Raw genomic sequence first — 72,089 nt, forward strand, 5'->3', positions numbered from 1 at the left:
TTTCATTGCACTGGACATCTGCCATTCCCGCATCACCTCCATGGAATGGTTCATCCAGGACTTGAAGGATTTCTCTACTGATGGGTAAATCTGAAAATTGCAAAGTTCTTTCTAGATTCAATTCCTTGTATTTATTGATTGCATCGGTTCATATGTTCCTGGGCCTAGCACCTGACATTATTGACAGTGGGTCACTAGCTAAGTGGGAGGGTTTCCCTTCAGTAAGCTTTTTGCATCATACCCAATCCATCTTACTCTTACTGCAAGGGTATTAAACATGTCAGTTCCTATTTAGCAGAGGATTTAACAATGAAATTCCAAGTATCCCCTAGTTTCTTCTTTGGGGATTTAGGAATTCTGGGCAATTTGTGTAATGCTGGGGCTGCTTATTTCCTCTTGATGTATAACATATCAAATCTAATCTTTAAACAGCTGTTAATGTCCGATGTCATCACTAGTTTTCTGATCAAGAGGTCTGTATCTCAAATACAAAGTATTGTCTTCGCACCAGAAGAGACTTGGGTCCAAGTCCTGATTATGACATATATGACCTTGGCCAAACTTTAACATTTCTCTACTCTAGGTAACTCTCAAGACAGTAACTTGCAGAGAATATGCATTGGGAGAGGGTTTCTCTTCCAGGGAGTTAGCCATATCAATACAATCATAGGTCCAAATCTATTTCTGAATGAAAACTCAGTAATGTTTTTCCTAGTCTGAAGCCTTCTGTCTCTGCTCTTTTATCTCCTCCCTGGTCCTCACTTTACTAGTTGTACTGATATATAGGAATCCCTCTGACAAAATTTTATTTGAATGTTTCTTCTTTTTCTACTCAGCTATAATAAACTACTTGTGGAAAATGATGGTAACTAACTGAAGTCTTCCTTAAAAACCATACTCTCCCTCCTCCATAGCTGAAAGAGTTATCTCCATTTTTCTTAAAGCCTTCTTTGCTTACTGACATTTCATTTTATATCACTTTTACTGTGTGTATGCTATTTCACAGATATTATATTTTGAACTCCTTGAAAGCAAGGAACTGTGTCATCTTATCATTTCTGAAATTCCAACACTGAATAGAATGTCAGGCATGCTTAATAAGTGATTTTGAATTACTTCAATCATTTTGGAGATCCTGACCTCCAAAATGTCTTATTAAGCAAGAACTCCTAATGTGGAAACCCACTCATGATGAAAAGTATCTCATTTGAGGCAATGAGAGGTTAAATGACTAAGTCAGAAGCAGGTGTTAAACCCAGATCTTGACTCCTGACAGCCCTTCTATTCACCAGAACACTACCTACTATGTCAAGAACTGTGTGAGAATTTCTGAGTAAGAAAGTTTAGATAAGATATAGATGATATAGATTTTAAAATTCTATTTTATTTTCAGTTCCAAATTTTCTCTGCCATTGAGAATACAAGAAAAATAAAGCCCCATTACAAATTATAAACATGTCTAGACATGCAAAACAGATCTCTTCATTGGCTATGTTCCAAAATTCAAAAAAAAAAAGGAAAAGAGGGAAAAAAATATGCTTCCATCTGCATTCTGAGTGCATCGATTTTGTTTTTGGAGGTAGATGACTTTTTTTTTTAAAGTCAGTTCACTTCATTTAAAAATTAGTAGGGATCATTAAACACTGTTCATTAAAGACAACACAGATTTTAAAATGTACTTATAACTGGTCAGTTGAGCCAAGAGGCAAAAGATAAGAATGCTAGATGGGGTGGCTAGGTGGCGCAGTAGACAGAGCACTGGCCCTGTTGTCAGGAGAAACTGAGTTCAAATCCAGCCTCAGGCACTTAACAATTACCTAGCTATGTGGCCTTGGGCAAGCCACTTAACCCATTTGCTTTGAAAAAATCCTAAGGGAAAAAAAATGTTAGAGGGATAGAAAGGAGAGGAATGATTAAATAGATAAGGGGCAAAATGAGTAACAGAGGGAAAGAGACATGGAAAAGATCAGAATTTAGTGTTGGTGGAGGACTTGGCAAGACCATGTTTACTTTCAAGGGGAGGGGTCCTGAATAAGTTATTTCTCACTGAAATAATTTAGTTTAGCCAGTACTAATTGATATTTTAATGTTTTATTTCTAATCCCTGAGGGGTTCTGAAATGCAGTGTATTTACCCTCCCAGCTCTTTTACTCCACTACCTGGGATGAATCCAAATACATAAAAACCAAAGAGCTTGCCTGGAGTTTTCTTCCACACTAGACCTTATGTCAGTGTCCTAGGACAGATTAAAGGAGGAGTGGTGCTCACAGCTAAGAACCTGGGCCCACAGCCACAAGACAGAGTCCTCCAAATTCTCAAAAGGGAGCAAACCTTAGCAGAAAAGCTGTGGACTGATTTGCTACCACTGTCTTCAGTGATTGTGTCTAGGATTCTAGGAATCTATGCAGTGAAAGTACTTTGTATCTCAGACATACTTGCCATCCCCAAAGTTCCTGAACAGTACTAGGGTTTTTTAATCCTCCAACTTTAGAGGGTTCCAGGGCCCACTCCTCCCACTTGAGGCAGTGGGAACTACTTGGGTCAACAGGCTTGGTTTGCAGAAGATCTAGGAAAACTGACCTGGCCAGAACAGTTTTTACAAGTCTTGTTTTTCAAAAAAACTTTCCTTTTCCTAATAACTAGTAGTTCTGGTTGAAATTTACCTTCATATATCCCCACAACAGAAGGAATGGAGGAAACAATTTGCCCTTAAATCTCTGCTCAACATTCTCTTTCAAGAATCCAAACCACCTAGTCCTGTATGACCTCTGTTTCCATGTCTGGGACTTTTGCTCATGCCTTTCCCTTCCCAGCCCATTTTCCCATAATACACTAGCTTTTCTCAAATTAAAGCCCTGTCCCCTTCAGGAAGCTGACCCTGACTCTAGGAATCATCTCTTCCTCCTTTCCATACTCACAGACTTCCTTCTGCCTAAATATCTTCTTCCTTCAAGGTGGTGAATGTGGCTTTTCTTCTCTTAGGAATCAAGAGTCATGGGTTCTAGTTCTGCCTAGAACTCATGCTATGACCTTGGAGAACTTTCTCTGGGCAATTTTTTTTACTAGGAAATGAAGGGGTTGGATTACATAGATAGATACATGGACTACATATATCCCAACTCAGTGCTAGGTCCAAAGAACCAATGTTGTAACTGAGAATTCTTGGACCTGGAGCATATTGGCATAGGGTGGGTGGCAGCAATGGAAGGCATGAAATACAAGATCAAGAGGGTGGTGTTTTTCACTCCAAAGAGTTTTCCCCAAGCTTCTCTGGGCACTGAAGGGAAGTTTTCCTTGGGAGAAGACTGTCTTCAAGGTTTTACTGTTAAATATTTTATTCTCAAAAAAAAACAAAGAACTCACAACACTTTTAAATTTGATCTGCATCATTAACATTTCCTACAATACTTTCTTAAATCTAAAAAAAATCAACAATTCAAGCTCCAATTTACAGCTTTTTTCACTGACTTATTGAAATCAGTTCCCCAGCCCAGTTTGAGGTAACTCCAGTATGTCCTTGGGCATGGGGGTGGCAGGGCAACTATGCCAGGTCATAGGCAATAAGCCAGTGGATGGCAAAGTACTTCATGGAGTGGAGAGGCTTGGGTCTGTCCAAGTGAAAGGCTTGGGTGAATTCAAGTCCTCCCTCAGATACCCACTGATTACATGGTCATGGGTTTATTTATTTCATTTAAACTCTTAGTGTCTTAGATAATTCTCAAAGACTACAAGTTCCTGGAGAGTTGACAAATCTGTGGAGGGTGTTTCCACAAAAGTTCAAGTTCCTGAGGTACTGATGAAATCAAACTTCTGGGAAAAAAAAGAGGGGGGTGATCATAAAATTTACCTAATAAGGGTTATGAGAAAAGCTACTTGTAAATTTTAAAAAAATGCAAGTTATTTAAACTATTAAAAATCAAGGTGTTTAGCTTTAATTTTCTGAGGATTTGTTGACAACAGAGCATTAATCATTGGGTTAAGAGACCTATTAGCCCCCTTTTACTCAATGCAAGTTTTTATCCACTATATTAAACCATTATTTTTTAAAAAGTGAAAACTTTCAAAGAAATGAATTGTGAAATAAAGTGCATTATGAAGAATAAGCATTGACTTTCATCAAACAATAACCATTTTCTGTAAAAAATTATGAGTAATCTTCATGACTTAAAATATAAATCATGATTTCAACTGATTTAAAATTGAATCCATACTGGCCCTGAATAATTCTTTTGGATGATCACTGAGGATTGAAAAGTAGTATCTGTTGCCAGCCAGGGTGAATCTGAAATGCAGGAGATGAATTTGTAGTGAGAAAAATTGGTCTGGGATTTAAAATGCATACATAGAACTTGTGTGAGAACTGAGAATATGGATGGGATCCAATCAGAGAGTAGTCATTCTCTTACCTGGTGGTTGGTGAGAAGGCAGAGAAAGTTAATAGGGGCATCAGTTACAGGAAGAAACATTTAAAAAATTTATTAAGGGCAACTAGAACCTTTGAGAATGCAGTAATACTGATAGATTAAAAGTCAATGGGTAGACTGATCATCTGCCTACAGAGATGGGTCAGAGTATTAGAGGAGAACAATGAAATAATAGTGACAAAGCCCTGACTGTTGCTACATGGCACCTTATGAACCAAGTGGGAAGAAACTAAAGTTCCCCAAATCAAGGAAAAATGATAAAATGGATGTGGAGACTAAGTTATATATCAAAGGCAATGTGTTAAGCCAGAAATTAAAGAGTCAAGTGAACCACTGAAAACATTTACCATCATATGCATTTTTAATTGCACAAACTTTACATAAAATTTTGGTTTATATACATTCTTTACAAGATGGAAGTATTTACAAGTTTGCAATATATTAAGTTACTGTAAATAAAATTTTGTTAGTTGTGTATCTGATTAACAACCACAAATATTCATAGCAAATGAAGTTCCAACACTTATGTCACTAACTAAGCACAAATTACTACCACTTTACTAAGTCTCAGTTTTCACAACACACCCAAATTCTCTCCAAACACAACAGAGTACTGAAAATGAATTGCAGCTGCTTCTAGGCTCCAAAGCAAAGGAAGTGTTCCCAACCTTTTAGAAACCAGTTCTGGAGCTACACTTACTTCATGGTACCCTCTTCCCTGATTGATTTTTGAGGGGCTGATAACTCATTCTAGGTTTTCTGGCTTCTCAAATTCTTCTCCATTCTGCATGCCAGAGAAGAGTCACTAGCTTCAGAGGGTAGAGAAAAGGAGATAGGAAAATTCCTCTGCTTTTGCTACATGCTCAAAACTGATCAGGTAGTTTTGGAAGGGGAAGAAGGTCGAAGCTTTGATCTGTGTGAAATGAGACTGGAGATTATCTGTGGCTTCCATTGATCTGGCATTCATACCACAGATTAAAACAGTAAGTTGGCAATACCCAGTTCACTGGAAGGGAGCCAAGTACAGTGATAGGAAAAAAGCCACCGGCTGTAAAGGTAGCTTACTAGATGTTTTTTCCACTAAAACCATTCATGAGTTTGTTCTCTCTGTTCAAGAGCCTTTGCAGCAGTGAGCTGATAAGTATCTGATGATTGACACATACTAAGAAGTGGAGAAGTGGCAATTATTATAAGCAGAGTCGTAATACCACATGTATCTACTTACCAAAATTATTTAATAACCCTCACCAAAAAGGTTTGGAAGTTTTGAGGTCTCAAGAGAGAGGAATGGCAAGTCAAAAGAACTCTCAAAATTACTCAGGCCAAGAAAGTCAAGCAGCAATGAGGCCAGATGTCCAGAAGAGCTGGGTGGATGATTTCTGAGCACGACTAGCAGACTAGCACTTAAACCCTCACTGCCTACAGGGTGTGGTGCACTTGGATGTGGTGCATAAGAGAAAACACCTGTTAATCTTCCAAAATTCCCTCCCTTCCCTCAGGAATATTTTTTACAGTTACAGGCTCTTTCTTAGTCTAAGGAAAAGGCTTTTCACAGACTGCTTACCTGACCTCTCATACTTTAGTCCCAAGACAGACAGCAATTGAGGCTGGAGTCCAGAGGGACGTCTGGCTGGAAATCCCAGTTTACAAATTAATGTGGCCTTGCAGAAGTGCAACAAAATAGATTCTAGGCATTTTTTTTTAATGTGCTGATCAGTTTTCCCTAACTAGGTTTTTCCCCTTTAAAAACTGTTTATTAAATAAAGGATAGCTCTCTGGGAACAGACTGAGAAAAGTATATGACACCATAACAAAAAATATTAAGTTCTTGTTAAAAAAAAAACTAGTATGGCAAGGCATAGCTGAGAATAAGACTCAAACCTAACAGAACGAAGGGTGACCCCCTGATAGATGAGTGCCATCTAGAATTTTCTCCATCTAGCCAGAGGTTATTCAGTCCTTTATCATTGCAACCCTTGAAAACACTGGGTTGAGGAGAGTGCAATAAGGTCAGGGAAAAGGAGGGTGTGCAATAGTTTACAGGTGTCTCTTTCTCCAAGTTTGTCTTTTTATATACTCAAATATTCTGGAAATGCAGTCTCTTGGAGTCAGTGCCAATGAAAGAGCAACAGTTTGTGGGGGGAGGAATAGGTAGAGAACTGAATGCTAATGGCAAGGGGTAAAAGCAAATTATACCACCACAGTCTTTCCATTTGATATCTACCTCAAAGGCTGAATACCCAGACTCCTTTATTTTTCTCCAGGCCCTGACACTGAAGTGTTTCATGTATAAACTGTTCAGGGATTAGAAATGATGAGAATCATTAACTTAAAATCTTCCAAAGCAATTTAAGAGTAGAAACCTGTCAAGTTATAAAATCACCACTGTGAAATGAAAAGAGGATGATAATTTGGGAAGTGAGGAAATCTCTATTTCTAACAGACACTCAAAAGGAGAAACAGACCCCATTGGCTAACTGCAAGGAAATGCAATGAGGCAAAGCTTTCTACATCTGACTTCACTTTCCACACCAGCTCCTTTCCCAATTTGGCCTATTCCAGGTATGTAAACAAAACAGAAAGAGAAGGAAAGAGCTTAAGACTTTGAATGTTCAGGATATAAACCATTAAAGTCCTACCCTTTTAACATTTCTTAAAGGAACAAGTACCACCACAAAGACAAAAAGAAAAAAAAACCCAAAGTAATGAATTCCAGTGTTGACTTTCTAGTGCTCTACCAACAGCAAAATACTTTTGGTTCTGAAATCACTGCTCCTGCCCTGGATCCTGAAGAAGGCCCTGATCGTAGGAGGCTGCCCTTGGGGAAGGGAACAGAAAATTGAGTATTGAAAAACAAATCCTGAGGGGACCCCAACTTACACTGGGCCATGTATCTGGCCATATATCTAAAAGCACCTGGCCTGGAGAATTGTCTTGGACAAGTTCATCTTCTAACTACTATGTGTTGTGACCAAAATTTTATGATCATCGAAAATGTAGAACCTATCTTAACTTTTCCTGTGTATTCCTTTCTAGAAAATTCTTGCAAATAAAATTTTATTTTATTTTTTTAGGTTTTTGCAAGGCAATGGGGTTAAGTGGCTTGCCCAAGGCCACACAGCTAGGTAATTATTAAGTGTCTGAGGCTGGATAAAAATAAAATTTTAAATTAATTTTTATTTAAATCCTTCCCCCCACCCTTCTTTTCAGCTTCTTCCTTTTATGTGTTGTCTTCACACATCAGACCTTAAGATCCTTGAGGGCAGAGACTTGTTTTTATTTGTACTGTATCCCCAGTGCTTAGCACAGTAGTGACATATAGCATGTACTTAATAAAAGCTACTGTCTGACTAATATATTCTAAAGTCTTACCAGTTTCCATGCCTTTCTCCAAGATGGCCTAATTTCAAGGGAGGTCTACCAAAAAAGTTAAATATATTAAGTTCACCTCCAACGTTCACTTGATTATTTGCTTCTCCTAGTCCTCCACTAGACTAAGTGGCTATTTGAGAGCTGCAGAAAGTTTTGTTCTATTTGTAGATGACCTCTATACTAAAACTTTGGCTTTAATAATCAGTATTTTTTTACTACCACAGATCTTTTTTCTTTTTCTTTTGCAAGGCAATGGAGTTAAGTGACTAGCCAAGGACACACAGTTAGGTAATAAGCGTCTGAAACCATTATTTGAACTCAGGTCCTCCTGACTCCAGGGCCAATGCTCTATCCACTGCACACTGCCCCCATGGATCTTTTCTGCACCAAAGCAGATCATGGTCCCTCTCCCATGTCTTAGGAGATAGTTTTTGAGGGATGCTATGATCAAAAAGGGAAATTACTGGTGATCAATCATCTGATAAGGTCTCTAGGCTGGCACTCAAATTAGAGTTCTTTTCAGAGTTTCTACCTGATCTTTCCTTTCCATCTAGGGTCTAAAAAGCTTGCAAGTTTGTGGTCTTCTGGGATAGTCTCTGAACCTAGGATCACCTCCACAGTCCATGAGACATAGGAGGAGGTTGGGAGTGAATGGCAGAACATAGGGGAGTGAATGGACTCTAGGTCTTTTCATTGATCAGACTCAACCAAATAGAAAGCTCTGGAGACCAGTGTTTATGATATCTATAATGCTCTCCTTGTAATCCCATCTTTTATCTCAATAGACATATTTAATATAGTAAAAGGGACCAAAGCTGGAATTAATGAATTCTATTCCAAAGCAGCCAAACTTCAAAGATAATCAGTTAAAGATTTGTTTCTAGTGATGAAATTCTCTCTGCTCTGGGAAAACAAAAGCCTGATCTTGCCACATGTACAGGTTTCATTGTGCAGCTTAGACTGCCCAACAGCCACCTTACTACTTAATTGTGTCTTCAGAAGCCTGGAAGAGGGTCTTTAGTCTGGCTCAGGTCAATTCCAATTGTGAACTTCAAACAGGTATGCAAATGTCCCCAGGTGAGCTTAAAGGCACTGCTAACAGAGGGCACACTCTGGCAGATTCACACAGGGTAGTAAGGCTTTGAGGATGGCCCCAAGTTTGGTATAGACAAAGCTTATTTTCTGAGGACCAATCTAAGAATAGAAAGGCACAGCAGCAGCTATAGGCTGGCCACAAAACTTCTTTTGGTTGCCACAGTAACCCATGAAACAGCTGAAATTTAAAACAATCCTACAACCTAAACTATTTTCAGATCATCAAACAAAAAGCTTCAAAACCAGTGTACAATTTGTAGGTCCCCATTATTTCTAATAACTTGTTGCAATAGTACTCTGTGGAACTACCAAAACCCCAGTTAACTGGAACATACTGATAGGTTACTTTTCTGGCAGGTCTACTTTCTTGTAGAGGTCATTTTCATGTAAATGTGGCATTCCCCAGAGTCTTTGAGCTCTAGTTAAAGTATATAAGTGGAGGAAGAAAGCCATGGATTTGAAGTCAGAACTCCTGGGTTTAATTCACACCTCTGTCCCTGACTAGGTGACTATTGGGCAAGTTACCCTGTACTCTGAGCTCCTCCATTTTTTTTATCTCTCAAAGGAGGAGCTAGGCAAGAGGATATCTAAAATCTCTTTCAGCTCTGAATAGGCTCTAAAAATCTATGATGTTGCTGGATCTTATATGCTCCTCCAAGAGAAAAATTCAAAAGTTCCAGTCATCAGAACAGTACTTGTGAAGCAGCCCTTCAATGACAGGGAGAAGATGGGCAAACACCTGGCCAGAAGTACCAGAGTCATCTAAAGCTGAATCAATAAATTATGTTTTCCTCCCTTCATGCTCCATATGATGTGAATGAAGTCTGTATGTTTGCATAAGTTCCCATCAGTCTTTTTCTGAATTCTAAAACAATACTGAGTCACAATTCTAAAAGCACTATTTTCTACAAGATATTTCACATAAGTGATATGAAAAGTGGCTGCTTCTTTTAATCAATGGCTCCATAAAATGTAATCCATTATTTTTTTCTAGTCTAGGACTAGACTAGAAAGTATAATCTAGACTGATTCAAAAAGGACTCACCCACACAAGCAGCTATGGAATTATCACTCTAAATTTTTACATGCCCTTTATAAATCAATATGTAAGTTATAATAAATGAAATCACATTAAATAGAAGAAGGGGTTACATGACTCATAAGACATAGAAGAATCCAGGGTTCTGAAGGGTTTTTCCTGGTGCTAAGGATGTTTTGAAACTCTGCAGGCAGCTCCTGGTAGAAATGAGAATGAACCATCCTCAACACTAGCCTCTAATCAATAACTTTAGTCTCTAGCAAAAAGATCTATTCAAGATATTGGTTTTCTGCAGCTCCAAATACAAAATCACAGAAGGGTTTTAGCCTTGTAAATTTGATCTTTTTCTGAGCAATGGCTTGCCTATCCACTGGACAGTAGGTATTCTAACATTTTCAAGAAGGGCAACAAAACAAGAAACGAGCCCTACCATTTGCACCATATTGTTGGTGCTGAATGACAGCATTTCTGAAAAATTTTTACTAGACCTAAATGCTCAATTAAAACACAACAAACTTTACAAGACTGAAAAAAGCAACAACCCACCTTATTTCTCAGTAAAACAGCAGCCTCACACCCCATCAATATTAGCCAACAATGCATGTCCTGAGTTCCTTCCCTAACCACACTATGACATCAACTTGACACATCTGTAAAACATCTTTCACAGAAGAAACACAAATCCTAAAGATCAAGGCCAGGGAGAAAACTGCTTTCCAGGCTGGCCTACTTTAGCAATACTCCCTGTCTGAAAGACATTTTGCTAAAGCAAAACAGAATCCCTTGATATGGGTGGGATCATGAGATGTGTTACTGAGAAAACAAACCAGATATAAGAGAGAGAAAGAGGAAAAAAGACATGGGGAATCGAACAATTGGGGAGAATATTACCACTAGGAAATGCCAATCAAATTATCAGGCTCTAGACAGTCTGAAATCCCTCAGGTTACTAGGAAAGATACTGGCAAAGAAGTAAAATTGCTAAGTGTGCTATGTGCTATAGTTGTTCAGGGTTTATCTTGCCAATGAGGTCTACTTTATAGTCAAAACCATTGAGAGGGAATCTCTGCTACAGATATGCAAAATTTGGAAACCTAAACTAAAATTTAGGTCAGGAGAGAGGAGTCTAAAATATGCTTGGGCACTCAGGAGAATAGTTTTGCAGTTCCTATGTCAGAGAGCATTAGCAAGAAAGGCAGTGGTGAGTCTCAGCTGCAAGATGTCAGGTCAGACAGGTGCCATCTTTTTGAGCATTCCCTCCTCTTGAGAATTCTCCAAGGAGTCAGACAATATTTGAAGCTCACCAGGAACACAGGCTTTAGCCTAAGCAGTCTATAGGGAAGTGAAGTCTTCACAGTCTGTCTGTAGATTGACTATGACTACATTGTACACAAGGCTAAAATGAGCACAACAATTACCTGAATCACAGAATCACACATGCAAAGGGAAAACTACTAAGTAACCAACCCCTGAAAAGAAATTTGTTTCGGTCTTTTTTTATTTCCCGCCCCGCCCACCCAATCAACCTGATCTTCTCTTCAGCTCTACCAGGTTTTCCTGGGACAGAATCCTGTCTCTACATTTCTGAGTTGGTGGTTCCATCACAGATAACCAAGGGCTCTGTTCCTCTTGGTCCAACACTTATCTTCCAATAATCCACACTGGCATAACCTTTGGGAGCAAACAACAATAGGGGATCATATTTTTACTGTTGATGCAAAAATGTATCAAAAACTGAAAAAAAATCTGAATGATGCCCCAGCACATCATAAGATACTGCTTTTAATGTTCCCAAATCTATTTTGAATTAAATAAACAGAGCATATGAAGAAATTATTTGTTAACCCTACTTATTACCTCTTATAGTGGCTTGTGGTATCATGTAGAGATCTGAATTTCCTATTTGTTAAAATTTATAAAATAGAATGGGCTGGTAAAGGTTTTTTTTTCCTCAAAGGAGGTCTTCAAAAAAAAATCTGAGTAATCTTTTGTCAGATATGATGCTAGATGGCCTCTGGGTCCCTTGCAGCTCTGAGATTCTATGGGATTCTGATTCTGGATCAGAAGACCTGGGGCTTCAAGCTTCATCTGTGACAATGACAAATTTTGTGACTTTGGGCAAGGTTATTTTACTTCTCTGGGCTTCAATGAAGCCTCTGCCCCCCCCTTATCTCACAGAACTGTAATCAAGTGACTTAAGAGATGTAGTATTCTCTAAATGGTAAATCACTATGAGAATATTATTATTAGATGTTCTCAAGTTCAACAAGAAACCGTTTAAACTAAAGCACTTAATTATAATTAATCCAGGTAAAATATACAGTACAAATACAGCAACTGAAGAGATTTATAATTTATAATCATTGGATTTTTAAAGGGAAGAACATCTGAGATCATCTCCTTCTACACCCTCATCCTACAGGCAAGAAAACTGAGACCTAGAGAGATTAAGGGTTTGTTCTTTTTCTTTTTGGGCACTTTTGTGTTTGCTTGTGACTTTGGGAAACATTCATAGAGAATGAGGTGCTAATAATATCTTTTGTTTGAAGTGCTATGAATTCTCAGAACATAAAGACATTACATTCAAGAGAATTTAGGTACGACAGTTTAATATTCCAAATCCAAATATACCATTGTTATAATAACCTAAAGATCATTTTTAGTGTAGAGAAAATGAGTTTAAAAACTTGAAATGTCCTATATTTAGGTCCTTTCTATTACAGTAGTTCTTGGTTATCTCCATCATACCTATGCCATTTTTTTTCCACTACAGATTTCTGACCCAGTGTCAGTGGCAAACATCAGTCCAATAAATGTTCAAACTGTTGTGGTTTAATTTTTAAATCTGAAATAAAAATTGGAATTTGATTAGATTGTGTGTACTTTAAATTTTCCCTGACTTGGTTTGTAGCCTATATATGATGTGAAGATAAAATTTCTCCTCAATCCCATCCTTCCAACAGAATCACAGGATCTCAGAGTTAAAAAATAAAACGGAACTCAGAAAACTAAAGTGGTACAATGTGTGTGACAAGCAATCATGCAGCTTTTTCCTGAAGACCTCAAGTGAAGAGAGGAATTCCACTAACAAAAAGATAACAACAACATAAAAAACCAAAAAGACAACAACAATAAGATCAGTCAGCAGTGTGACTGACAATGGGTGCTTTTTCTGCAAATAGGCATCTGGATTACATTTATTTTTGTCATGAATATCCTCACAAAAAAGTTACATCTCTTTTCTTTCCCTTTGCCCCTGTCCCTCTACCGCAACTGATTAAAAACTCATGGAAAAACTGATCTAAGGGAATGAAAACATAATGGACCTATCCAAACATACAAACACACATCTACCCTCCCAGCATAAACTATGTTCCCTCTCCAAATAATTTTTTTAGCAAAACTGCTTAAAAGAAGAAGTAAATAAGACTCAATGATCTTCTGATAAAGCATACATACCAATGTCCCCTGGATCCAACTGCATCACCACAGTATTACAGTGCCTTCTGCACTCAAGAGGAGGAGTGAGGTACATAATGCCCTCACCACTGCCAATGACAAACAGGTCATGCACTGCCCTCATCTGCAGAAGGAGAGAGTACAGCATAAGACACAGTGGGTCAGGGTCCAAGTTCATGGCCTTCTTCAATGCTAGTATTAATTACTACCTGATTAAGAGCAGGGCACTGCAAATGAAAAGATGTCATACTTCTACCTAGGAAGACTTTATAATCTGGTTGAAGAGACAGAGGCAGTACTGTACAGTGGGAAAAATACTAGGCTTAGGAGTTGTGAGAGATCTGGGTTTGAATTCTAGTTAACATTCAGTATTTCTGAAATCACAGGCAAGTCCCTTAATCTCTATGAGCTTTGATTTCCTTTTGTTTTTCCAAAGATTTTATTTATTTTGAGTTTTACAATTTTTCCCCTAATCTTGCTTCCCTCCCCCCCACCCCCCATAGAAGGCAATTTGCCAGTCTATACATTGTTTCCATGGTATACATTGATCCAAATTGAATGTGATGAGAGGGAAATCATATCCTTAAGGAAGAAAAATAAAGTATAAGAGATAGCAAAATTACATAGTAAGATAATGGTTTGAGCTTTGGTTTCCTAATGGATACTCAGAGTAAAAATTCTTGTTCTCTGGATTATACTATAGAAATATGAGTTACATAATCAAGACTAACCTAAGCTTCAGACTCAGAATCTATAAAACATAGGATACCTAACTCATAGGTACTACTGTGGAAAAGGCACTGATTCTGGCATCACAGGATCTGGGTTCAAATCCTACTTTTGAAATTCAGTATATATGTGACCTTGGGCAAGTCACTCAACCACCATGGACCTCAGTCTCCCTATTTATAAAATAGTAGAGGTCTGGGTGGTTGGATTAGTTGAGCTGAGGTCCCATACAACTCTGGATCTAAAAGACATTTTATACACACACACACACACACACACACACACAACTCTGGATCTAAAAGCCATTAATATATATATTATACTGCTACAGAAATATGAACAATTTTGGTATGAAACTGAACAAATACAATATGATCTCACCTACTCAGATCCTACTCTTTGGATATCTGCAACAACAGGGCAGGAGCCTTGACTTGTGGTTCATACTCATCACCACCTTCCCACAGCCATAGGCTCTGACTCCTGCCCTGTTTAGGACCACCAACACCACCAACACCATCACCAATACTAAAACCTACTGCTACTAAGCAGGCCAGAAAATCCCATTCCTACTGCTGTTGCCAGGCAACATTAGGACAATGGGCACAATTATAGCAGCAGGACTGAAGCTAGCAATTATCAGGGACAGGAAGTAGCCTAGGAGAAGGGCTGGCACCAGAGCCCAGGGTAGTAGGGAACAAGAAGATAAGGAGAAGTGCACTGGGAAAAAGAGCTGGGTAGAGCTGGAAAAAGAGCCAGGGTGAGGAATAGAAGAATAATCTACTATATAGAGAGACAAACTATATTTAGAATTTTTGCCTTTTGGGTCACTTCTCTTAAATTACTTTGCTTAATAATTTAACAAATAAGATTCTATAACTCAGTAGAATGTCATGAAGGCCCTCTCTCTTATTTACAGGAATTCCTGCAACCAGATTTCCCAGCATCCTCACAACACACTTGGTGTGATTACCTTTAATTTTTAAGTAAGAAAAAAGGGAGTAAAAAGAACAGTCACTTGTCCAGAAATACATAGTAATCATGGAGATAAATTTATCATGCCCAGGGCTCTTAAGTTCTAGCCCTGGCAAGAGCTTGCTATCACCTTCTAATCTTGACTGGACAAATAAAGGAACCTACTCCCAGGCAACATATTTTAATGAGCTTACTCATGATGAGAAAGGTGAGCATCTTGTCCACAATAGTTTTTCCCTTTAATAATGGTTACAGGGGATGGGCTTGGTGGCTTGGGAGTACTATTACTCCTAAGGCTCAGGGAGCTAGGAAACCTCCTTTGGGGGGGAGAGGGAAGAATTTAAAGTGGTGGTTTGATTTGTCTGGGACATGCTGGGTCTTATCTCTCCCTCAGCATATCTCTCCTGCTTATGGTTAGCAGTTGATGACTCTCACCTTTTGTAAGAATTAACATGGATTGGGGAATATCAGGTACATTAGAAAGCAATGGGAGATATTCTTAGGCAGACCAAACTTAAACCACACTTAACAAGTATATCTACATCTATATGAATCATTAACCCTAATGATGGAACAGGCCCAGGGCTCTAAGAATCCCCCAAGAGTTCACACTTTAGTACTGCTAGTTTTGAAGTGAGTAGAAGAAAAGATTCCTTCTTTATTCACATAAAATAGCTCTTCCACATTAACGAATCCAAATGAGTAGATAATGACCACACAGAAAATGTCAGAATGTAATCCTCAGAAAAGATGTTATTAAAATCTGCATAAGTGAAATCCAATTATTGGCAAAGAACTATCTTCACTGATTCAAAATATAAAAGAGACTTTCATATCTCTCAGAGAGAGGTTCTTAAAATCCTTAGCTTTTTCCAGCTCTTCTACATGAGGCTTCTCTTTAGCTCTCAGCTGACAGGATTTCTTCTCTCTAAAAATGACTCTATTTTTCTTTGTTAGAAGGTAAACTCCTTAGGGGGAAGGATTTTTTCCCTTTGTATTCTCTGACAGAGTAGACAATAAATACTTGTTTAATCGACTCCTTACCTTACTCCCTAGTACAGGTGGTTGGTGGGCAACAAAGCAGGTTTTCAAGGAGGCATCTTTGGGAAATGGCAAAGAGTTGAACACAGGGAAAAGTTGATGTAGAATGTTTGTTCTATTCAGAGGTTTGCTCCTGTGAAACAGCAGACAGAAAAAATGGTCACACTGGGGAAGTGGAGCTATTACCATGCTTTAGAGAGCAAAATAAGGATGAAATAATATAGGGTGGGGTGGCTGGAAAATTAACAAGGCTTATCTTTAACATACATTCCATTAAAAATAATTTATAAATCAGTTAACAAATCTAACACAGATACTCCACAACCACAATTTGTACAAGTGGGTGGAATGTTGACTAAACCCAGCTAAAATAACATGAAGAAGGTACTAAAAAACAATTTATTCATCTCATCTTGGAAAACAGACAGGAGTGGTCCAGAGGGAGAGAAAGGAAAGATGGGGGGAGGAGGAAAAGAAGAAATAAGGGAAGAGGAAAGGAGCACTCCACTTTTCAGATAATACAAGATTGTTCCCTTTTTCTACCCCTCTTCTTTGGGTGTGGTTTAGAGAATGGGAAACAGGAATTAAATCAGCTTGATAAATGAAGTCAACTTGCACAATTGAGAATGAAAACCTTAATTCTTGTTTTGGAAACATTTATGAGACAGGAAGAAGAGTAAATTATCAGTAAATTTCACAAAAAACAAATGGGGGAAAAAAAGTCATTTTTCTTCTGAGGATATTTTCATTCTAGCGGAACACTGACTTTCTCCCTTCAGAAAGAAACAAAATACCAAGGGCAAGAACCATTATTTCTATTTGTCTTCGTTAAGCATTTTCTAGCACTTAATCTGAGCTCCACACAAGGTGAAAAAAGAAATTGGTTTTGTTAAGTATTCCTAGGTTGTACTCTTTCCTGGCCCTTCATATCATACTCCTTTCTGTTCTTCAACTCTATTATTCATCATTATTTTTTAAACTGTTTTGGAATATCATTAGCTCAAATGTGTTCTTTCCCAGCATTCAGGATAAATTGAGCTCGACTTCACTCATTCTTGAGACTCACCATGGGAAACTAAAAGGGAAATGCTGATGAGGAAAACAATTCCACCACCGGGTTAATATTCCTTCTGTGATCCCTTCTGTCAACTCTGGGTACTGGCATTGAAAAAGATGAAGCTCCTTGGATGTTAGAGACAGTCCAGTCTTAGGCAAAGCAAAAAATAAAACAAAACACAACACAAAATTCATTATTTCAAGTTGCTGGAAAGTACTGGGTATCTCCTCAGTTTTGATTAATTAATCATCAAAAGACATAGGCTTCTTTTTACCTTGATCAGCAGTGGCTGGAGTTTCTCAAATTGGGGGGGTAATTCTGACAAGAGTGGCACCACTTGGAGGCCTGTTGGCAATGCACAGCCGGTGCAGTTAGGAGGGATAGTGGTATTGTTTGGGTTGCAGTCTGTTTTCCACCAGTCATCACATTCTGGGTTAGGGAAGGGAGAAGGAAGAAAAAGGTACAGCAAGATCAACACTTGTAAAGCTAAAAGTTTCACAAGTGAAAGCCAAATGTACAAATGTGAATATTTGTTAAAAGTCAATGACATAGGAAAGCAGAAAGCTGGGAAATAATTTTTACAATTAATGCTTCTGATAAAAGTCTCAATATTTAGAGAACTGAATCAAATTTATAAGAATTGATAAATTGATAAATGGTCATAGGGTATGAAAAGAAACTAAAGCTATCTATAGTCATAAGAAAAAATGCTTTAAATCACTTGATTAGTAAAATGCAAAATTCTGTGGTACTGACTCATACCAATCAGATTATCTAATATGAGAGAAAAGGGAAATATGATAAGTATTGGAGGGGATGTGGGAAAACTGTGAGAGTAATGCACTGATGGTGGAGTTGTGAACTGATCCAACCATTGTGAAGAACAATTTTGAACTATATCCAAAGTGCAATAAAACTGTACATCCCTTTTGATCCAGCAATATTACTACTACTACTACTACTACTACTACTACTACTACTACTACTACTACTACTACTACTACTAGGGCTGTACCCCAAAGACAGCATAAGAAAGGGAAAAGGATCTCTATGTACAAATATATCTATAGCAGCTCTCTGTGGTGGCAAAGAATTAGAGACTGAGGAGATGTTCATCAACTGAGGAATGACTGAACAAGCCACTGTGATATATGAATGTAATGAAGCACCATTGTTTAATTAGAAATGATGAGCAGACAGATTTCAGAAAAACCTGGACTTACATGACCTCATGAAAAAATAGGAGAAAATTGTACACAGTAGGAGCAACATTGTGTGATGTTCAACTCTGACATACTAAATTCTTCTTAGCAATAGTGATCACAGACGATTTTAAAAGACTTGTGATAGAAAATGCCATCCACATCCAGAGAAAGAATTATGGAAAAAATGCAAATTGAAACATATTATTTTGATTTTTTAAAATTGTCTTTTCTTTTTTCTTGTGTTCCCCCTCCCTTTTTTCTGATTCTTCTTTCACAGAATTACAAATATGGAAATATATTTAACATTGTACATGTATAACATATCAGATCACTTGCTGTTTTGGGGAAGGGAGAGGGAAGGAAGGGATAAAGAAAATTTAAAAAATGACAAAAACTATATCTACATCTAATTGGGAATGACAGCTCCTGCTGTCAGAAGCAGGTGACACTGGAGCATGGTAGTGCTTTCCATCCTTTTTTCATTATGTGTTAAGCCTACAAATTTCTCACATAACAAAGTGGGAAAGTGAAAGGGTCTTCATGTGGAGATGCATAGGAAGGAAGAATAGGTTGAGAGGAGAAAGCATGAAAGAACAGAAGGTGGAGATAAAGGATTGGATTTACTAAAAACTTTTCTAGAGGTACTGTACACTTAGACAAGAAGTCAGCTCACTGACAACTAGCAGACCATACTTAAAGAACTACTGCCTTTCAATGCAGACCAAAACCCCACCTTTTCTCCAGCCCATCAACCAAGACTAGGTCAGAAATGATAAGAAAACACTCAAATCTTGATTTAAGTAGTCACTTGTATAACACTACTTCTATGACAAGTAATCATGGATGTCCTTTGCTTTGAGGCTGTATATACCTTTCTAAGAATTCAAATGACCTTGCAAAGGTTTTACAGTATTTTTGCTCCTATTGTAAGACAGCTTTGTTTATCATATTCTATTATTTTTGCCAATTTTTATTCTGTTCTGGAGTTTCATAGTTTTCTCTGTAGAATGATTTTTGTCTTAAAAGTAATTCAGGTCCAAAACTATTCAAAAGATGGTCTCAACGAAACAGAAGGGACTATTAAGAACAAAAGATAACAGATTAATCAAAACTGGTCTTAATTCTATTCTTAATTACCATCCTTTTAGCCTTTCTCACCTCCAAAACATTTTCTGGAGACTAAAAATTATAAAGGTAGCAAATCTTTTATTCTTTTTGCTTCCTTTACAATTTAGTGTTCAACAAATATCTGTTAACTGTCACAATTTGAATAATGTTTAAACTGCTCTCCTATAACTTCCTAGACCTCCTGGGGATAATATCCCTATTCTCCTGTCTTTCCAGCATGTCCTTACCTGCAGGCAGAAATCTTAAGCTCCCAAATTTCACAATGTCATTATCTTTTCTAATCAATCTGCCCTCCTTTCTGCAATACCAGTAATATCTAACTCCTTGCTTTCAGAAACTTGAGGGAGATGGCTGCTGTCCAGTCAAAGCAGATACATCAAATAAATGCCTAGAAGGATAGGCCAGTATCTGTTATCTTCCTTGGTTTCTCTCATCACCATGTCTTTGTGCATATTGTACCCTATGCCTGGAATAGGATGACTGTGTCCTATCATATTGCTGCCTGATGAAATGTTTCCTTTCCATTAGGGCCAGCTGAAGTACCATTTACTCAAGGAAATTTAACAGCACCTGATACAGCTAGACATTACCTTTACTTCCAGTCTCATATAACTTAAGACTTGTTTTACACTCAACTCTTTTATTTGTATTAACTTATTTATGTGCTATCTTATCTTTTCCATTAGAAGGTAAACTGAATAAGGGCAGGAACCATGACTTACTTCTCTTTGTATTCCCTCAGTTGAAGTTGCTGGGTGCATTAGAGAACTAGCCTAGATAGCTATCAAGTCACCCCTCTAATAACAAAAATAATAATGATACTAGCAATTATATGGTACCTACTGTGTGTCAGCTACTGTGGGCAGCTAGGTGGCACAGAGATTAGAGTGCTGGGCCTGAAGTCAAGTGGATTCATCTTCCATGAGTTCAAATCCTGACACTTACTAGCTACTGACCCTGGGCAAGTCACATCCCCATTTGCCTAAGTTTCCTCATCTATAAAAAATGATGAAATGGCAAACTACTCCAAATTCTTTGCCAAGAAAATCCCAGAGAGTTGGACATGACTAAAAAACAAGCAACTACGTGCCAGGCACTATACTAATAAGCACTTTGTCAATTTTATCTCATTTTATTCTAACAACAATCTTGGGAGATAGGGGCTATCATTATCCCCTTTTACAGATGAGGAAACTAATGGAAAGTGAGGTTGGGGGCTACAAGCTAGTAAGTATCTGAGATGGAATCTAATCTCAGATCTTCCTAACTCCAGGCCTAGTGTTCTACTCACTGCACAATCAGCTACTATACTGGCTATATCAACCTGAACAAACCACTTAACCTCTCAGGGCCAAAGGCAATTCTCTAATTTGTTTTAGAGAGTCGGTTGACTTGCATTGGAAGAGAGTGTTCCTTTGCCATAAAGTATCAATTAAATGACAGATCAAGTTGCTCTCCTTATTGTGTCAGTGCTTGGCACACAGTATGCAGGCACTTAATGAGTGTGGACTTGAATTCCAGATGATGTTCTGAACTCTATGCCAGGTTAAAGATGAAAGTGTATTTCTTTTCTCTGAATATTTCCATATGCTGCTATATCTATTTCACTGAATTCTTGTCAAAATAAAAAAACATAGTACCAAAGACTCATAATAAAGTACATCTGGGAAGATTCCAAAAAAAAGGAATATTGCTGATGCCACATACTGGCTGATGGTTTCCTTCCTGCATTTAATGTGAAACAGGTTTATATATTTTATATATATTATATATACACTTATATTATATATATAATATATATATATGTGAACCTATAAGAACTAATTACTTGATTTTCATGCAAATGTATATTATTATCTTTGGAAGATATGTTTCTGAGGCAATCATAAGATTTGGTTATCTTTTGTTACTATGGTAAACAAAAACAACCGAAGACCAAACCCTACCATGAAAATAATTTCTTTTCCTTCTTGATCAGAAGTTTTTTCTTGAATGATATAGTTACACTATACTATAAGGGACAGATGTCATTCAAATGCTGCAATCTCAGTCCCCCCTCTTGTCTAATTATACTCTTTTAGTAGATTTATTCCTCACATAAAGTACAAGGCATTTCAGAGATAGAGATAATGAAAACATTTTTCCTGATAATTCTCTTCACTCAATTTAATCTTCCTCCATTTCTCTTTTCTCCTTTTCCATCTTTCTCTTTCTAACTCCAGTTCTTTCCAATAATCTTTTCTTACCTCCCTTGCCTCATTTTTTTTCTTTCCTTCTTTCCCTACTACTTACCTGCTTTTCTCATCTCACTTGGCTATGCCAAATTGTTAGTTCATGTCCTCACCAATCTAATAACTCAAACGACTTGTAATGGGTCTCTCCGCCTCAACACTCTCCCTCTCCAATTCATTTTCCATACAGCTGCTAACATGATTTTCTTAAAGCATAGGTCTGATCATGTCACCTTCCTACCCAATAAAATCCAGTAGCTCCTATAGGACCTGGTAAAAATCTACTTTAGTATTTAAAACCCTTCACAACCTAACCCCCAACCCATCTTTCTTTCCAGACTTAGACATTATTCCCCTTTCTCATTCTACAATTCAGTTAAACTAGTGGACTGTTTCTCACTTTTCTCTGTAAGCCTGGTAATTCATGCCCAGAATGCACTCCTTCTTCTCCAAATCTCTGATTTCCAAATTCCTAGCACCTTTCCTCTCAAAGTTGCCTTGTATTTATTTATTTTTAATTTTTTTTGCAAGGCAGTGGGGTTAAGTGACTTGCCCAAAGTAACACAGGTATTTATTACGTTTCTGAGGTCAAATTTGAACTCAGGTCCTCCTGACTCCAGGGCTGGTGCTCTACCCATTATGCCCCCTAGTTGCCCCATATTTATTTTGATTACATTCTGCATTTATTTATATATAAAAAATACTGGATATGGAGTCAGAAAAATTTCAGTTCAAATCCTGCCTCACACACTTATTAAGCTATGTGACCCTGGAAAAGTCACTTATTCTCTCTGAGGCTCAGTTTCCTCAATTACAAAGTGGGAATAGTATCTACCTTATTAAGATAATGAGGATCAAATGAATATATATATGTATATATATGTATATGTATAGTGATCTGCAGACTTTAAAGTACTATGAAACTATTATTATGTGCATGTCACCACTAATAAAAATTGAATTCTTTTAGGAAAGGCATTATTTCATATATATATATATCTCAACTCTAATAGCTCCTGACATATAGTAGATGCTCTTAAGAAATACTTGTATGACTGATTTAACTCTCTTCTACCTTTGTTTTTCATTCTAGCTGGTTCTAAATTCCTTCTCCCTTCCCCCCTTTGGGGAAACTAAAGAGATAATGTGAAACAGCAAGTGCTTTGAGTCAGAAAGATATGAGGCCAATCCTACTTCCTATACTTAATAGCTGGGTGATCCTAGATAAATCACTTAAACTTTTATATATCTCATTTAAAAGTCTAGGACTAATCTACTAAATCAAAGAAAGGCTGTAATTTTCATTTGTGGAAGGAGTCCCAAGATGAGAGATATCCTCCCTGCTTGGTGTCACATCTCAATTAATATAGCAACCCTTACACATTTTTCTGACTTTTATTTTTTCTTCTATTGCTACCACCTAGTGGTAAGGATTACAAACTACAGCAAGACAAGGAAGAGGGAAAAGGTTAATAATTTCAATTTATATTTACATGATTCACAGTTAAATTTTTTTTTAAAGTATCAACTATTCCACATCACTTACACACTTAAGGGTTGATTATATGATTTACATTGTGGTGCTTTTTTGAGGGAAGGGAAGAGGTACAAGAAATAACTAATTTTCTTTAAGACAAAGAAAAGTTTTGGGGCAGCTAGGTGGTGCAGTAGATAAAGCACTGGCCCTGGAGTCAGGAGTACCTGGGTTCAAATCCGATCTCAGACACTTAATAATTACCTAGCTGTGTGGCATTGGGCAAGCCACTTAACCCCATTTGCCTTGCAAAAAACCTAAAAAAAAAAAGACATAAGTTTTCACAGAAAGTTTCTTTTAGAATCAAAACCCCCAAAAGGTGCTGTGGAGATTAAGGCAGTGTTGGGGTTGTCAACCAAGATAAATAACCAAGCCTAGTTTGGAGTTCTCATCTGCATCAACTTTCCTTTCTAATGATCAAATGATAATGGTCAAATAAAATCCAATTGTGGGGTGGCTAGGTGGCACAATGGATAGGATCTGAGTTCAAAACCATCCTCAGACACTTAATAATTACCTAGCTGTGTGGCTTTGGGCAAGTCACTTAACCCCACTGCCTTGCAAAAAAACAAACAAACACTAAAACCCATTTACCTGTTTCTTCCAACCACCCATGAGGAGAAATAAGATCCTACTTAAAACAAGAGTAGATATAGATAGAGACCTCTGCTTTGCACAATCCTGAAGGTGTTGCTCTTAAAAAGTCCACCATATCTCCATAAGCACTTGCTTTGTGACTCAGTCAAAAATACTTGAATCACAACACCAATTTCAAGTCTTAAGTGTTTATACTTCTGACTCAAGACAGAGAATGGAATCACCCTTACACCTGATGACTCTTTGTTGTTCCTCCTTCCTGAAATATCTGCTCCCTAGTTCTCTTTTCTTTTCTCAGTGTTTGTTTGGGAGCTAACATCTTGCTTCAGAGGCACAGCTCTTACCAAAATCATATGATCTTGTTTTGACAGTGGGTCCTATTGTGCATTTTTTCATTAAAGGAATGACTGTCCCCAAACAGCTGAGCCAAGGTCTCATTTTCCCCTGACAAATATTCTCAACAGCTTCGCAGTTCTGTATGTGTGATAGATGAGACCAGAGTAACAAAAGGATTAATTATTCTACAATTATTTTTGTTTACATCAGTTCCAGGAAGAATACCAGAAAGGAAAATGCAAATGGCAAAAAAAAGGAGTTATATAAAGAGAGGAAGTATGTAATTTTAAATAACTCACATTTATATATTTAAGTAGAACAAGACATTAACAACTCTAAGGTAGAAATTAACCTGCAAAATATATATAATCAAGAGCCATTTCATGTTGAACTTATCATATAGCTACAAAGAAAAGCAAGTTTTACCATAACAGAATCATAGATCTGTATACACCTTCTCTGGAACTTTAGCTGAGATTTGTTAAGTTTATAATTTTTAAATGGGAAAAAAGATGAACAAATAGTTCTTAAAAGAAGTATTGCAAACTTAACAAAGATATGAAAGACTGCTCTGAATGACTAATAGAAGAAATACAAAAGAACTGAGCTTTTTTACCTCACACTCAGGAAACTGATGAAGAGGAGAAAAAAATGGAAAAAATTGGAGGAGTTAAAGGTACAGTAAAATATAGAACTGTGAATTTGTTTTAACTATTCTGTAAAGCAATTTGCAATTATGATAATAAAATTACTAAAATGTCCAGATCTTTAACCCAAATCACATTGCTAGACATATACTTGAAGGAAATGAAAGCAGAAATTTAAGGTCCTGCATACACCGAATTATTTATAGCAGTTTTTTTGTAGCAGCAAAGAACTGAAATCAAAGGAAATGTCCATAGAGACTGACAAATTGTGGTATATAAACATAACAGAACATTACTGTGCCATAAGATACTCTGAATGTGAAGAATACAGAGAAGCAAGAGAAGATATATAAACACAGAAAATAAAGTAATCAGAACCAGGAAAAAATGTATGCAATAATGTAGATGAAAAGTTATAAAAATCAAAACTGAACACTGTATAATAGCTACCAAGTCTGACCAGAAATAAGAGAATATGCTTCCTCCTTTGAGGGGCAATGAGGGTGGAAAAAATCATGTATTGTTGGACTTGGATGAAGTGCTGTAGTTTTGTTGAATTGCTCCCCTCCCCCTTTCTTATTCTTTGTAATAAAGGACAGCTCTCTAGGTGAGGAATATATTAGAAAATTAAGGTTATATAAAATTAGAATATATATCAATAATTTTTGGAAAAAGTACCCTTTAAGGCAGCCTTCCTGCTTAATCAAATTACATGACATTCCAGGGTATTAAAATAATTTTTTTCCTTTGGGAACTCAAAAAAAAATAAGAAAAGCCAGATGACTAGAAATAAGTAAATATCCTGAAAATTTGAAAATGGGCTAGGCTTGGTGGTTCACTTCTAAAATCCCTACTACTGGGGGAGGCTATAGGCTGAAACCAATAAAATTTAATAAAATATTTAAATAAATGCAAAGTTCTGCATTTAGATTTTTTAAAAGTCAACTATATCATATTAGAAACTTGACTAGATAGCAGTTAACATTTAAAAAAGAAAAAAAGCAGCTTGAGAATCTTAGCTAACCACAAGAACAATTTATTCTATGAAAATGCTATTAAAATGTTCATTCCATCTCAGCATCTACTTGTAGAATTAAGGAAGCTAATAGCCATTCAATAATCTTGGACGATTTGATCACACCTGAAGTTCTGATTCAGTTCTGGTATCATCTAAGTAAGTATCTTAACAGATACACTGACAAATCAGGGAGCATCAAAAGTAAAGTAACCAGGATGGTGAGGAGTCTGGCAATCATGGTCAAAAGAATTAGGGAAATTTAGCCTAAAGACAAGAAAAGACTTATTGGGGGAGGGAAATCAAGGGCAGAAGAGGGAGGGGACACATCAGCTGATTTTAGAAGAAGACTAGATATCATGTTGCTCCAGAGGGAAGAAGGAAAAATGGATAGAAATTTGAACAATCCAATAATAAGAAGGGCTATCTTTTGAAGAAATAAGCTCTGTCAATAGAAGTATTAAAACACAAAACGTCTTCTTTTGAATGTTTATATTATATAGTCCTATTATGATGATCATAGACACACACACACACACATAGAGACCATTTATAAGATTTTCAAAGCACTCTACGTATAGTCTCTCATAAACCAAACCCAGCTATCCAAGAGTCCTGGCATAATGCTAGTTGTGGTCCCAGATTCAGTGGAGACTAACAGTTTTTTTTCTACTGAGCTAGCAAGACCTAGAGAAATGCTATTTTGGGAGATTTATAGGGAGAAGAAACATTAATTCCATGTCTTTTCTATATAAAATGTGGAGTGTACATAATTTTTTTACATTGTATTTCTTTTAAACATACACTACAAAATAACAAAATTAAAATGCTGTGGTGTTCTAATCTAGAACTATATATATATATAATGAAATCAAAAGTCAGGTGTAGGGGCAGCTAGGTGGTGTAGTGGATAAAGCACCGGCCCTGGAGTCAGGAGGACCTGAGTTCAGGAGGACCTGAGTTCAAATCTGATCTCAGACACTTAATAATTACCTAGCTGTGTGGCCTTGGGCAGGCCACTTAACCCCATTTGCCTTGCAAAAAAAAAAAAACCTAAAAAAAATAGTCAGGTGTGATACACCCTCTCCATTCAAATTTTTAGGTAGTTCTGGAGGCACCAACAAATATACTACCCATTTTTACTCATAATGTATCTTCATATTTAGAGGATACTTCTAACTCTAGCCCAACTCTCTTTAAAGTACCTCTTATAAGGAAAATGGGGGAAAATACCTGCTGTTCATTAATGAGAGATTATGTAGCTATGACAAGAACTGTTTCATAGACATGATCACCAACCAAGCTATTTAGGCTGGATCAGTCCATAAACCCATTAAAGAAGCCTACTGCCTCAAGCAGTCATGGCTATCCTTCCTCTGATGGTGCTTTAGAGAAACAATGGTAGCAGTAGGGTAGAGCAGATTTCTTTTAAGTATACCACCAATCCCCTAATGTCTTGGTTTCCTAAACTGCTAAAAATCCCAAGGTTTCTGACTGCTTCAGCACTGTAGAAAATTCTCTTCTTTCTGGGTATTGAAGGGGTGGCATTTCCTAACTTCATCTCTGGAAAGTAGTAGTATCCAAAAGTCCTCATACCTAAATCTTCAAAATGCCCTCTTCTCTGAATTCTCCTTCAATTCAAAAGCCTCAAACAACAGTATATTCTTGATTTCTTTTCCACAGAACTACCCAGAATTCAGAAGAACTTCAAAATGTCACTTTGGAAAATACCAAGGGGAGAACACTACAGTAGGGAAGTAATGTGAAAAGTGGTTGCTCTGGAATTAAGAGACCATTTCAAATCAAAAGAATCTTATTTCACTGGCTTGGTCAGAATTAATTCTACACAGAAGATGGGTAAAGACTTAATTCACTTAATCATACCCATAAAAGAGTCAGATTCAGCTGAAGCAGAGGGTGGTGGGGGGTGAAGACAAAGAATACCAAAACTTCATTGTGAATACAGTCATCTCAAATTTTTCCTCCTTGTTGTTGACCCAAGTTTCTTCCTACTGGGAGAAATTTCTTAAACTATCCAGGAATGTTTCCTTTTTTCACATATTACCCACACGTTGTTAGGCCTTTTTATACCAACCAGTTCAGAGACATTCTACACCAAGAATGGGCAGAGACTCACTTCTAGACATTGTACTAAACTTTTAAAATTGTTTTTAAAATTTGTTTTCTTCAGAAAGAGTTTACCTACTAGCAACATGACATTCTTGAAGTTGCTTTGATTGTGAAATACAGCTCTTGCTTCTGACACTTCTGACACTTCTGACACAACAAAACTATAGTCCTATGGTATGAAATCCATTTTTATGAAATTTCATTTACATGAAATTCATTTTTACTGTCAGTAAGGAACTTAAAAACAATTTTCTGGACCAAGCATAGATCAAAGTAAAATTTCAGAAATAAAACTACCCTTCTCTGCAAATTGCTCAAAAAAAAAAAAAAAAAGAGGATCCTAGGTCTTTTACTGGTTCTCAAGCAGCTGGAGGGTTGTTTATAAAAGGACTAACTGGGGTTGGCTGTTGATATACAACAGCTAATCCTCTAGGACTTCTGGTTAATAGATGACAATCAGTCAGAAAGTAAAGGGATAAAATATTCTGGATGCAGGATGCAGAATGTCGAGGAGAGTGCTATTTACACCTTCATTGCCTACTTATAGGAGTCCTTCGGCAAAAAGCTAAATCCATAAGGAAGAATAATATAATGTGGATCCCCATTCCCCCCATCCCAACAAACCTAGAGGAACTCACAGCCAGTAAAAAACATAGTCAATTCTCTCATAAAGAGAACTTGGAAGTCAAGCTTTTATCTGAACTGTGCCTAAGAGCAATTTTGCAACACTTGATAATACCATTTGTTACCCTCATGGGTACATGGTAAATATAAATATAAACATAAAAATGTCTGAAATGAGGTTGAATTCTATAATACATTTTACACTGTCCCTTTCTGGTTTCTGTGGGATGTAGACAGCCTATACTTGAGATGGTTTCTCTTTAATGATATAGACCTGTGTATATTTTATAAATCCTAGGGATATTAGAGACTTTGAAAGATGAAGATTTTACAAACTACTTCAAGGAGCTATATTTGAACCAAAAAAACCCAACCCCCAAACTAAGTAATACTATCACATTTTCAGAGGCTTCCAGAGATGTTATTCTTCAGTAACCTAAAACATTCTATTTGTTTCTTAGAGACCTTTTCAATACTTTAAACAGGTGGTGAAATGGATAGATCACTGGCCTGGAGTCAGGAGTACCTGAGTTCAAATCTGGCCTCAGACACTTAATAATTACCTAGCTGTGTGGCCTTGGGCAAGTCAATTAACCCCATTGCCTTGCACAAAAAAAAAAAGTTCAATATTTTAAACATAAACACACTTTCCAGAATCAACAGACCCCTTGATAAAGGTTTATGCAAATGAAAATCTGTTACTATAATGCCTGTATTAGTCACTGAGTTTCCATATTCTAAACTACTATATAGATACAACAATGACATGTATACAATACTGTCTATGTATGCTACATACTGCCAGTGTATTTTTTGCATGTAGAAAAAAAGATTAAGAATCTTTTCTCTGAGCTTTATAAAAGGATACAGGAAACCCTTGTGAAATGAACTATTTATTATAAACCCTTGGGAATGAACTATTTATTATAAACCAAGTTTCTGATCACGGTAGAAACCTGTGCTCAAGCTAAAGCTCTCCTTTCCTATAAAATCAGATGCTCAGTCTACCTGTTTTTTACAAGAAAAACCTTGTCTGTTTTCTTGCTTTATCCTTAAGATACTTCTGCAAAACTTCTGCTTTCAAATCTTTGAATAAATCAGACTTATTTTCTTTATAGATCCTGTATCTGGGGTCCTATTATTTCCAAGAGAAAAAAAAAAACTGCCCGAACAGAATATTTTGGATCATGAATTAAATCCTTCTGCCTAAGGACTCCTATAAGTAAGCAATGAAGAAGTAAATAACACTCCCCTCTTAACCTCCTAGACATTCTGCATCCTCTCCCAATATGTGAGAAGGGATGAGATCAATGGAACCTACTTAAGTTTATTTTGAATATAGATCCTGAAAATGATGAAAGAGCACATAAAAAGGAGGCTGGTCAAGATGGTGCTAGGATAACCAGGAACAAAAGGGAAATGAATGATAAGGCAGGAGACTCAACATATCTTGCTAGATCTGGTTTCTTCTTTTATAAAATGAAAAGGGTTGAGTTATATAATCTCAAAGACTCAGAACTGGAGGGGGATTGTATTGTGTGTGTGTGTGTATGTGTGTGTGATTTCCAACCCTAAAATATCAATTATAGATGTGAAAAATAAGAAAAATGCACCAACAAAGCAAAGTATGAACAAAGAGAAGCACAAAGGAAAAAACAGAAGCATTAGGAAAATTCTGAATAGGAAAGACTAAGTTAATCTGAATGTGCTTAGTGGAGAATAGATTGAGAAACTGTGCCTTAGCCTTTGCATTTAGTCTAGAAAAGAGACTGATTTTAGAGGACCAGAAAGGAGAAAATAACCAGCTTGGAGTACTGAAATGCATTATATCCTATATTCACTGATAAGTATTCCTGAAAATCTAGACAGTTAGAAAGTGATTTTCTCAAGGAATGGAGGAAGAGGAGGAGCAGCTATGTGATGGAGCGAATAGAGCACCAGCCCTGGTGTCAGAAGGAAAAAAAGAGGATGAGTAAGGAAGGAGATAGGAGGAAGACGAGGAGGAGAAGGAAAAGGAGCAGAAAAAGAAAGAAGAGAAGAAACAATCATTTGGAAAGCTGGTTATCAAGAAACCTGCCTTCATGCATTCTAGGTTCCAAACAAACAAGACTACTTTATGTTTTATATAACACTGTATTTCCCACCTCAGTGTCTTTACAGATAGTTCCCCACTTCCCCTCTCCTTGCCCCTTCTCCATGCCTGGGTATAAATAGAAAAGAAACCAAGTTTATTATCTTTTTAGTTGAATAAAGCTGACCTAATTGTACTATGTCCTTGAAATTTGCCTACTGTTCTTATATTTTAAGAAAGTAGTTTACTACACTCTAAACTGAAGGCTGAGTGTGATGTCAAGGATTAGTCTTGATAGGTGAAGATTACTGAGGAAAATTAAGGAAATGTAAAAAAGAAAGCCCATCTTTTGTTGGTTAGGGTTGTTTTGTTGGTAGGGTAGGTTTTGGTATAGGGCTAACAATCTTACTGGCAGAGAACAAGACCATCATGTGGTGTTTCATTTTTTCAATGCCTACCAAAGAATTAATACTTAATAAGCATTTGTTGGTTGAACAGATACAGAAAACTCATTTAAAGGTATATCTGGCATTTCATCATCTATGATAATCATTAGCAACCATTGCTTAGGGTTCAATGAGTACATGACGAGGTACAGAAGACAGAAGGGCAGCCTAGCCTTTAAATGATAAAAGCCTAGGATATAGACTCTCTTTTGTATGGCTGTACAAACCACAGAGATCTATATTTTCTACAGCCACCAATGCTCAGTAATATATTTGTTTAAAAGACTATCCTATTTTTCTCATCATAACATTTAAAATAAAACATATTGTTAAAAGATCACTAAATTTTACCTGCCCTTTCATCTAAGAGTGTCAGCATCGTCTGATACCTACCTTCTCTCTCTCTCATGAAAGTTCCTACCTAATTCTGACACAAATATGCATTCTCTGATTTCTTTCCAAGGACTATTCAAAATACTATCTTAATTATGTCTTTCTATTCCTTCCCAGATTATACATAGCAATTAAAGTTTAATATTTTAAGTCACAAATACGTATTTACAAGTTAAAAAAATATTTTAACTTAGTCATGAAGAGTTGGACAAGACTGAAAAGTGACTGAAAAATAAAAGATTTAAATTTCATAATCTATAATTCTAAATTATTTGGAGAAGAGACGTCTTTTCCATGTCTGGATAACTTCATCACCTGGTATAATACCTGGCATATAATAGGTACTTAATGTTTGTAATAAGTTGGTTGATTAATTCTCTCTCACGGATATATTGGTACCAGGAACATGTTTCTTAAACTCAATTTGTTGGCAAAACCTTTACAATTATTAGCTCCATACTGAGAGATCCCAAAAATTAAGATTTGTAAGTCTAAGAAAATTCACACAAAGTAAATATATTCGAAGTCTACAAAGTAAATCAATCCTACATGGATAATTGTCAAAAGACAAAGGAGACTGAATAAAGTTCTGATGTCTTCAGTAAATTAATCATTAAGAATTAACTGACCATGATTATTAATTATGTGTTTAGGACATATATGTGTGGGGTAGTAGATAGAGTCATAGACCTGAGTCTGAAATACCTGCATTCAAATCCCAACCTGACACTAAGTGAACATAGGGCAAATTACTTAATTTTTCTGAATTCAGTAAACTCTTTCAAGACTTATATTGGGCACATGAGTAGACAGAGCATGAGACCTAGAGTCAAGAAAAGTTCACTTCAGAAAAATGACTAGTTGCCTCAGTTTCCTCATCTGTAAATTGGGGATAATAACATCTATCTTTCAGGGTAACTATGAAGATCAAGTGAGAAAATATATGTAAAGTGTTTTACAAATTTTAAAATGTTATAAATGCTAGCTATTATTATAATTATCTACTAAATTTTAGATGTTTTTCTATCACTGTAGGTGGAAGGAGATCCCATAACTAATTCACAACAACTGTAATAGACACTGTGGTAAATATATGTATAAAAATATGGTACAGTCAAATCTTTATTTTTCTATGGGCAAATACTGAAATTAATAGTAAAATTCCATTTTTTTCCTTCTAGACCTGATGTCTAGAAAGAGATCTAGTTAATAGGTAAATGTAGCATTCTACCTGGATATCCATCGTCACTTGGGGGCTCATTATAATTAGACAGAGGAACAAATTCCTTATTTTCAAGCATATACTTCTTGGCAATGGGCAGAGACAATAGTCTGATATGATGGATCAGAGAGCGCCAGGTGTGAGCCCCAGAGAGCACTGGTTCAGGTGGTAAAGGGCTGTAGGGCTGAATCACAAAGTAGGCAGTGAGTAGGGTTAACCCCAGTGTGATCAGGACCTAAAAGGGAAAAAAAAACCAGACCAATATATAAGGCAAAGAAATGGCTATTCTAATGATCAGTTCAGGCAGGTTTACATTCAGAATATAATCCACCATCACAGATAACTCATTCATTTTGGGAGGGGTAGTAATTATTTAATTCTTGGCATATATTTTGTTTTGACACTACAAGCATTTAACAACACTCCCACAAAACACCCCCCCCAATCCCAAGTAAGAATTTGATTGTGACTGATACTAAAAACCATTTTCCACTTGTAGTTTATCAATTGTTAGCTTTTTAGACAGAATATTTTAACTACTGAATATTCCATATTAAAATTTAATTCCTGAAAAATTTAGATCACTATTTGAAAGAAAATTACAAAGTCAATCAAAAATACAAAGCTACTAAACAAAGTATTGAAACTTACTAAGAAGTAAGCTTATCCAAGGAAAAGTAAACACAAAAATATTATGGGATGTATATAATAGGTCACCCAAAGTCAGTCAACAATATTGTGGCAGAATATTTAAGAAGAATTTTTGCTCTTTCCACAATAATTTCAAGTTAGAACACAACTTTACCTTGTAAGCAACCATGAGCAAAGGATGTCGGGGTGGTCCCCGCTGAGGTTCATTCTTCTCTAGCAGCTGTTTGATAAACTTTTCAATTGCCTTCTCTGACATTCCACACTGATGTCCTGTCTGCCTCACTAAATCGATGGTCTCTGAAAGTTTATCATAGATGCTGAGCTCATTGGCAGCAAGATCCATGTCTTCCAATATAAAATCCCTACAACACAAAATCAGTTTTTAAAAGTTTTCTAAACATCATTTATACAAAAATATTCATAGCAGCCCTGTCTGTGGTGGCAAAGAATTGGAAATCAAGTAAATGTCCTTCAATTGGGGAATGGCTTAGCAAACTGTGGTATATGTATGTCATGGAATATTAGTGTTCTATTAGAAACCAGGAGCAATGGGAATTCAGGGAAGCCTGGAGGGATTTGCATGAACTGATGCTGAGCAAGATGAGCAGAACCAGAAGAACACTGTTCACCCTAAAAGCAACATGGGGGTGATGATCAACCTTGATAGACTCACTCACTCTAACAGTGCAACAATCAGGAACAATTTGGGGCTGTCTGCAAAGGAGAGTGCCATCTGTATCCAGAGAAAGAATTGTGGAGTTTGAACAAAGACCAAGGACTATTACCTTTAATTTAGGAAAAAAACACTGATATCTTATTGTCTGATCTTGCTATCCCTTATACTTTGTTTCTTCCTTAAGGATATGATTTCTCTCTCAACACATTCAATTTGGATTAGTGTATACCATGGCAACAATGTAAAGACTGGCAAATTGCCTTCTATGGGGGGGTAAAGATTAGGGGAAAAATTGTAAAATTCAAAATAAATAAAATCTTTAATTTAAAAAAAGTTTTCTAAATGTTGTTTATGCTGGACTCTTAAAAAATTCAGTGATACTTCTTTTATACAAACTTTCCAAAGGAAAAACAAATCCCATTATAAAGTATATTCTGAAGTTAACAGCATAACTGCACCTTGATAGTTCATGTCACTTTCCACTAGTGTTAACTGGTAAGAGAAAGGATGATGTGCTTGGACTTTGATAATATGTTACCAATGTTGTCCTTGGTATTTGACTTTAGTTTTATGAGCTGATATTGTTAACTTTTCTTTACACTGTGGTAATTATTACATATATTTTGGCTCTGCCTTAACTCTGAAACACTTCACAAAAATTTTTGTTTCTAAGAATTCTCAGTTATACCAGCTCAGTAATATTCCATTGAACTTATATGACATGTTTGTCCATTCATTCCACAATAGGCATTTTTTTTAAATGATGGGATCTCTGGATCAAATGATATGAACAAGTCAGTAATTTTTCTTGCTTAATAACTTTTTCATCCATTATAATTGAACCAATTCAAAGTCTCACTCAGTAAATCAACAAGCATTTAATAATAATAATACCCATAATAAATAACAATATAATACTATGTGTCAGGCACTGTGCTAAGCTCTAGTGTATCTCTAGTGATACAAAGAAAGCCAATTAACAGTCCCTGCTCTCAAGAAGTTCACAGTAATGGGAGATAACATGCAAACAACTATGTCTAAACAACCTACACTATGGCATTAGTTTTAAGGGGTAAGAGGAAATAAGAAAGAAGTTTAGTGGGGCTTGATGACCCAGAGAGGGTAGGAGTTGGAGATGAGGAATGAGAGACTGCCAGGTATGAGGCATAGTCAGTAAAAATACCCAGAGTAGAGAAGAATGTCTTGCACAAGGAACAAAAGTAAAGGGACCAGTGTCAGTAAAGTGTAAATTAGAAGGAGCCAAAGTAATATATGAGAAAACTGGAAAAGCAGGAGGGGACCAAGTTATGAGTTCTTTCCTATAGAACATACCAAAATAATGTGTCAAAATAAAAAATAATATGACTTAATACTACAAAGTAATTCCAATAGGAAAAAAAGTCTCTCAAAATAGAGAAGTTATCAGCTCAATACAAGATACAATGAAAAGAGCAATGGATTGATTTGGGAGACTTAGATCAGTTTTGTCATTATTACTCTGTGATCTTAATCAGTTAACCACTTGGTGTTCTAGTCTATGATAAAAAAATGGCTAAAACTAGATGGATAACTAAATTTTCTTCCAGCTCTATTAACCTATTCTAATAAAAAATAAACTAATTAATAAAGAGAGAGCAGTTTGATCAATTAATATGATTATTTAGCTCCGTGCTGAGGGATCCATAAGATTTAGAAGTCTAAAAGAAAGAGTAGTCCTACAAAATAACATGTCCTACATGGCAAAGAACTGTCACAGAACAATTCCATGTACAAGTATTACTTTCTAACTATGTTATGTTTCTCCCAGTAATAGAAGAAAAATTGATTATTATATTAAAAGGAAGATTGGTCAGTACTACCAGTATACATTCCTCATGCTTTTCTGCAAACATAACTTTTAACCAGAAGAGGGCACTTTGCATTTTTTTAAGCTCAAGGAGAGAAAGTGGGAAGGAGTAAAGAGGAGATGCTTAGGTATAGGGACCCCACTTCTCTGAAAAATGAGAACAGAAGGCATCACAAACAAGCAGGTAGCTTTGAAAATCACCTGCTGGGCTTATTCTATTTATCATAATTAAGAAAGGCAAGACTTATGCAAGAAATTCTATTTCATACATACCCTTTGATCCAGTAATACCACTACTGAATCTATACCCTGAAGAGATCATGCAAAAGGGTAAAAAGATCACATGTACAAAAATATTCATAGCAGTTATGTTTGTGGTGGCGAAGAATTGGAAATCGAGGGGATGTTCATCAATTGGGGAATGGCTGAACAAATTGTGGTATATGTATGTTATCAATGCATATAGTGCTCTATTAGAAACCAGGAGGGACAGGAATTCAAAGAAGCCTGGAAAGACTTGCATGAACTGATGATGAGTGAGATAAGCAGAACCAGAAGAACACTGTACACCCTAATGGCACCATGGGGGTGGATGATCAATCTTAATGGATTGCTCATTCCATCAATGCAATAATCAGAGACAATTTTAGAGCACCTGCAACAGAGAATACCATCTGTACCCAGAGAAAGAAGTGTGGAGTTTAAACAAAAACCAAAGTCTACTACCTTCAATTTTTTTTAATTAAAAAAAGTGCCTTATGTACTACATTATTTTGTTATCTCTAATACTTTGTTTTCTCCTCAAGCATATGATTTCTCTCCCAACTCATTCAATTTCAATCAGTGTATGGCTTGGAAACAATGTAAAGATTACCGGATTGCCTGGGGGGGGGGAGTCAAGGAGGGAAGGGAGTATAGAGGAAAGATTGTAAAATTCAAAACCTTATAGAAAATGATGGGTGCAAACTACAATTGTATATAATTGGAAAACAAAATATTAATTTAAAAAAAGAAATTCTATTTCACATATATTCCACTTCTTTTCTACATATGAAAAAGCTCAATTCATTTGGTATGTACATTCATCATTGTCATGGGGGGTGGAGCCAAGATGGCAACAGGAGAGGATTGTCTCTTAGGTGCTCTCTCCCCAATATTTCCATCATCATTATCATCATCAAAATGCTCAATGATAAGAGACCTGACTGACTTCTCTTCACACAGTAGCAATTTTAAAATATCATTTCATAATAGCAAATTAAGAGGCAAAAAAAATTTGAAGTATTAGTAAAGTTACATATGTATATAGATAAGTACAGCTAGTATGACACCAATTTTATATATAAATATAATCTTCTAAAATAATATAAAGTTTTCCTTTTTCCAGCTGAAAGAGGTTTTGTTTTCACTTTTTAACCATTATCTAGAATGCAAAACTGCATAAACTATGTTTTACTACTTATAACTTTATAAGTTATGGCTGAAAATATATGAATGCAGTGAATACTATTATTTCATAAAAATAACAAATGTGAAGAATTCAAAGTCATATAGTATGACCTATATGAAATAAGGTAAAGAAAGTAGAACCAAAAGAATGTGTAATAACAATAGTTCAGATCAAGATAACAGTAAAAGCAACAAAAGTTTAAGTACTCAAAAAATAAGTTGAGATAGGGAGTTTCCAGAAACAAATAGGTCATTACTGTCTTGTTAAAAGTAAAATATCCATATTTTTATTTTGTGATTAACAGTTGCAAATAACACATTTTGTGTTACATTGTTTCTAATACCTTTATTTTTATTTTTAGTTTTTTTGCAAGGCAAATGGGGTTAAGCGGCTTTCCCAAGGCCACACAGCTAGGTAATTATTAAGTGAGACCGGATTTGAATCCAGGTACTCCTGACTCCAGGGCCAGTGCTTTATCCACTGTGCCACCTAGCCGCCCCCCCCAATACCTTTATGTTTTTTTATCTGAAAATGTATATTTGTTGAGACAGTGTTTTGGAAAGAAGAGAAGGGGGTTGGAGAGAGCAAGGCTATTACTCTCCCTTCATTTTTAGTTTTTATGACAAACTAGTTTTATGACAAAACATGCTAGGATGGGGGCAGCTAGGTGGTGCAGTGGATAGAGCACTGGCACTGGAGTCAAGAGGATCTGGGTTCAAATCCAAACTCAAACACTTAATAATTACCTAGCAGTGTGACCTTGGGCAAGTCACTTAACCCCACTGTCTTGCAAAACAAACAAAAAAACATACTAGGATGAGGCTCTCAGGAGAGATACTATTTAATAAACTACCGAAAAAATGCTTTACACTTATATAAAATACTTTGTAGTAACTTAAAATAGTAAATTTATATGAATACAATTTTTTACCCTCTAGGGCAGAAAATATTTCCAGGTTGGTGATAGTAAATTAGAGGCTTAATAGCTGAGGTATTTATTAACCTTCCCTTAGAGTATCTTTTCCATTTGTTTTCTGAAATTCACAAATAACTGCATATTAGCTTTTGTCACTAAACTAAGTGACAGGCAACTTAGAAGTCTGAGGAATGTTGTCATAATGGAAAGGCAAACAAAAGAGAAGGGAATACACTATTAGAGAAGACACCACTTTAGAATTTTTGAAACAACAGGAACTGGCTATTTATTTAAGGGCAAATAGGGCAAAAAGGTAACAGCACAGGTCTGATAGCCAAATAACACCTCTACAGTTTGCTTGGTCAAAGTCCAGAAATGAATAGTATTCTTTATTTTAAAAGGAAATCTAGGGGGGGCAGCCAGGTGGCATAGTGGATAGAGCACTGGCCCTAGAGTCAGGAGGACCTGAATCAAATTCAGCCTCAGACACTTAATAATTGCCTAGCTGTGTGACCCTGGACAAGTCACTTAACCCCATTATCTTAAATAAAATAAAATGAAATATATAAATCTATCCATATAATCTAAATTTCTATTTCTGATAAGCAGGGAATTGATTATTCTTATTTTAAAAGAATGTTTTTTAATAGAAGCTCCCCTAAGCTTAAAAAAAATTTATTTGGGAGAAAAGAAATTTAAAGTATAAATGTTAGGAGACATCAAAACCTGAAAATCAACTAGAAATTAAGAAAAAAGTAAAATATTGACCGACAATATCTTTTAATAATAATACATACTGAACAATGAGTCAAAACTGCACAGACACAGACATTCCCTCAAGCCCACAAGAGACATGTGATATTGTTTATACTCACATTTTTAAAGTGACTTCTGTTTCACCATAAACTTTAATATTATACTTAGAAAATGCATTAGATGGAGAACCAAGAAAACTGGAGTCTATCTCCAGTTCTGGAATAACTAGCTATGGAATACAGAAATAGTTTTTTCTCTTGGAACAAAAAAGAGTTTTGTTTTAGTTAAGGGAGAAAGTGAGTGAGTGAGTGCCTATGGGGGGGGGGTGGTTAAAGAAAGAAAGACAATTCTCAGAACTGTCTGACCACAAGGATTGCTAATCATACATCAATCCCTATTCACTCCTGCTCATCCTGAGGCCTCAGTCCCTTGTACTCTACCTTCTCCCTCAACCCCAAGGGCCAGTAGGCAATGAGGCACAAAAGGGAGGAAGTGATTCCCCTCCCTCTTTTCTATTTGGCTTTCATGTAAAGTCCTCAAAAAGTTCAAGAAAAGGCATCCAGGTACCAACTATTCATGGGAACATTCATGTTAGTAAAATGAGGAATAACTGAGCAAATGTGGTATATGAGAGTAACATTTACTGTGTTGTAAAATACGACGAACATGAAGAATTAGAACAATCACAGAACAATTATATACAGTGACAACAATATAAACAAAGTTAAAGCCAAAGCAAGAAAACTCAACTCAAATACAACTGACAATGGATAAAATTTCAAAACAATTGCCAACCCAACATTTAGTTGTTTTACTTAATTTTGTGTGTACTGAACATTGTTGGTGGAGTTGTGAACTCATCCAAACTTTCTGGGGAGCAATATGGAATTACACCCAAAGGGCAACAAAAATGTGCATACCCTTTGATCCAGCAAACCACTACTGGGTCTATACCCTGAAGAGATCATGAAAAAGGGTAAAAACATCACTTGTATAAAAATATTCATAGCAGCCCTGTTTGTGGTGGCAAAGAATTGGAAATTGAGTGAATGTCCATCAATTGGGGAACAGCTGAACAAACTGTGGTATATGTATGTTGGGGAACACTATTGTTCTATTAGAAACCAGAAGGGATGGGAATTCAAGGAAGGCTGTGGAAGGATTTGCATGAACTGACAATGAGTGTGATGAGCAGAACAAGAAGAACACTGTGCAGCAACATGGGGGTAATGATCAACCTTAATGGACTTGCTCATTCCATCAGTGCAACTATCATGCACAATTTTGGAGTATCTGTGATGGAGAATATCATCTGTATCCAGAAAAAGAATTGTGGAGTTTGGACAAAGACCAAAGACTGTTACTTTTAATTTAAAAAAAAATTATCTTACTATGTAATTTTGTTATCTCTTATACTTTATTTTTTTTCCTTAAGGATATGATTTCTTTCTCATCACATTCAACTTAAATCAATGTATACCATGGAAACAACGTAAAGACTAACAGACTGCCTTCTATGGGGGTGGGGGGAGGGAAACAAGATTAGGGGAAATATTGTAAAATTCAAAATTAATTAAATTTTTAAAAATAAATTAAAAATTTGTATTGGAAGAAGGAAAAGTTGTTGGGAAGAGTCTTATGTCAAGACTTGTATCAAGAAATTATTTTAAAGTAAAAATTTTAAATAAAAAATACAGTGAATAAAAGTAACAATTTAGTAGATATTTTCTACTTCTTGAATTTATAACTTTATGAATGCTTGCATTTAATATTAATATAGAAATTTTAAAAGCACAGACAATATATCCCAAAGGCAAAAAGAGCAAATCACTTAACATTTTCAGGCCTCACATTTTTTTTTTAGGTTTTTGCAAGGCAAATGGGGTTAAGTGACTTGCCCAAGGTAATTATTAAGTGTCTGAGGCTGGATTTGAACTCAGGTACTCCTGACTCCAGGGCCTGTGCTCTATGCACTGTGCCACCTAGTCGCCCCAAGCATTACATTTCTTTAACTGGACCAAATGATCTCTAAGGTCTCTTCAGTTGGAATATTCTGTGCATATTGCTCAAACTAATTTGAAAACAGAAAATGTTAAGGACTGAAATAAACTGTCAAAAAATTCATTAATGTTGGTCTAACAAAAAGTAAAGGGCTCTATGAATGTTTTCCAATGCAGTCCAACAAGTATTTTTTAAGCTCTAACTTTGTTTAAGGAACTTTGAGGCAGTGGATACTCAAGGACACTACATTAACAGTCCTTGCCCTTAAAAAGCTTGCATTCTACAAGAATGATAAAATGTACACAGTGAAATAAATGCAGATTGTTCCCAAAGTCCCAAGGCTAAGTCATAGCATTAAGACCTTTGGAATATCCTGTACATAATTATTTGAAATGAAAGAGTACACCAACAAATGGGGAAGAGGTGAAGGGGAATGAATATGTTAGGAGTTGAAAATACATCAACTAAGCTTTGAGAAAGGTCAGGGATTCTGAGTGGCTTAGGTAGGAAAGAGAAGAGAGTACATTCCAATGAGGTTGGGGAGTAACCTGTCCCCAGCTTCCTGTCCCTGGAATGTTCTTCCATACCAGAGGAAGGGGGTTGGAGAAAAATATGCCAACTGAGCTAGATCATGGATCATGAAATAAGATTAGAAAAAGTATATATGAGATATTCTGGAAAACAGGCTAGAATGATAAGTTGAGGATGATCTAAGAGGTGTCCACACAGACAGAGGTTAGGAGAAGGAGAACATTTAGGGGAGAAAATCCTGAGTTCTCTTTTGAACATGTTAAATTTAAAATGTCGTGGAAAATCCAAGTGGAGCTAACTTGTACATGGTTGGTAAGGCAGGTCTGGAGCTCAGGGGAGATGAGGGCTCGATAAGGAAATGTGGGATTCATCTATATTATCAGTAGAAGCTGAAGAGATCAGAGAGAGAGAGAGAGAGAGAAGAAAGTAAGTATACATAGGAGGCAGTACAGTAGAGTGGCTAAGGCTAAGGATTTAGAATTAGTAAGGCTCGTATTTATCTCCCAGCTTAGACACTTACTGTGTGACCAAAGCTGTCATTTAACCTCTCAGTATTATTTTATTTATGAGTAAAATTAACCTAAGTGGCCTCCCCAAGATGTCTTCCAACTTTAAACTATACAATCCTAAAATGAGGAAAGACGACTTATGACATAGCCATGGGACATACCTACATAAAAGAAATGAGATGTAGAAGATGATAAAGTAAAGCAGACACAGAAGGAATACACAGAGAACCATCAGATTGGAGGGAACCAAGGTCGTGGAAACCTAGGGAGCACTCAAAAGAGTCTATTAATTATTAAAAATCATGTCAAAAGGGGCGCCTAGGTGGCGCAGTGTATAGAGCACCGACCCCGGACTCAGGAGTACCTGAGTTCAAATCTGTGTGGCCTTGGGCAAGCCACTTAACCCCATTGCCTTGCAAAAACCTAAAAAAACAAAAAAACAAAAAAAAAACCCATGTCAAAAGATGCTCCAAGCATTAATTAGATTTTTTTTATCATCATGAAGTTTCATCTCAAATCTAGCAAATTGGCAAAGAAGACAAATACTGAATTAGTTGATGCTGGAAAGTTTGTGGATCACTGTTAGTGTAGTCATAAATTAGTATAACTATTCTGTTTCCAAAATTGAAATTTTGAAAATTATACAAACTAATAAGCTCAGACCATATAACTCAGAGATTATAGAAAAAGTATATTTATAATGGCACTTTTCATTGTAACAAGGAATAGGAAAAAAATCAGAAACCATTCCTCATCAAACTGTAATACAGAAATGCAATGAATTATTACTTAGCTATAAGAAATAAATATGATGAATATAGAGATACATGGAAAGACTTTCACAAATGGTTACTAAGTCAAGGAACCAAAACTATGAAAACAATATATACAGTGACAACCCCAATGTAAATGAATGCTGCAAAGTTATAAAAAACAAGTTTGGTCCCAAAGAGAAATAAGGAGATAATTCTTTCCCATCCTTTGCAGAACTGGGAACAGGGAAATGCCTTCCAGTAAAAGGGAATATTACATATGTTGTCAGATTTTTTTTAATGTATTAATTGGATTTGTTTAATTTTTCTTTTAAAAAAAATCTTATAAGAGATGGTTCCTGAATGGGGAAAGGGGGGAGGGGAAAAAAGGAAGAAATTTTTAGGTGATATAAAACAAAAGACAGCAACAAAATTATATTATTAAAAAACATTTCTAGGAGAAGAGAATAACAAAATGTCAGTGGTCATAAAAAAAGGCCATTGGTTTATCAAATTGTAAACTAGGTCCTGTAAATCTACTATGGGGGCCCCATCCAATGTGCTAGGTGCTTTGTATCAATTTGATACTGTGTGCATACCAATAGGTTTGTGGGCTGTTCACCTTTCTCATTATCTAACAAGCTTACTTCCTTCTCTTATCAAACCACACAATATCAAGAAATCTACACCAAACACCTAGTATATTGGATGGGACCCCCATAGTAGATTTACAGGATCTAGATTACAGTTTGATAAACCAATGGCCTTTTTTTTCTGGCCATTAACACTTTGCCATTCTCTTCTCCTGGAAAACTTTAAAAAAAATTTTTTTTTAATTTTTTTTTTATTTATTTTGAATTTTACAATTTCCCCCCTAATCTCACTCCTCCCCCCACTCCCTACAGAAGGCAATCTGTTAGTTTTTACATTGTTTCCTGGAAAACTTTTTAAAAGTAATTTATACAAATTCTCTAATGGTAATACACCAAAACTTACACAACATATAAAAACAAGTTAAATAAAGGGGGAGTGGGGATTACTCAGCATAAAGGCATGATGAAGTCATCCAAATGGGGTGGGAAATGATCTAAGGAGATGAGTTTGAATTGATTTCATCTTGCAGAACAATGAGTTTCTGGTGATGGAAAAGTCTAAAACAGAAACTGTGTGGGGAATGATGAAAATTTCCTGGGTACCATTCCTAAATGGTGCAGGATTTGGGAGGAGCTCTCCACTCTAAGGGAGTGAAGGGTTCCAAGAGTAGGGATATCTATATCTATATCTATCTATATCTATATCTATATATCTCTATATATATGTACATACAGAGACAGACAAACAGACAGACATGTGCATGGAAGACATCTTGTTTGAAGGAGAATATTTTGCTCTATAGACTCAGATGTCGTTTTGTTATCAACCAACAGTACAACGCAATATTTTATTTTGTATCATTTCCATCCAACTGGATAACTGAAAAAATGTGACATTGAGAATATTATTTTGGGGTTTTTTAAGGCAATGGGGTTAAATGACTTGCCCAAGGTCACACAGCTAGGCAATTATTAAGTGTTTGAGGCTGGATTTGAACTCAGGTACTCCTGACTCCAGGGCTGGTACAAGAATATTATTTGCAAAAAATCTCTACCTGCTTTTTCTCATATCTTTAAGGAAATCCTTGAAGCAAATGCAGAATTTTCAAAAAGATTTTATAGAGATGAAGAAAGAGACATAAGGATATTCTTCTTTTAATGAAATAGACATTCAAGCAAAATTAAACCTATTTTCTCACTAACTTCTTTCATAAGGAGAAAGATGTCTTCTACTACAAAAGTTTTGGTCTTTTATATATAACAAACATGCTAAAAAGTTGTCAGAAGAGATGACAAGACTAGAGAAAACTGTTCCAATTTTCAAAAAAAGGGCAAAATGATGAATTCAACAAATAAACTTGTCTGATCTAGGGCAAAATTCTACAATAGATTATTTTTTGGATGACTTATAAACATTAAAAAAAAGGGGAAAATCACAAAGGTTCAAATATGGGATCATTAAGAAGAAATTATGGGAAGCTAATCTTATTTTCTTTTTAGACGAAATTAACAACCTAACAAAGACATTGTGGCAGAATGGATAGTCCTCAGAGCCAAGAAAATCTGAATTCAAGTTCCACATCTGACACAGGATGACTGTGTGACCCTGGACATATCAACTTAATCATTCAGTAGACAAATCTAAGTTGAAGAAAAGATTCTGATCTACAAGAGTAGAATGAATTTTTCTCACCCACCAGTTCCCTAAACCAGTGAAATCAAAAGTCATATTTCTAATCCTTTGAAGGCAATAAGAACAAAAAAATGCTCTGCCTACATATCTAATTTTCATGACATTTCATAAAATTTCTTCTAATCTCGTGGACAAGATGGAGAAACATAAGGTACAAGACAGTACAATGAAAGGAGGCAGATTTAGAACTGTCTAGAATTACTTAAAAATATTTTATTACAATCAATTCAAGTTAACCTGGAAGTGGTTCTACTCAGACCTGTTCTGATAACCAATTTTATCAATGACTTTGAAGAGATAATGATGAAATACTAACAGCACCGAATTGTATTTAATCTTTAACAATACTAGGTAATATTCATCCAATGAGCAGTATCCAGAACAAGGGAGATCACTGTCCTAGTCATACAACAAAATATTATAAATGATACAATGAACTACGTTCAGAAGAGGACAATCAAAATGTTGAAGGGATTAAAAACTGTCATATGAGAGAAAAAACTAAGAGCAAATATGATCACTAATTTTAAATACCTGAAAAGTTATCATGTGGGGGAAAAAATTTATACTTATTCTGTGAGATTCCTAGGACACTAAGATAAAGGAAGAGAGATTTCAATTTAAAATGAAGATTAACACACTGATGAGAAATGGAATCATACATAATGCTCTTTTTAAGACAGTGAGTTCCTTACTATTGGAGTTGTTCAAGTGGACTCTTACTTCATTAGAGGATCTGTACTCCTTTGTTGCAGAATATAAAGAGGATTCTTGGTTTAGTAAACAGTTGTACTAGAAAACCTCTAAGGTTCATTTCAATCTTTGTGTGAGCTAAAGAAGCATTAAGATGCAGAAGAAACTCTCAATGGAAGCCAGGACAAAGTTCATCCCTGGTCTGGACTGTATAACCTTATATTCCTCTGAAAATGGATATTATGCTTTTTTTCCTGCCTATCTCATAGAGAAATGGTGCTTTGTAAATATTAAAGCTCCATAGAAATGTGAGCTATTGTTATTCCATGAATATGGTAATATAAGTTTTCTTTCTGCTATTTAAGATCTTTTCTAACTCTGAAATACTTTAATTCTTTAATCTTTAATCTTTAATTCTAATTCTTCTATTAAGGTTACTAATTAGGGGCAGTCTCACTAAGGGTTGTCAGCCTTAGAAAGAATTGAAAATTGAGGGGATGCCCATCAATTGGGGAATAGCTAAACAAGTAATGGTATATGAATGTTATGAAATACTACTGTTCTAGAAGAAACCATGAATGAGAGAAGGGAGCAGAACCAAGAGAACACTGTACACATGTAACAACAACATTGTGAGCTGATCAGCTTTGATGGATGCAGCTCCTCTTAGCAGTTCAGAGAGTTAGGACAAACCTGGGAGACCTGTCATAGACAATGCTACCCACATTCAGATGAAGAAAAACAAAACAAATACAAATTACAGAATCTGAATAAATACTGTGTTCACTTTTTAAAAATTTCTCTTGACTTTTCCTTCCTATCTCATGGTTTTCTTTCTTTTCCCTTAGTCCTAATTTCTGATTCAGAAAATAACTAATCTGTAAACATGTTAAACACAAATGTATATATACAATGTTCACCAGCCTATTTGCTAATGAGGGGAGAGGAGTGAAAGGGAGAGTGGAAGGAAATTCTGTAACTTATAAATATGCATATATAAAAAAAAAGAAAGTCAATCTTTGACATGAAGACCAGAGTTCAAGTCCTCTGACACATACTGGCTTGGCTGGGTGATGTCATACAAGCATTGAACTTTTAGTGCCTGCAGGCAACTCTCTCTAGACTAGCAATTACAGAACAGGTATAGGCTCTGCACTAGTACAAGAAGTTCCTTTTCCTAAAAATTCAAATACTGAATAAATCATAGATTCATAAAAAATCATTACCTCAAATTATAATGAAATAAGGCTTTACCATTCAACCAACAATATTAATATTCATTGTGTTCAGAAACAAGTATTGTATAAAAGAAGCCTGGACTTCAGAACTGGAGGGTATAGGTTCACATCCTGGCTACTAAGGAAGAGAGACCTTTGAAAATGCACCTCTCTGGAGCTCAGTTTGTTCAACAATAAAATAAAAGGGACTTTTAAAGTATCTTGCAGCTAGAAATTCATGACCTTGTGATGTCATACTTAAAAGACAAATAATTCTGATGGTATTTTAATGTTTTTTCACAATAACTTTTTCATGAAATAATCTTAGGCAAGGAAATTTCATGTAGTAGAAAGAGTACTGAATTTGGAGCAAAAGGACCTAGACTCAAATCTTAGCTCTCCCCCTCATTAAGACTATGACCTCATACAAATTAGTTAATCCCCTTAGATCTCAGTTATCTCTAAAATGAGGGGATTAGACTAGATTAGGGCTTCTAAAAAGTCCAGGAACTTGTGTGTTTTTTTTTTAATATTTTGATAATTGTTTTTAATATGATTGTTTTTCTTTGTGATCCCATATATTTTATGTACTTAAACCATTATTCTGGGGGGTCCTTAGGCCTCATCAGATTGCCAAAGAGGAATATGATCCAAAAAAAAGTTAAGAACCCCTTACATTATCTCTAAGATCTGCTGCTGCTCTAAATTTTATGATATTTGCTCAACAGGTAGTTTTAAGTTCTTTTTGGTTTTGGGGTTTTTTTTTTGTGCAAGGTAATGGGGTTAATGTGGCTTGCCCAAGGCCACACAGCTAGCCAATTAAGTGTCTGAGGCCAGATTTGAACTCAGGTACTCCTGACTCCAGGGCCAGTGCTCTATCCACTGCACCACCTAGCTGCCCCCAACAGGTACTTTTAACTTTAGATCATATATGCCTTACATTTTGACAGTTCAGAACTCATGGACAAAATTTTAATAAGTCGACTAATCTTTTAAAATGAGTATTCAAGTCACTTTAACCTTTCTAACTTTACATTCATAGTGAATTTTCATTTATTTTGTCTAATTCCAAATTACTTAAATTCACTGGCCTCTTTTTTTGACCTTTCCCTAATAAAACCTATAGAATCATTATAATATCACAATAAATGAGAGGAAGTGTGGTGAAGTAGATAGAAAACTTGACTAAAGACCTTCAGGAAGACATCTGTCCACATATATTGGTTATGGGATCCTGGACAAGTCACAACTTCTCCAGATAACTCCCTAAAACTATAATTGGAAGGAAAGTTAAAGACTTGCTAAGTAGTTTCCCCAATCCCATATCAATGAAAGCAGAGTTCAGCCCCTATTCTCCCAAACTGAAGTACATAAAACTAATTCGAGAAATTATGAAAATTCTCCCCAAGAATTTGGCTAATGACTACTGTTGTACTTGTTCTAATTCTTTTCCGCCATCTAATTTTAAGTAATCAATATTGCTTAAATGGAATATCAAAGCTGTTTACACTCAGAGAAATGCTGTTTTGAGAGTCTAATAGGTTGTAAGAAACTGTGCCTTGTAGTCTAAAATGGCAGCCAGGGATCCTCAAATTCCGCAGATAAAGGGAGATTAGTTGAGTGTGAAAATTTAAATTCACAACTGAGTACTCTGGCCTTTCTCTGCAGAATGACGCCTGCTCATAAGATTGTACTCTAATTTTAAGTGACTGATTTTTCTGTTTAGCTATGCATTGCCTATAGTACATTTTTTCAATTTTAATTTGGGAAACAATCAATTTAACTTCTCCTCAGGCTCCTTTTTCTGTGTGTCACCTGTTACCTGGGGTGTTCCCCAAAGGCTCCCATGGATTCAAGTATCATCTCTATGCTGATGAGTATCAAATTTACTTATTCAGCCCTAACTTCTCTGGTGATTTACATCTTGAACTAGATAGCTTCAACTGGATGGCTCTTTAAATAAACTCATTAAAACGGAACTCATTAACCTATGACACCTGTCCCCACCTCCCCTTCAGACTTTAAATATTACTATGGAAGGAACCACGTCCTCCTAATCACTCAGGTTTACATCCTAGGAGTCATTCTCGACTCCTCTTTCTAATCCCCCCACCCCCATATCCAATCTGTTACCTTCACTACCTGCTGATTTTACTTTCACCACAACTCTCGCACGTGTCCCCCCTCCCGTCCTCTGACACTGCAGATCCTCCCATCTCAAGTCTGCTCTATTCCAACAGCCCGCTGAATCCACTTGCTACAAAGTCTCCATTTTGATCAATACTGCACACCACTAAGTGATCTTCCTAAAGCGCATGACTGATGACATCACCTTCCTGCTCAATAAACTTGCGTCTCCTTATTACCATCTAGGATAAAATATCGGAACCTCTGGTGTTCAAAAGCATTCATAACCAGGAACCCCTCCCCAACATTTCCAACCTTGTGACACTTTACACCACCACGCCTTCTCTTCCCAGGACTACAGACATGTTCACTGGCTATCTCTTTCCTCCTCAACTCTACCTCCCAGGCCAACTAAAATCTCACCTTTGTCTTTCCCAATCCCTCTTAATTCTCTGTTGATTATTTCCTTTTCGTACTTGGTCATTTCTGTGTTGTTTCCCTACCGCCACGATCGCCAATATGGACTCAGCTCCTTGACAGCAGAGACCACCCTTTTCTCTTTTTTTGGAATCCAGGCCCGTAGCCCAGTGCCTGGGACCCGGTAGGCCCTTAATAAATGTTCGCTGACTGCCTGCTCTACAAACTAATGGTATTTACAATACTAGAGTCTCACTTCGAAACAATCATTTTCGAAAAAAACAACCCATTCTCCTTTTCCACTTCCTAGCAAAAACAAAACAAACTGGGCAACACGCGGGGCTTGTTGTTGGCCTGGGCAAGCTTGAAGTTTTATCTGGTAAGTAAGTAACGTTCTATCCGCTGCTGGAATCGGATCCATCGTCCGTCCGGGCCCGGATGCCAGCCACAAGTGCGCGCCAACAACGTACTGCTCAGAACTGCTTGGTTATAACACTGATAGGGAAATGGATTTAACGAATTGCTCCAAAAAGAACAAACCCCCCCCCCCGGATAATCTTAAGGACATAATAAAACGTAGACTTCATCACAATCACCCATGGATCCGCTCGGTCCTGGCTCCGGAGTCTCCAAAGGGAAGTTTACAAGAACCCCTTCGGGTAAAGGCAAAGACAGCGGGGAGGGGAGGGGGAGGGGGAGGGGCCGGGAGCGGGGAGCCGTCCGGAGGGGGAGGGGCGGGCAGAGGGGAAAGCCAGCCAGGGGGGTGTTGGGGAGCCGAGGGGCGAGGGAAGGGACGGGAGACGGGGGGCGGCCGTTGGCTGGGAGGGGCGGGCGGGGCCGGGCCAGGACGAGGCCCGGGGGGGGCGCGCCTCTGCCCTCCCGCCCCTCCCCCACCGGCCGGCGCAGGCCCCGCCCCCGGCGGTGACACTTACATACAGAGCCCGGCTTCACCCCGCGCCCCCGGGGCTGCCTCCTGCCTCGGGGGACGGCGGGAGCCTGCAGAGATCGCCCTGGCGGCCTGGCTGGGAGACCCGCCCCCCCAGCGATTTCCGGCTTCCGCTAGGCTTCCGGTCGCGCGCCCGGGATTCAGCCACCATTCCCCCCGGCCCTCCCCAGCCTCGAACTCTTCCGCCTTCCCCGGCCGGCCGCCGAGTGCCCGCACATTCACGGAAACGCAAAATGGCTCCTTGCGTTAACGCCCCGCCCTGCGGGTTTGGGAGAGCACTGCGCGTGCGCGAGGGGCCCCTCTCCTCCCGCCCCCCCTCCGCTGGGGGCCTTAGGAGAGGATGGCTCCGCTCGCTGGGGGCGGGGGGCGGAAGCATTTCTGATGTTGAGGATGTAAACTGTGCGCAAAAGAAGAGTTACAAAGTGTCAAGCACGGGGGGGGGGGAATGACCTAAAACCACCGATAATGGAACACAGCCCTGAAGTTTCCCGACATGCTCTGCAAACTGACAAAGATCAAGATGACTATGAGGATCCTGGAGGTATAAATTGGGTACAATCCTTTTGAAAAGCAATGCGGAATTATCCTAGAAGGTTCACAACCTTTGAGACAAAAATTCATTTACCTGCCAAGCAGGCCAGGAGAAGGGCTCCCTATTTCCACCAGCATATATTCAGCAGCACTGTTCATGATAGCAAAAAAGTGGAAATAGGATAAACACCCAGAGACTGGGGGAATGGCTAAACAAAGTGTGGTACATGAATGCAATGAGTTAGAAATGATGAATGTCATGAAGACCGAGAAGCATGCAAAGTTCTACACGAACTGATGCAGGGGAAGGGAAGCAGAGCCAAGACTGCATTTTACCCAATGACTACAGTGGAAATATAATACAAAAGAAATGCACACATGAATCAAAAATGAATGTTGCAAAATTATAAAGAATAAGCATTGATTGAAAGAAGAGATATGAAAAGATATCCCCTTTCCAGCCCTCTGCAGAAAGTGTTCTATATCGCTCCTATTTTCAGACTTTTTTGATGGATTGATTAGTTATGTTGATTTTTCCTCCTTTTCATTTTTTAAACTTAAATACTTCAAGCAGAGGTATTGGGATCCTAACAGATGCTCTGCTCTGGGAAGGGAAAGTAAAACAATGAGTTCAAATCCAGCCTCATACATTTACTAGCAGTAACCCCGTATTGAACCACCAAAAATGTTGAGGTTTTGAGGTTAGGGAGTGTTCTGACGTGCCATTCTAAAGAATTATATCTCAAGTCATCTCCAAGGCAAGCAAAAAGGCATTTATTAAGGGAAAGTCCCACTCCTCAGTGAAACTAGAGGCTTAAACAGAGCAAGAAGTGCTGACAAGTTCAGTGGACCTAGTCCAAGGCAAGATCACCTAGTTGCAGCACATGTAGTTACCCAGAATATACAGAAAAGTCCACAGGGGATATTAATGAATGATAATGATGTAGTAATTAGCTTGACTTCATCATAAATTCACTCAAAGGACAGCAAGGAAGGGCAGTATGCAAGCCCTGCTCCAGGGAAAGTCCCTTCTGTGATTTATGATCCAATATCCAGCTTCACATACTGTTGGGGCTGCTTTCTTGCTGGACAGGAGTTAGATCAAGGTATACTATGCTGTTCCAGTGGGGTCCTATGAGGGAGTTGGGAAAATTGGAGCTGAGGTTGTAAGGGTTGTGGGAAATCTGGGACACTAATACATTGTTGGTGGAGCTGTGAACTCATCCAACCTTTCTGGAGAGAAATTTGAAACTATGCCCAAAGAGCAATAAAAATGTGCATACCCTTTGATCCAGCAATACCACTGCTGGGTCAATACTCTGAAGAGATGATGAAAAAGGGTAAAAATATCAGTTGTACAAAAATATTCATAGCAGCCCTGTTTGTGGTGGCAAAGAATTGGAAATCAAGTAAATTTCCTTCAATTGGGGTATGGCTTAGCAAACTGTGGTATATGTGTGTCATGGAACACTATTGTTCTATTAGAAACCAGGAGGGATGGGAATTCAGGGAAGCCTGGAGGGATTTGCATGAACTGATGCTGAGCAAGATGAACAGAATCAGAAAAATATTGTACACCCTAACAGCAACATGGAGGGTGATGATCAACCTTGATGGATTTGCTCATTCCATCAGTGCAACCATCAGGGACAATTTGGGGCTGTCTTCAATGGAGAATACCATCTGTACCCAGAGAAAGAACTGTGGAGTTTGAACAAAGACCAAGGACTATTACCTTTAATTTAGGAAAAAAAACACTGATATCTTATTGTTTGATCTTGTTATCTCTTATACTTTATGTTTCTTCCTTATGGATATGATTTCTCTCTCATCACATTGAATTTGGATCAATATATACCATGGAAACAATGTAAAGACTGGCCAATTACCTTCTGTGGGGAGTGTGGGGAGGGAAGTAAGATTAGGGGAAAAATTGCAAAACTCAAAATAAATAAAATCTTTCTAAAAAAAAATTTGGAGCTGGGGTATCAGCTAGGATTCCAACACTTCTGCATGACCTCTCCCTCCACGTCCAGCAACTAATGATTACTCCTTTCCAACCTAGGTTATATTTAATTATTTGGTATATATTCATATTTGTCAACTTTATATTTATACTATATATTTATTTATATGTACTTTGTATCTCCCTCATTAAAATGTAACTCCTTGCAAGGAAGGATTATTTCATTTTTTGTACTTAAGTTCCTAAAGTCTAGGATAGTACTAGTTTGTAAACTGGTTAATCTAAGGTTCAATGTTTGAAGTATTCTTGGATCTTACTTTATATAATTCATAAGCTCCTTTCAGTACACTTTTAATAGTTGGTCAGCAGATACCACAGATACCAGATATAAAATGGCATCATTAGATCAGTAAAGATACAACATTCCCTTATAGAGTAAGCAGAATTAAGATAAATTATACAATTTATTCATCGACTCTAACATGGTAAAACTTTGAAAAACTTAAATACGCTGACCAATGTAATAATAAATCAAGACTCCAAGAGATGGATGAAGAAATGTACTTCCTATGTCTTAGAAGAGAGGTAAAGGAGTATAGGCACAGAATGAAATGTATTTTCACACCATTATCTTAATACAAAACAAATTTGTTTTACTTTACTATAATTATTTGTTGCAACAATGGGATTTTGTTCTGTATATGAAGATAGTAATAGTAATGCTAAAAAAAAAGAAAATAGCATTAGTAATATAATACATTAAAAACACACTGATAAGGGACAGCTAGGTGGCGCAGTGTACAGAGCTCAGGCCCTAAATGCCATCTCTGACGCTTGATAATTACCTAGCTGTGTGACCTTGGGCATGTAACTTAACCCCATTGCCTAGCCAAAAAACCCCCAAAACACATTGATAAAGCAGAAGGAAGTTCAGAATAGCATACTGACAAGGGTAATACTACTCCCATGTTAAAGTTAATGTACACTTAAAAAGCAAGCTATTGGGCCAAGATGGTAGAGAGAAGACAGGCATAGCGCTAGTCTCCTGATCTTCCCTCATATATATAATATGAAACAACCTCTTAACAGAAATCCAATCAAGAAAACCCAGGAAGAGAAACTAGGAGAGAAAAGATCTAACTCAAGGTTTGTCCTCCGGGATCATGGATGAGCCAGGAGCAGAGGGCAGACTCTGCTGGGATCACTGGACAGGGTCAGAGCCTGAGAACTTCACTATCCTGATTGGCAGAGCAAAACTAGAACCTAAAATCCAAAAATCGGTTCAAGCCTGATTGGTCAACTAGGGAGTAGAGGCATTGGTTGGGGCATTGGTCTGGAACTTGCTGGTAGAGCTGGAGGGAGAGTTCCAGCAAGAGTCTGTTAAACAAAACCAAAAAGTCGAAAAAACAGAAGAAAATGTAAAATACCTCATCAGCAAAACCACTGACCTCAAGAACCAATCGAGAAGGGACAACCTGAGAATTATAGATCTTCCTGAAAACATTGAAGAGGGAAAAAAACAGCCTGGACTTAATATTACAGGATTTAGTGATGGAAAACTGCCCTGATAACATGGAACCAGAGGGCAAAATTGTTATTGAAAGAATACAGCGATCCCCTCTGGAAAGAGATCCTAAAATGAAAAACACCAAGGAATGTTGTGGCCAAATTCCAGAACTATCAGATAAAAGAAAAAATCCTGCAAGCAGCCAGAAAGAAACAATTTAGATACCAAGGAGCCACAGTAAGGATTACACAGGACCTGGCTGCATCAACATTAAGGGATCGAAGGACCTGAAATTAGATATTCTGAAGGGCAAGGGAGCCTGGAATGTAGTCAAGAATCCACTACCCAGCAAAGCTGAGCCTTTTCTTCCAGGGGAAAAGATGAACATTTAACAAATGGAAGACTTCCAATATTTCCTGATGAAAAGACCAGAGCTTAATACAAAATTTCGACATCAAACAGGAGGCTCAAGAGTCACATGAGGGGCAGCTAGGTGGCATAGTGGATAAAGCACGGGCCTTGGAGTCAGGAGTACCTGGGTTCAAATCCGGTCTCAGACACTTAATAATTACCTAGCTGTGTGGCCTTGGGCAAGCCACTTAACCCCATTTGCCTTGCAAAAACCTAAAAAAAAAAGTCACATGAAAATGTTTTACAAAAGGGGGGGGGGTGAAGGAAAATAAACTTCTATCCAATAAGATGAAACTGACTATATACCTTCCTGGGAGAAAGATTCTCATAACTCTTGAGAATTGTAACTCTATTAGAGAAAATATACTTAGCCAGAAGTGATGGACACTCATGACTTTTCTGTGACTCAGATAGAATGATTTAAAAACACCTCCTTAAAAAGGGAGATAGTAAGGAGACAGGAAGATGGAAGAGATTGAATGGGATAAATCTCATTACATTAAGAGGTACAAAAGACCTATTATAATAGAGAGGAAGAAGTGAGGAGGTGGGAACCACCTGAATCTTCCTCTCATTAGACTTACTTAAAGTTAACTTATAAAAAAAAAAACTCAGTTAAGAAACTTATCTTACCTTTCAAGTATTAAATGGGGAAAAGGGGAGGGAGGGGAGAAAAAGGGGAACTAAGAGAAGGAAGGGAGTGAAGAAGGGGAAAAGGAAAAGCTGAAAGAAAGGGGGGCTGATATAGGAGGACAAACAGAACAGAAGGTGGTGGTATCCAGCAGCAAAATCCTGGGTCATATGTATAAAGAGAAAAAAGGGGAAAAAATACACGCAGATGGAAGAAAGCATGGAGGGCAATAAAGAGTTAGTCATTATAATTTTGTTACGTGAATGGGATGAACTCTCCCTTAAAATGTAAGCAAATAGCAGAGTGGATTAAAAACCAGAATCCTACAATATGGTGCTTACATGAAACTCATCTGAAGCAGAGAGATACATATAAAGTAAAGGTAAAAGGTTGGAGCAAGGGCGGCTAGGTGGCGCAGTGGATAAAACACCGGCCCTGGAGTCAGGAGTACCTGGGTTCAAATCTGGTCTCAGACACTTAATAATTACCTAGCTGTGTGGCCTTGGGCAAGCCACTTAACCCCATTTGCCTTGCAAAAACCTAAAAAAAAAAAAGGTTGGAGCAAATGAAAAAAGCAGGGGGGAGCAATCCTTATCTCAGACAAAGCACCTGCAAAAATATATAGCAGTAAAAGAGATAAGGAAGGAAACTGTATCCTCCTAAAAGGTACCATAGACAATAAAGTAATTTCAATACTAAATATGTATGCACACAAATGGCATAGCTTCCAGATTCTTAGAGGAGAAGTTGAAAGAGCTACAGGAAGATATAGTGGGAGAGGCGGCTAGGTGGTGTAGTGGATTAAAGCACCGGCCTTGGAGTCAGGAGTACCTGAGTTCAAATCTGGTCTCAGACACTTAATAATTACCTAGCTGTGTGGCCTTGGGCAAGCCACTTAACCCCATTTGCCTTGCAAAAACCTAAAAAAAAAAAAGGTTGGAGCAAATGAAAAAAGCAGGGGGGAGCAATCCTTATCTCAGACAAAGCACCTGCAAAAATATATAGCAGTAAAAGAGATAAGGAAGGAAACTGTATCCTCCTAAAAGGTACCATAGACAATAAAGTAATTTCAATACTAAATATGTATGCACACAAATGGCATAGCTTCCAGATTCTTAGAGGAGAAGTTGAAAGAGCTACAGGAAGATATAGTGGGAGAGGCGGCTAGGTGGTGTAGTGGATTAAAGCACCGGCCTTGGAGTCAGGAGTACCTGAGTTCAAATCTGGTCTCAGACACTTAATAATTACCTAGCTGTGTGGCCTTGGGCAAGCCACTTAACCCCATTTGCCTTGCAAAACACTAAATAAAAAAAAAAAAGAAAAAAAAAGACATAGTGGGAGATCTCAAAGTCCCACTCTCAGATTTATATAAATCTAACTGTAAAATAAACAAGAAGGAAGTTAGGGAGATAAATAGATTGTTAGAAAACCTAGATATGATAGACTTATGCAGGAAATTGAATGGGGATAGAAAGGAATATACTTTTTTTTCCTGCAGTACATGGCACTTGCACGAAAATTGACCATGTACTAGGGCATAAAAATCTAATGATCAACTGCAGAAAACAAAAATAGTGAATACATATTTCTCAGATAATAATGCAATAAAAATCATTTGCAATACTGAACCAGGGAGATACATACCCAAAACAAATTGGAAGCTGCATAACCTCATTTTAAAAATTGAGTGGATCAAACAAAAAAGAATGAATTATTTCATCCTAGATAATGACAATAATGAAACAACATAGCAGCAAAACCTATGGGATTCACTCAAGGCAGCTGTCAGAGGATATATTATCTTTAAATGCTTATATGAATAAATTAGAGAAAGAGTAAATCAATGAACTAAATATGCAACTAAGAAAATTAGAGAAAGAACAAATTACAAACCTCCAATTAAATACCAAATCAGAAATTCTAAAAATTAAAGGAGAAATTAATAAAATTGAAAGCAAGAAAACTATTGAACTAATAAATAAAACCAAGAGTTGGATTTATGAAAAAAAACAATAAAACTGATAAACCTCTGGTCAGTTTGATTAAAAAAAAAGAAAACAGAAAACCAAATTGCTAGTATTATAAATGGGAAAAAAAGGTGAATTCACCACCAATGAGGAGGAAATTAAAGTAATAATTCACAATTATTTTGCCCAACTCTATGCCAATAAGTTTGACACTCTAAGCGAAATAGATGAATATTTACAAGAATATAAGTTGCCCAGGTTAAGTGAAGTGGAAACTAAATACCCAAACAACCCTATCTCAGAAAAAGAAATTCAACAAGGCATTACTGAACACCCTAAGAAAAAATCTCCAGGGTCAGATAGATTCACAAGTGAATTCTATCAAACATTTAAGGAACAATTGGTTCCAATTCTATATAAACTCTTTGGAAAAATAGGTGAAGATGGAACTGTGCCTAACTCTTTCTATGACACCAATATGGTGCTGATACCTAAACCAGGAAGAGTTAAAACAGAAAAAGAAAATTACAGACCTATCTCCCTGATGAATATCGATGCCAAAATCTTAAATAAAATTTTAGCAAAATTATTGCAATAAGTTATCACTAGGATAATACACTGTGACCAAGTAGGATTTATTTCAGGGATGCAGGGTTGGTTAAATATTAGGAAAACTGTTAGTATAATTAATTATATCAATAACAAACCTATCAGAAATCATATGATTATATCAATAGATGCTGAAAAAACTTTTGACAAAATATAGCACTCATTCCTACTAAAAACAGGAGAGAGTGTAGGAATAAATGATAAATGGACTGTTCCTTAGAATAATAAGCAATATCTATCTGAAATGGGAAACTCAGCATTATATGCAACAGGGATAGTCTAGAGGCATTCCCAATAAGATGAGGAGTAAAACAAGGATTCCCGGGGCGGCTAGGTGGAGCAGTGGATAGAGCACCAGTCCTGGAGTCAGGAGGGCCTGAGTTCAAATTCGGCCTCAGACACTTAATAATTGCCTAGCTGTGTGACCTGGGGGCAAGCCACTTAACCCCGTTTGCCTTGCAAAAACCTAAAAAAAAAAAAAACCCAACAACAAGGATTCCCATTATCACTGCTACTATTCAATATCATATTAGAAATGTTAGCTTCAGCAGTAAGAGAAGAAAAAGAAATTGAAGGAATTAGAATTGGGAAGAAAGAGACAGAACTCTCACTCTTTGCAGATGACATGATGGTATACTAGAGAATCCCAAGAAATCTTCTAAAAAACTACTAGAAATAATTAGCAACTTTAGCAAAGTCACAGGATATAAAATAAACCCTCATAAATCCTCAACATTTCTATAATATGACTAGCAAGATGCAGCAGAAAGAGTTAGAAAGAAAAATCCCATTCAAAGTAACTTCAGATAATATAAAATACCTGGGAGTCTACCTGCCAAGGCAAACTCAAAAACTCTTTGAAAACAATTACAAAATACTTTTCCCACAAATAAAATCAGATTTAAATAACTGGGCAAATTTCAACTGCTCATGGATAGGCCAAGCTATTTCTTGGGATGTGGCTTGCCCCCAGGTCACACAGCTAGGCAATTATTAAGTGTCTGAGGCCGAATTTGAACTCAGGCCCTCCTGACTCCAGGACTGGTGCTCTATCCACTGTGCCACCTAGCTGTCCCAAATGTAAACTATAACAAAACAACAAATCAAGCCCTGATTTATAGCATTTGTTGATTTCTCCAGTGTCACTGCTCCCCCTGTAAATTTAACAATTAACTTTTCTGAGTCAGTTCAAGATGACTGTAGCACATCACTGGATTAGGCACCTAGGGTTGATGACTGCTGGTATTCACAAGGCATCCTAGGCTAATAGTAACTTATAAGCCCAACTGATTGAAAAAATCAGACAGTAAATTCAAATAATGTTTTTAAAATCATGGTAAAACAAATGTAGTAGTTAAGAAAGCATTTTGGTTTCTCCAGTTGAACAATTTTTTTTCATTTATTAAAGATTTTATTTGAGTTTTACAATTTTTCCCCCACTCTTACTTCCCTCCCCGCACCCACCCCACAGAAAGAAATTTATCAGTCTTTATTTTGCTTCCATGTTGTACATTGCTCCAAATTGAGTGTGATGAGAGAGAAATCATATCCTTAAGGAAAAAACAAAAAGTATAAGAGATAAAAAAATCAGACAATGAGATATGTTTTTTCTAAATTATTTTTTCCTTTTTTATTTATTTAGTATTTATTCTCATTTTGTGCAAATGTTTTTTTCATACATTAATAAAATATTCCTGTTTAAGAGTAAACAAAATACCCCCTTCCCCCCCCAAAATATAGACTTGCTTGAGCGATAAAGTAAAGGGGAGAGAAAAAAATTAAAATTAAAAAAAAATAATAGTAATAATTGTAGGTATGGCCAGGTGGCGCAATGGATGGAGCACCAGCCCTGGAGCCAGGAGCACCTGAGCCCATATCTGACCCCATACACCCAACAATCACCCAGCCATGTGACATGCAAGTCACCCCAACCCCACTGCCCTGCAAAAACCAAAAAAAAAAAAAGAAAGAAAAAAAAAGACCCAAAATAAAATAACATAGTAATAATAGTAGGGGTGGCTGTGTGGCGACAGAGCATTGGCCCTTGAGCCAGGAGCACCCAGGTCCAAATCCGTCTTCAGACATCCAATGATCACCCTGCTATGTGGCCCCAGGCCCATTTGCCCTGCAACCCCCAAAAATAATAATAATAAAAAATGTGCTTCAGTCTTTGTTCCAACACCAACAACTCTGTTGCAGGTGGATCACATTCTTTATGATAAGTCCATCGCAAAATTACTTCCATATTTTTCCACCGTTGCCATTGCTGATTGCAATTCCCTCCTTTCGTATTTCTCCACTACCATGTACTATATTTTCTCTCTCCTTTCACTGACTCTGCTGTAGGGTAGCTGAGTGGCCCAGCAGAGAGATCCCTGGTCCTGGGGCCAAGAGGCCCCGAGCCCCCATACCACCCCTTAGGCCCAGCATCCACCTGGCCCTATGGTCCTGGACAGGCCATCCAATCCCAGCCCCTTGCAAGAAGTAAAAAAGAAAATGTGTTATATCTGACCACTCTTCCCCCATGGGCCATCCTCTCCTCCATCACTCTCATTCCCCCTCCTTCTGTTCCCCCCCTCTCCTTCTTACTCCAGATGCCTATACCCCAATGAGTATATATATGCTGTTTCCTCTCCTAGCCACCTCTGATGAGAGCAAAGATTCCCTCATTCCCTCTTGTCTTCCCCCTTCCATATCATTGCAATAGCTCATTGTAATAAAGAAAAATCTTATTATATGAAATATCTTGACCTATTCCCCCTTTCCTTTTTCTTTCTCCCATTACATTTCCCTTTTTTCTATTGACTCCATTGTTACACCATATTTTATCTTCAAATTCAGCTTTCTCCTGTGCTTCAACTATAAAAGCTCCTTCTATCTGCTCTATTAACTGAGAAGGTTCATATGAGCATTATCAGCATCATTTTTCTACGCAGGAATACATGCAGTTCAATATTAAGTCCTTCATATTTTCCCCTTCTCCTCCAATCTCTATGCTTCACCTGAGTCCTGTATTTGAAGATCAAACCTTCTGTTCAGCTCTGGCCATTCCAACAGCAACATTTGAAATTCCCCTGGTTCATTGAAAGTCCATCTTTTTCCTTGGAAGAGGACATTCATTTTTCCTGGGTAGTTGATTCTTGGTTGTATTCCAAGCTCTTTTGCCTTACGGTACATTATATTCCAACCCTACGAGCTTTTAATGTAGTTGCTGCTAAGTCCTGTGTGATCCTGACTGCAGCTCCACAATATTTGAATTGTGTCCTTCTGGCTGCTTGTACAATTTTCTCTTTGACTTGGGAGTTCTGGAGCTTGGCTATAATATTCCTAGGGGTTGTTTTCTTGGGATATCTTTCTTAGGGCGGGGGGTGGGGATCAGTGGATTCTCTCCATTTCTATTTTGCCCTCTGCTTCTAGGATATCAGGGCAATTTTCCTGTAGTAATTCTTTGAAAATGATGTCAAGGCTTTTTTCCTGATCATGACTTTCAGGTATTCCAATAATTTGTAAATTATCTTTCCTAAATCTGTTTTCCATATCAGTTGTTTTTTTCAATGAGATGTTTCACATTTTCTTCTAATTTTTCATTTTTTTGGTTTTGAAGTAATGAGTCCTGATTTCTCATAAATTCGTCAATCTCCCTGAGTTCTATTCTTTGTCTGAAGGATTTGTTCTCCTCAGAGAGTTTTCTTATCTCTTTTTCCATCTGGCCAATTTTGCTTTTTAAAGCATTCTTCTCCTCAATAACTTTTTGAACTGTTTTATCCATTTGACCTAAGCTGGTTTTTAGCATGCTATTTTCTTCAGCATTTTTTTGTATTTCCTTGACTAGGCTGCTGACTTCATTTTCATGTTTTTCCTGCATCTCTCTCATTTCTTTTCCCAGTTTTTCTTCTTTTTTTTTCAGGTTTTTTTTGCAAGGCAAACGGGGTTAAGTAGCTTGCCCAAGGCCACACAGCTAGGTAATTATTAAGTGTCTGAGACTGGATTTGAACCCAGGTACTCCTGAATCCAGAGCCGGTGCTTTATCCACTATGCCATCTAGCCACCCCCTCCACCAGTTTTTCTTCTAACTCCTCATTTGATTTTCAAAGTCTTTTTTGAGCTCTGTCATAGCCTGGTCCCAATTTCTGTTTTTCTTGGCGTCTTTAGATGCAGGAGCTTGTGTTTACTCATCTTCAGACTGAGCATATTGATCCTCTTGGGATCATAGATAATGTATTTCTCAATGGTGTTCCTCTTTATTCTCTGCTTGCTCATTTTCCCAGCCTAAGCCTGTTTTTGGGGTGTTTCCTGAGCTTTTGGGACACTCCCACAAGGGTCTCAGTGTGTGAGGCTGTCCTCTCTCCTGGTCTGTAAATGACTATATACGACCCCCTCTGCCACAGGGCTGAGGTGGGGGGGGGCCTGCTGTTCTATGGGGGGGCCTAGACTGAGATCAGGATCTGAATGTGTTCAGAGCCCCAGAGTACTGTTCCAGGGGCAGAGGACAGAGCTAGGCAGTCTCTCTTTTCACTCCCCTCCCTCAGCTCAATGGGCTCATGCCCTGGGGGCTCCTGCTTATGGGCTCGGCCTGCTTCTGTTCCTGGATCTAGAATGCAGTGGTCATTGCACAGCCACTGCTGGCTGTGTGCCCTGAGGGCTGGACTTCATGTGCTAGCTCTGGCAGAGGTCCCCCCACCCTGCTGTTCCCCCTATTTGTGCCCAGTGCTCCCCTGGGGGGTAGCTCAGGAAACTCCCCCACTGGGACTGCCTCTGGGAGGCTGAAGTTCTTTTGCTCTGGCAGGCCACCTCTCTGGTGGACTGCCCCTCCTTACCCAGGGAGCAGAGCCTTTCTGCTCTTTTCTAGGTTACCTTGAGTAGGAGAACTGCCTCCCTGTGTTCCTCTGTGGGTTCTGTCTCTTGAAAATTTAAAGTCCTTAGTTTTGAAGATTTATGAGTGAGCGCCTAAGATACGATCCGCTCTTGTCGCTATCTTCCTCCTTGTTCTTTCTTAATGTATAAATACTCTCTTCTCTTTTTGTTCAATGTGGTCATTATTGTAATGGGCTCCACTTATGGATTTCTTGGTAAATCCTAGAGAATAAACTTCATGTCTAACTGTATTTTCTGACATTTTATCTTAACCCTAAATTTTTAAGTTTTACACCATCTGAATGTCTGGAACTCTTCATTTTTGCCTCTGAATTTTAGTTTCCCTGACTTCCTTCATGTCTTAGCTAAAGTTCCACTTTCTGCAAGAAACCCTTCTCAGTCTTCATCTTAGTATCCTCCCTTCATTATTATGCTTAATTCTTAATTCTTATTGGGCAGCATGTAATGGATACTCAATAAATGTTAGTTGATTGGTTGGTACATTAGCTGTGTGTGAAAATGTATGTCTTATTCTAAATTTTGAGTATATTACCTTTCTGCCAAGTGGTAGGTAACATGCCTTCTCATCAGCCCTTGGGAATTGTGATTGTTTTTTTGCATTGATTAGAATCTCTAGTTGTTTTCTATACTTTTGTTTTTATTGTATAAATTCTTCTGGTCCTGCTCACTTCATTGGTTCATACTGATTTTCTTAGTTAACCCTGAAATAGTCCACTTCATCATTTTTCAAAGTCCATTACATAATTCTATTATATACCATAAATTTTTAAGTTGTTAATTCAGTAGATGATCAACTATTGAAAATTAAATCAATTTTTTTATTACTTACATTTATTTTCAGTTTGATTATAAGATTAGGCTCCTTTCTTCAGGAAGAACTATTCCTAAACTGAGTTGGGTTAGCATAGTTAGTCTCTTTCTCTCAAGTCTAGGTTAACTATAGAATTAGTGAATATATAAATTGAAAAGACTATCTTGTGGTAGTCAATAATTTAGAAGAATAAAACAATCATAAGATTATAAGGTTTTTCAAAGGGCTAAATTTTCCTTTCTAGAAGAAAGTGGGGTTGATAAGAGGTTAAATTCCCTTTTCTGGCATCTGGTTAGGAAGAGGTCAAGTTAAATCCCATTTTTACCTTGAGCAAGAGTCTAAGGTGAGTAATGGACTGTTCTAATGAAGATGGGGGATTACTAACCATTGGCCACAAGTTCTTCTTGCCCAGGACACTTTCTGGCGACAAATGACACAATCTGGAGGAAAAGACTCTGGCATAGGAATAAGAAAGTCTGGGAGAAGCTAACTAGTCAGGTGACCTGCCTTGACCAAAGAATTATGTTCCAAACAAGTTTCTGTCATTTTTCCAATTCCTCTTTTTTTGTTATAAAAACCATTTCTGTAAATTACTCCTTGTCTCTGATTTCTAAGGACTTAGGTGATCTGGTTTGAAATGCAAATACTAATTTTGCAAATTAAATCAAAGATAGCTGGTAACTTTGACCTTGGTTTACTTTTTATTTCAGATAATTAGTTTTTAGCATTCTTTAATTTCCCATGCTTTGACCAACCATCAAAAGGGCTGCTATAAATGTTTATGTGTACATGGCTACTTTTCCTTTTTCTTTTCTCTCCTTGGGGAAGAGGTCTAATAGTATTATTGCTAGGCTAAAGAGTTTGCATATATTAATGACTTGGGGGCATAATTCCAAATTGTTGGGATGGTTAAACCAAAACACACTATTAGTGGTGCATTAGTGTGCCTGTTCCCCATAGCATCTTCAACAATTGTCGCTTTTCTTTTTTGTATCTCTGCCAATCTGACAGTAATTAATTTTTCTCTAAATATTAGTGATTTGGAGCATTTTTCATATGATTGTTCATAATTTGGATTTCTTCCTTTGAAAACTGCTTGTTTAAATTCTCCTACTGAGGAATGGTTCCTGTTCTTAATCAGTTTCTTATATATTTTGGATATAAATCTTTTGTTATAGAAACTTGCTTCAAAGATTCCTTCTCCTCCTGTAACCCCCCCCCCCCATTACCTGCTTCTTTCTAATTATATCTGCATGGATTTTGTTTGAGCAAAACCCTTTTAAATTTTATATAAACAAAATTGTCCATTTTATCTTCCATGCTCCTCTCTAACCCTTACTTGATCATGAATTCTTCCTTTCTCCATAGATCTGAAAGTTAAATGTTTTACTTGATCTTCTAACTTGTGAATTCTGTCATCCTTTATTTCTATTAAGATATCCATTTGGAACTTACCTTGGTATACCATGTGAGATATTATTATAGAAATTCTCTCAGATTGCTTTCCATTTTTTCCCAGCAGTTTTTGAAAAGTTCTTACTCCAATAGCGTGAATGTTTGAGTTTGCCAAAATGCTACTACTATTTATTTGCTTCTGTGTATTGTGTACCTAATTTGTTCCTCTGATTGATTTCTCTATTTTTAAATTGATACCATATCACTTTTAAAACAATATTTTATTTTTCCAACCACATTCAGAAGTAGTTTTTACCAATCACTTTTTTGCATGGTTTTGAATTTTCTTCTTCCCTCCCTTCCTTCCCTATTCCCCTGACAAAAAAAATCTGAGATAAGTTCTGCATTCATAACCATGCTAAGCATAGATGCATATTAATCATGTTATGAGAGAAGAATAAAATCCAAATGGAAGAAAAAATTAGAGAGAAAAAATGGCATAATACATAAGACAACTTTTAAAAATTGAAGATAAATAAGCTTTGGTCTTCATTTAAATTCCATAGTTCCTTCTCTGGATATGGATGGTATTTTCCTTCATGAGTCCTTTAAATTGTCTTTGATTATTGTACTGCTAAAATGAACAAATCCATCGCAGTTGATCATCACCCCATGTTGTTGTGAGTGTTTGGTTAGTTCTTGTCTTTATTAAAGAAGATCAAAATGACATCACTATGTTTGAGACAAATTACCTAAGTATCCTACTGTGGCTGATCAGACCAATACAAGGTCAGAATACTCTACCACAGGTTGAACAAATAGTCCATGTGAACACCTGGGGTGGGTACACTAAACTTACACATGTCATGTTTCCTTTGAGTTGCTTCATTTCTGCCTTCCTCATGAGTGAAGCATCCTCACTGATGTTCTGGGAAGTCCTGTGCCAGTATCTCCCATGCTGTACAGTCAATTCTAACATTCTTCAATGAGACTTTCAGGGTGTCTCAGTACTGCTTTTTCTGACCCCCTTGTGAATTCTTGTCCTGTGTGAGTTCTCCATAAAATAGGTTTTTTTTTGGTAAGTGTGCATTTGGCATTCTAACAACATGACCAGCCCATCATAGTTGCATTCTCTGTAGTAATGTTGGAATGCTAGGTAGTTTAGCTTGAGAAAGGATCTCAGGATCTGGTATCTATCCTTCAGGTGATCTTCAGAATCTTCCCAAGACAATTTAAATGGAAGCAATTCAGTTTCCTTCACAAACATACAGCAATGAAGTCAGCACAATGGCTCTATAGACCTTTGGTTTGGTAGTCAGTCTAGTATCTCTTCTTTCCCATACTTTCTCCCAAATACTGAGCTAGCCTCTGGCAGTGCATATGTCAATCTCATTGTCATTGTGTACCTCCTTGGAAAGGACACTGCCTAGGTAAGTGATTGTCCACAGTACTCAAAACTTCTCCATTTGCTGTAATTGATGGTTCCATATATGGATGGTGAGGTCCTGGCTGTTTTCTTGGTGATAATTGACAGACCAAAATTAGCACAAGCAGCAGAGAATCGATACATATTTTGTTGCATCTCAGTTTCAGGGGCTGCTTTGAGTGCACAATCAACTGCAAACAGAAGATCAGGCACAACCCCCCCCCACACACACACACATACTTTGGTCTTGGCTTTTAGCCTTTTCAAGTACAAGAATTTGCCACCACTGTGGTAGCTGTTCATCCTCAGTGAAGGCATTTGATAACATGGCTCAAAACATCATGCTAAGGACACATCCTTGTTTTACTCCACTGAAGACTGGAAATCTCAGAGCATTGTCCATTCTCCAGAACCCGGGCATACACACCGTCATGAAACTGATGTCTAATACTGATGAATTTCTCTGGGCAACTGCGGGGGTCCAGCCTCCGCAAGGTCCTTGGAACCTGACAGGAGGGATAGAGTCGGCAAAATGAGTTGAGTCAACAAGTGGATATAGGCAGGAGCAGGTTGACTGACTGTCAGCTGCTTAGATTTATTTTTATAGTTTCAGAATCATGTATGTTTCAAGTAAGCAAGCTGCGATCATTTCCTTGGTTACAAGAGTGTACAATTTTCATCATCAATCATATAATACGGTTCATATGTTACAAGTTTTTATCATGTGATTACAAGTTTAAGTAATAATCATATAGTTGATTTCTTATCCCTACTCAGACCATGATGACCTTAACTTGTCTGTTACCTTATTTATTACTACATTGTATAATTGTTAATTCATTTAAAGTTATTAATTAAGCAATTCTTTTAATGGAAAGTTTTTTATATTTTTTGTGTAGGTAATGTTTTTTTGATACACTTCCTTAACAGTCTTTAGTGAGGGTCTTTATGCTTGTCCACCCATCCATTAACTCTTACAATAACCAATTTTTCTTTCTGGCCTTGTTGGTAGAAACCACAGTTTCTGTGACTTTTTTATTCTTTCCCATGAAACTAAGCTGGAGTTCACATATCAGTCACCTGTACTATTTTCTCACCTCTTTTTCATATATTCCTGTGTATGGTAAGGGGGGGCAAAACTATTAATTTCCCTGGAATTCTATCTGACCCATCTTGTATCTGTTTTCCCTGTATATATTCTGGCATCTCCTTGGAATTCCCAGTGCTGGGTTTTCCAGAGATTTCATAATGTTGAAGCCTTTTCTATGCCTCAGAGAGAGGCAGTCCTGTTAAATTTGGACAGAGTTTACAATCTGTTTTATTCAATGAATTTTTCTGAAATCCTTCCTTTATAGTCATTCCAGTATTAGGGTGAGTAAATATTGTAATCAATAATAAACCTATAAATATTGGTATGCATGAAATCCCTATACATATTGAAGAAGGAAATGTTGTTCCATCAGGCAGTGTGACTGCCTTGAGTCTTCTTGCTGTGACTGTGTTAGAGACCCTGGCTCCCAACAGGCAACCAAATTTTGACAAAATTTTCCATAAACATGACTAATGGTATCAAAGGCCTTAGTCAGAGCTACAAATGTTGTGTACACAGACCTTTGTCTGTTTCTGGCATTTTTCCTAGAGTTGCTGGCCAACAAACATCACATCAACCATTCCTTGACTCTTTCTGAAGCCACACTGGCTCTCAGGGAGGTGAGCATCTTCCAGGTGAAGGATCAGATTATTGAGAAGAACTCTGACAATAATCTTACTAGCAATGACTAAAAGAGAAATACCCCTGGGATTGTCACAAGACAGTCTATTCCCTTTACCCTGATAGAAATGGACAATGGAAGCATCCTTGAATTCTGGCTCTGTTCATTTCTCTCTACATCAATTCATGCAAGTCCTTCCAGGTTTTTCTGAAATCCCCACCCTCATGAGTTCTTATAGAACAACAGTACTCCAACACAAACATATATCACAATTTGTTCAGCCATTCCCCAATTGATGGGCATCCCCTAAAGTGTTACACTATTACTTTGATGATTACTGCTTTACAGTTTAGTTTAAAGTTCAGTATGGCTAGACTCACTTCTTTCTCATTTTTTGCCTTAAGGTTATTGACCTTTTACTTAGATGAACTGATGCTGACTGAAGATAAGAACCAGGACATTGTATACATTAACTCAACATTGTGAGATGATCAACTATGATGGATTCAGCTCCTCTTAGCAGCTGGATAATTCTAAAAGACTTGTAATGGAAAATGCTATGCATATCCAGAGAAAAGCTAAGGAGTCTGAATGCAGAGCAAAGCATACTAAATCCACTTTTTAAAACGTCTTTTAGGTTTTTTTCTTTCTTTTTCATGGTTTCCCCCCTTTAGTTCCAATTCTTCTTTCACAACATGACTAATATAGAAATATAGAAAACAATATAGAAAAAAGTAAAGCCTATAGCAGGTTACTTGATACCATGGGGTGGGGAAAAGGAATGGAGGCTGATAGAAAAATGTGGGACTCAAAAGTTTACAAAAATGGGGCAGTTAGGTGGTGCAGTGGATAGAGCACTGGCCCTGGAGTCAGGACTACCTGATTTCAAATCTGACCTCAGACACTTAATAATTACCTAGCTGTGTGGCCTTGGGCAAGCCACTTAACCTTCTTTGTCTTGCAAAAACCTAAAAAAAAAGTTTACAAAAATATGAATGTTGAAAATTATCTTTGCATGTAATTGGGAAAAAACAGAAAAAAGATTGTTGACCTTTTGTTCTTTGAGATGACTTTTGTTATTTTTTAGTTCTATAAAAATAATCATTTGTTAGTTTGAATAGCACAGCATTGAACAAATTAACATGGCCTACTCATGAGCAATTAATTTTTCTGCAATTATTTAAGCTCATTCATTTCCCTAAAGAGTGTTTTATAGTTGCTTTCAAATAAATCCTATGTGTCTTGGAAAATAATTTGACTCCCAAGCATGTTATACATTCCATTGTTATTTTGAATGGAATTTCTTTGTTTTTTCCTCCTGGACATGGTGGGTAAAATGCATTCCTCCTTTTCAATATCTTTGTCTTTTACTCCCTTCAAATGTCAACTTATCTAAAGTTCAATGGGGCACTTTTTTTGAGTTTTATAATTTTTCCCCCAATCTTACTCCCCCCCCCCCAGAAAGCAACTTATCAGTCTTTACATTGTTTCCATGTTGTACATTGATCCAAATTGAGTGTGATGAGAGAGAAATCATATCCTTAAAGAAGAAACATAAAAGGCCAGCTAGGTGGCACAGTGGACAAAGCACGGGCCCTGGAGTCAGGAGTACCTGGGTTCAAATCCAGTTTCAGACACTTAGCTGTGTGGCCTTGGGCAAGCCACTTAACCCCATTTGCCTTGCAAAAAAAAGAAAAAACATAAAAAAAAGAAACATAAAGTATAAGAGACAGGAAGATCAGACAATAAGATATCAGCTTTTTTCCCTCCTCTAAATTAAAGGGAATAGTCCTTGAACTGTGTTCAAACTCCATGGTTCTTTATCTGGATACAGATGGTATTCTCCATTGCAGACAGCCCAAAATTGTCCCTGACTATTGTGCAATGAGCACAGTCAATCAAGGAATGAGCAAGTCAATCAAGGTTGATCATCACCCCCATGTTGCTGTTAGGGTGTACAGTGTTTTCCTGGTTCTGCTCATCTCACTCAGCACCAGTTCATGCAAATCCCTCCAGGCTTCCCTGAATCCCCATCCCTCCTAGTTTCTAAGAGAACAATAGTGTTCTATGACATACATATACCACAGTTTGCTAAGCCATTTCCAATGGGGCACTTTCTTACATCTACATCTCTAGCCAAGACCTTTCCTTAGTACAACACTCCTGGATTCACTGGTAGACATCCTCACATAGATGTCCCATCAGCAATTCAAAATCAAGTACAAAGCTGGATTCACCATCTTTCTCCCCAAACCTTCCCCTACTTTACTTCTCTGTTTTTGTTAATGGCAGTACCATCTATTTAATCATTCAGGCTTAAAACCTTGATGTCAAATTCTCCACATCTTTCACATTCATTCTCACATTTGAGAGGCAATATGAAGGAATTTTGTAGGAGAGGCTTGATTCAGGTCAATTTCTCAGTAGTTTAGATTTAAAACCGCTACAAAATAGATACACATAGTCTAATGTTTAAGCAAAGAAAGTTTATAACAGGGGAAAGATATGCAACATGAATTCCAGTATGGACACTAAGTTGATTCAGGTTTAACATATTTCCTGATTCTGAGTTGCTCATCATCATCTGCATTTCAGTTCTCAAAGAACTGGCAGGCACTCCTCATGGTTTTTCTGTATTCAGGCACTTGGTAAGTAATATCAACAACCTGAGTCTTTTGTCTCATGAGACAATTAGGTCTCTAGGATGGTTTGACTATCTTTTGAGAATATAAACTGATGATGATTATGCTTGTCCTTTCTCTAAGAAGATCATGAGGTGATGCCAATACAAGCACATGGATTAGATTTAAGTGAAGGGAGGCTGTGCTAAGTCACCAGTCTCACTTTTGCCCCCAAGAGCCATCTGGGCCCAGTGGTCAGATATGAATCATGACTACTAGAGATGGCTCTGAATGATGCAGTAGATAGAGCACTGGTCTTGGAGTTAGGATGGAAGTTTGAATCCAGCCTTAGAAACTTGACTTTGGGCAAGAATATGAACTAACCCAGCCTTTAAGGTAGGGGACTCTGGTAGATATTCCTCCTACTTCAGGCATTATGAATAGAGTGTTAGTTAGTCATGGAGTAAGGGGACATGGATTCAAATTCTACCTTCAACATTTAAATTGATATCTGTAACATATAAAAAGATGGAGAGACATAGTTTCTTTTTTTTGAATTATAAAGATTTTATTTATTTTGAGTTTTACAATTTTCCCCTAATCTTACTTCCCTCCTCCACCCCCCCACAGAAAGCAATTTGTCGATCTTTACATTGTTTATATGGTATACAATGATCCAAACTGAATGTGATGAAAGAGAAAAATCATATCCTTAAGGAAGAAACATAAAGTATAAGAGATAGCAAGATCAGACAATAAGGTTTTTTACCCCTAAATTAAAGGTAATTAAAGGTCTTTGGTCTTTGTTCAAACTCCACAGTTCTTTCTCTGGATACAGATGGTATTCTCCATCACAGATATCCCAAAATTGTCCCTGGTTGTTGCACTGATAGATTGATCAAGTCCATTAAGGTTGATTATCATCCAAATGTTGCTATTAGAATGTACAATGTTTTTCTGGTTCTGCTCATCTTGCTCACCATCAATTCATGCAGGTCCTTCCAGGCTTCCCTGAATTCCCATCCCTCCTGGTTTCTAATAAAACAATAGTGTTCCATGACATACATATATCACAGTTTGTTA

General features: G+C 37.2%; 1 protein-coding gene across 3 annotated transcripts; it reads right to left on the minus strand.

Moving 5' to 3' along the window:
• Positions 1-4,762: 4,762 nt before the first annotated feature.
• C5H6orf89 (chromosome 5 C6orf89 homolog) lies at positions 4,763-50,636 on the minus strand. 3 transcript variants are annotated; one of them, XR_012478454.1, is made up of 9 exons: positions 50,531-50,636; positions 33,576-33,783; positions 32,780-33,005; positions 17,466-17,620; positions 17,201-17,340; positions 16,138-16,267; positions 13,390-13,513; positions 12,679-12,775; positions 11,515-11,601 (listed from the first exon to the last, which is right to left on the minus strand). XR_012478454.1 is itself a non-coding variant. In XM_074236393.1 (8 exons), coding segments are annotated over exons 1-8 (1,080 nt in total). In that variant the 5' UTR covers positions 50,533-50,635; the 3' UTR covers positions 4,763-11,506. The 3 variants fall into 3 exon arrangements, 2 of the variants coding, with proteins under 2 accessions (XP_074092494.1, XP_074092495.1); XM_074236393.1 differs by lacking the exon at positions 12,679-12,775 and having other exon boundaries at positions 4,763-11,601; positions 50,531-50,635; XM_074236394.1 differs by lacking the exons at positions 12,679-12,775; positions 50,531-50,636 and adding an exon at positions 50,195-50,275 and having other exon boundaries at positions 4,763-11,601.
• Between the last annotated feature and the right edge of the window lie 21,453 nt (positions 50,637-72,089).

This window comes from Macrotis lagotis, chromosome 5 (assembly GCF_037893015.1).
Source record: "Macrotis lagotis isolate mMagLag1 chromosome 5, bilby.v1.9.chrom.fasta, whole genome shotgun sequence".
NCBI lineage: Eukaryota > Metazoa > Chordata > Mammalia > Peramelemorphia > Peramelidae > Macrotis > Macrotis lagotis.

What these genes read in the sequence shown, in the direction of transcription:
- C5H6orf89 (XM_074236393.1), bottom strand. An exon ending in TCCAGCCACTGCTGATCAAG is followed by an intron (nt 17,341 to 17,465) that starts GTAAAAAGAAGC and finishes GCTTTGCCTAAG; the next exon opens with ACTGGACTGTCTCTAACATC. An exon ending in TTCCCTTTTAGTTTCCCATG is followed by an intron (nt 16,268 to 17,200) that starts GTGAGTCTCAAG and finishes GCTGTTTCACAG; the next exon opens with GAGCAAACCTCTGAATAGAA.